General features: G+C 34.2%; 4 protein-coding genes across 11 annotated transcripts in view; 1 reads left to right on the top strand and 3 right to left on the bottom strand.

Annotated features, from left to right (window-relative positions):
* LOC113734716 (deoxyhypusine hydroxylase) overlaps window positions 1-5,796 on the top strand; it is a 6,141-nt gene extending 345 nt beyond the window's left edge. Inside the window, exons 2-7 of the mRNA XM_027261372.2 lie at window positions 571-704; window positions 787-1,016; window positions 1,094-1,232; window positions 3,349-3,475; window positions 5,064-5,182; window positions 5,262-5,796. Of these exons, the coding sequence (XP_027117173.1) occupies window positions 571-704; window positions 787-1,016; window positions 1,094-1,232; window positions 3,349-3,475; window positions 5,064-5,182; window positions 5,262-5,303 (791 nt within the window). The 3' untranslated portion in view covers window positions 5,304-5,796. The remainder of the gene's footprint in view (window positions 1-570; window positions 705-786; window positions 1,017-1,093; window positions 1,233-3,348; window positions 3,476-5,063; window positions 5,183-5,261) is intronic.
* Window positions 5,797-8,257: 2,461 nt separating this feature from the next.
* LOC113733733 (CRIB domain-containing protein RIC4) lies at window positions 8,258-13,460 on the bottom strand. 2 transcript variants are annotated; one of them, XM_027259919.2, is made up of 4 exons: window positions 13,241-13,455; window positions 12,956-13,108; window positions 12,606-12,770; window positions 8,258-8,719 (listed from the first exon to the last, which is right to left on the bottom strand). In XM_027259919.2, the coding sequence occupies exons 2-4, from the start codon at window positions 13,098-13,100 to the stop codon at window positions 8,475-8,477; spliced, it is 555 nt and encodes a 184-aa protein (XP_027115720.1). In that variant the 5' UTR covers window positions 13,101-13,108; window positions 13,241-13,455; the 3' UTR covers window positions 8,258-8,474. The 2 variants fall into 2 exon arrangements, with proteins under 2 accessions (XP_027115720.1, XP_027115721.1); XM_027259920.2 differs by having other exon boundaries at window positions 12,956-13,460.
* A 10,094-nt stretch (window positions 13,461-23,554) lies between these two features.
* LOC113733797 (replication protein A 70 kDa DNA-binding subunit D-like) lies at window positions 23,555-34,250 on the bottom strand. Of its 3 annotated transcripts, none has more exons than XM_072082318.1 (13): window positions 33,860-34,250; window positions 33,201-33,762; window positions 32,359-32,413; window positions 25,854-25,998; window positions 25,487-25,757; window positions 25,306-25,402; window positions 25,071-25,195; window positions 24,893-24,971; window positions 24,666-24,795; window positions 24,428-24,579; window positions 24,208-24,328; window positions 23,907-24,135; window positions 23,555-23,816 (listed from the first exon to the last, which is right to left on the bottom strand). In XM_072082318.1, exons 2-10 carry the CDS (start codon window positions 33,262-33,264, stop codon window positions 24,526-24,528), a joined length of 1,020 nt encoding a protein of 339 aa, XP_071938419.1. In that variant the 5' UTR covers window positions 33,265-33,762; window positions 33,860-34,250; the 3' UTR covers window positions 23,555-23,816; window positions 23,907-24,135; window positions 24,208-24,328; window positions 24,428-24,525. The 3 variants fall into 3 exon arrangements, with proteins under 3 accessions (XP_071938419.1, XP_071938421.1, XP_071938420.1); XM_072082320.1 differs by having other exon boundaries at window positions 24,428-24,564; XM_072082319.1 differs by having other exon boundaries at window positions 24,428-24,560.
* Window positions 34,251-38,158: 3,908 nt separating this feature from the next.
* LOC113734961 (uncharacterized) lies at window positions 38,159-44,772 on the bottom strand. Of its 5 annotated transcripts, none has more exons than XM_027261752.2 (3): window positions 44,618-44,772; window positions 43,198-43,317; window positions 38,159-42,228 (listed from the first exon to the last, which is right to left on the bottom strand). In XM_027261752.2, the coding sequence occupies exon 3, from the start codon at window positions 42,156-42,158 to the stop codon at window positions 38,361-38,363; it is 3,798 nt and encodes a 1,265-aa protein (XP_027117553.1). In that variant the 5' UTR covers window positions 42,159-42,228; window positions 43,198-43,317; window positions 44,618-44,772; the 3' UTR covers window positions 38,159-38,360. The 5 variants fall into 5 exon arrangements, with proteins under 5 accessions (XP_027117553.1, XP_071938417.1, XP_027117552.1 ...); XM_072082316.1 differs by having other exon boundaries at window positions 43,219-43,317; window positions 44,618-44,741; XM_027261751.2 differs by lacking the exon at window positions 44,618-44,772 and adding an exon at window positions 44,387-44,585.
* Between the last annotated feature and the right edge of the window lie 27,317 nt (window positions 44,773-72,089).

Raw genomic sequence — 72,089 nt, 5'->3', positions numbered from 1 at the left:
TTGGCTGCTTGCTGAATTTTGGTGTAAATTTCATAATTGTTTTCAATTTGATGTGAAATACTATTAAGGGTTTGAATAAAGTTGAATTGTCCTTGACTTTACATAGGTATTTCTTCAGTTTGCTTGTTGAGTAGTAAAAGTTAGTTAATTTTTTTTTTTTTTGGGACAAGTTCTTAAGACATGTACTTGCCTAAATTTCCTGTCTGCTTGGTCAATTTTGGTGTAAAATTTGAATTTTTTAAAAATTTATTTGGAATATTAAAGGTCTGAATACAGGTTTAATTATCCTTGAATCTACATGTCTAAGTTCTTCATTTTGCATGGTATTTTGCAGTCTTGTGCTTTAGAAATAAATTTTTTATTTTTTTGACAAGGTCTTAATTGATATCCATGCCGAATTTACGCTTCCATTTTGCTTTGATTTTTTTCCTCTTTCTGGGCCAAAATGTGCTAAAAGACTGTAGCTTTCCCTTGTATCATATTTCAGTCAGGGATTTTGTTCTGATATCTTTTGAGTTACTAGACTTAGCAATATCTGATATAAGACTATTCTTGTTCACTGTTGTTTAGCAACAAGGGACTCTTCTAATCTATTGGCACACGAGGCTGCTTTCGCATTGGGGCAAATGCAAGATGGTGAAGCTATTCCTGCCCTGGAATTAGTTTTGAGTGATCTTTCGCTGCATCCCATTGTTCGGCATGAGGTATAGAGCTATGAGACCTTTTTAATTTGATGATGTTATTGCTGGTGACTCTTACTTGTTCTTGTCCAATATGTATTTGTAGGCTGCAGAAGCCCTTGGTGCAATTGCTTTAGAAAGGAACATCCCACTTTTGAAGAAAAGTCTGATTTCAGATCCAGCTCAAGAGGTCCGGGAAACATGTGAACTGGCTCTGAGCCGCATTGAAGAGCTGCGGGACCATGGAAGTGTTGATCCATCTTCAGCAGAACCATCACCATTTTTATCAGTTGACCCAGCTGCTCCTGCTTCTTGTTCTTCCGTCCAGGAGCTAAGGTCTGCGATTTATCAATATGACAAGATGCTAGCTTTCTTGAAGTTTGTTGCTTGATATTTTTGTCATTGCCTTCCAGGGATACATTGTTAGATGAAAAAAAGGGCATGTATGAGCGGTATGCTGCACTTTTTGCTCTTCGTAACAATGGTGGAGAGGAAGCTGTCACGGCAATTATTGAATCCTTAGGTTCGAGGAGTGCTCTCCTACGACATGAGGTCGATTTTGATATCTATAGTAACTTTTTTCCAATTTGATGCATCTACAACTATAGATTTGTTTCTGTTCGTTTCTACCTCCGATGCTAGACACAACTGGAATTAAATTGTAGTGCATGACTATGGCCTTATCTGCTTTCTTGTTTACTCCAATCCTGAATTTCATATATATTAGGGACAGCTGGTCTTATCTAGGTAACTATCATTTGTGATACTTCCATGATAATTTGGACTTCAACATTTAGCTTGATGTCTGTAATCTCCTTTCTTGTTTAGTTGTATTTTATATACTCTCAAGTTGCAGTTCATTTTTGCAGTTGAAGTGCAGAAAATTATTTTTCCTGTTGTCTGTTTGGATGTTTTTCCCAAAGTTTAACTTGGTAGAGGGGTAAATAGACCTTGTCCGGTAGAAAGAAAGCCATAGCTTTATGACTAATCAAGCCATCTGTATGTGATCTCCTGATTATGTTGAATGTCAATTTCCTACTGTATGAGATCCTCTTTAATTTTTTTTTTTGCAACTTGCCTTTTGTAAATTTAGTTCTGAAATTAGAAAATGCTATACTATGCAGCTTGTTTAACTTAACTGAATTTAGAATGGTATCAACCGTTCTAGAGGTGCTTGGTTGCTTTTGATTTTTTCCTTTGTAAACTCATTTCATCTTCCATTTCAGATGTGTCTATCAGATTAATAACTTTTGTATTTATCATTGTCGAAGAATATGGTCTTAAAACATATGTAACCTATGCTACAAGTGTGTTCTTTATTTATATCCCGAAGCAGTTATTTGTAGTGAGAGAACTTGGTCCAATTTTAGAATGAGAGTGGTGGCTGTTGTTGATCTGTCCTTTGTGTGTCTCTCCCTCTCCCTCTCTCTCTCTCTCTCTCTCTCTCTCTCTCTCTCTCACACACACACACACACACAAATATAAAGGAAAAGAAAAAAACAATCTGATTGTTACTTAAAAGAGAAATTGTGCTCACCATGTTTTGCAAAAACATCAGGGTTTTTGAAAATTGGCATGATACTAGCTACAGACTTGGGTTTGGGTAGAGTCTAAGATTGATACAACAAATATGCCCTAATATAATTTAGCAACTTTTTTAAGCATCTGAATATACTATACCCATGCATACCAACCCTGGTCAAAAAGCAGATATCAAGAAGCTTTTTGCATTAATATCTAAGTGTGCCTACAACCATTGTTGTACTTAGTTATGCAATCTGTCAAGCAAAGTTTCTCTTAGGCCTTTTGGTTGACCATAGACGTAAACAAAATAGATTGCTGGGGATGTTTTATACTTTTATTTGTTGCACTGGTTATGTGTTCAAGTTGTCTGCTTTTTAGCTCAATTGCCAGCTGTGAATTAGTGATTAACTTCATCAACATACTACGGTGAAGAGGATTATGAAACCTACTGTTACAAGGTTTGAGTTTCCAAAATCCTGAATACTGATTGGATATCCTTCTCTAAACGATATCATGTGGCTACAATCAAATTGTGCAAGCCGGAAGTGTCAGCTGACCCAAGAGATTTAGTTACTAGCAGTTTCATTTTTTTTAGCTTTGAATTGGAGGCGTTGCCTTTTACTCTAAATTAGAGGAATTGTAGCTTCAACTAATTAGGGAATTGTGCAGTGTGCCAAAAAGAAACCCACTCTTGTGCTTGACACAAATATTTCACTGGTGAAGGTTCTGTCTGACACAGGTACCACCAGGAACACAAAAGAATGGATATCACTTCATATGTATATATTTATTAAATTTCTTAGTGGTTCCTTATTTTTTTCTTCGTTGTCATCTTCAACATTGTATTTGATACTGTTCTAGAATTTTGAATCCTAGGATTTGATCTGCTATAATTGGTACAATGTGAATGAATGAGATTATATATCTGAGCAATTTTATTGATGCTGTTGCTATAGTGGAACAATGTGAATTTTCTTTCTTTTTTTTTTTCTCTAATAAAAAAAAGGAAAGAGGTAGAAGGAAGTCATCCAACCTTCCCTCAGCAATCTAACTAATTGATTTGGGCTTTAATTCATGTTTAAATGGCTTTCTTGTCTCTTGTCAATCTATTTTGGCCGTCAATTTTGTTTGATTTGTTCTGTAGGTTGCTTATGTTTTGGGCCAATTACAAAATAAAAGGGCTTCAGATGCACTGTCGAGAACACTTAGAGATACAAATGAACATCCAATGGTTAGACATGAAGCTGCTGAAGCTCTTGGTTCTATTGCAGGTTTGGCCACCTCTGTACACCTGAAACTTTTAAAGCCTTTAGTTGGCCAAATTTGCTAGAATCATGCTGATCTTTCTCAATGCAGTGAAGCTGGCTTTGTGATGCGTGTTTTTTTTTAAAATGAAATTTAAGCTCAAATTAGTATATGCATTTGCATTGATGGTACTTGATAATGATTAATCCATCAGCTAGTGAGATCATTGTAGCGATAGAAACTGGACTGTTGCTGAACTTTTTCACTGTCTATGCTTCATTTCATACATTTGCTGAGGATGTCCCTAAACATACCCATGACCACAAAAAGGGAAAAGAAAAAGAAAAGGAAAAAGCTAGAAGAAAAGGAATTAAAGATGTGGAAATCCATAATATTCATTCTAAAGAAGAAAATGTCTGTTTGAAGATGAGTTAATTTATTTATGCTTTTCAAACTTTTGTATTTGATACATTGAAATTGTGTTTAGTGCACCAATTACACTGAAATTATGTTATATCTTCAGAATTATACATGTAGATGACGTTAAATTCCATCAGTTTTCCTAGTTGTTCATGAGACTGAGGAAAAGGTTAACCTAGCCACAAACTGTAAGGAGACCCATTTGTCTTGGAATTTGTTGATCTGATTGTTGATCTTTTTTAGTTCTTAAAGGACAATATTGTTCTCTACATAATATGGACCTAGTTTTTCTCTGCTGTCAACTGACGGGGAAAAAGAATACCAACAATAATTCGACATTGCTTGACACAGCATATTTTCTTTCTCCAATGCTGTGTGTCTTTCACTTGACAAGATCAGAGCTGAAACTGCACTACTTTGTTAGCTGTCTACCAGATCTTTGTGCGTAAGCAATGGGCAATGCCTTTTTTTCCTTTTTTCTTTTTTTTTTTTTTTCTTTTTACGTAGCAATGCAAAGCAATGAACAAAGCTGGGTGATATGAAAGCTAAGGTGGATCTTCTCATAAATATTGAATATTCTTAGACACACATTTTGACCATTGCTTGTCACCTTTTTTTCTCGTTTATTTTCTTTGTTCCAGTTTTATTATTAGTTTTCCCTTTGAAGCATTTTCCTTATTTACTTTCCTCCATTTTGTGTCCAAGAACTTTTCCCCCCTGCACGAAAAGGCATGATTACCACCATAGTATCAAACTCAACTTTTTAAGCAACCAACCTATGCACCATTATTTCAATTGAGTACCTCTCCATATCCTTTACAGAAAAATTTAAGGGAAAAAAAATTCAATGAAAGGGGAACCTCTTTTGAAATCAAAAGCTAAAATCTGGTATTTAGAATCATTTGATTACAGGCCCTAAGTAGTTAGCAACTATGTTAGCTGGAATCTTCACATTTCCTTGCCCTAGCCAGTCTTCATTTTGCACTAAGAGTAGCCATGTTGAGGGTCTCCCATGCCTGAGTCCGGGAAACGTAGGTCGCCAAAGATAGAATGAATAGAACTATGTTTAGTTTCACAAAAAGCTTGAAATGGTTTTGTGTAATCTGATTGCCTACTTATGATCTCTATGCCTTTTGTCCTGTATTATTCTCTTTTTCTATAAATTTCAGCTGTCCTTTCCATTGCTCTTTACAGATGATGAATGCCTTTCACTTCTTGAGGAGTTTGCTAAGGATCCTGAGCCTATTGTTTCACAAAGCTGTGAAGTGGCTCTCAGCATGCTTGAGTTTGAAAAATTGGGCAAGTCTTTTGAGGTAAGAAGAACGAATTATAATTTTCTGATATTACTAGTTCTCTCAGCTGGAAAATATCTTAAATATTTGTCTTCTGCAGTATCTCTTCATGCAGGCCCCTAAAGTTGAGCTAGTTCCATAGAAATGCTATTACCTCCAAGTATATCGACCTGCTACTCCTAGTCCCCTACAACGAGCCCTCCACAGGATTTTGTGTAATCTAGTCCTGAAATCATCATTTGGAGGATTGCCAAGGACTTGCTTGTTGTTTTGTTGGAACACTTGACTAATCCTTTTAGGATTTTGGCTTACCAACTAGGCCAATTTAAGAGTATGAGTAGGATAATGGATTCCCTAATTTGAGAAGTCCGTTCTCTTGGGAACAAACTGTCAAACTTCAAGTCCATATACGGAAGAAAATATAGTCTGAAGTCTATCCCTAATTTACTTAAGATAATTGTACCATTATACAGTGTAATTTTTCTGTCTTCTTTGAAGATGAAGATTTTGTCGGTATGTATACTCCAGTATTCAACAGAATTAAGGACTGTTTGACTTATTTCCCATGAAGAGGAAATTATGTACATGTTAGTTTTCGCATTATTTTGTTGGTATAAGACAAAGTATTGCATGTATGATAGCAGGAACAGCTATAATATTTTGTCATTAGTATTGTATGTATTATGTGGTAGCTACAATGGCAGCATTACTACTATGGTAACATGCTTCAAGGAGGGTGTTTGAATTTCTTCCTCAGTTGGCAAACTGAAGGTGGTCAGCTGGATATTCATTCAAAGCTAATCTTTGTACAAAAGAGTATCTTTTTGGGCTTAGGATCCTCTCTATTTGTTTATACCTAAGTTATCGTGACTTTATAAAATCACCCAATAGAGTCATTATTTTTTCTTTTGATCTCTAGATTAATACATTAAAAAATGATATTCTTTTGAGAATATTTTGACATTCAACTTACGCGAAACATTTGAACGGTGAAAGAGGGTCAAAGTTGTAATGAGATTTGTAATGATTAATCAGACCAAATTTTATATATAATCAATACAAGCGATCAAATATATTAAGACGGTGTTAATTTTTAAAAATAATTTCCAAATTAAGTTTATTGAGATGCAATGGAGAGACATTCTCTTCAATGCAATGGAGAGGAGTGTAGTTCATCTTTTTTAATTATTAATATGGAAATTGTAATATTTTAACTATTAATTATTAATTTGGTATCAACTAAACTGTAATATTTTAATATATACAGGAGTTAATGAAAATTATATATCTCACAAATTGATTGAGCACTTATCCATTTTTCAATTACAAGATTCTTATCAATATACAAATTTTGATGGAGAAACTCATGAAAATTGACTTTGCACCACACAACCAGCGATTTGTTGTGTGATGGGAATGTAGTAATTGCCGGTTGAAAGGTTTTCAGATCGTTTAGCATTCAAAGCTGTCAAAAGGAAAAACAAAATATTAAAAGAGAGAAAGAAGTACAACAAAGTAGTCAAAGCACAACCTTTGTATACTACATTGGTGAGTGGGTAAAGAAGATTTATAAAATAAATTTCTTTGAACTTTCTTTCTCTTGATTCTTATTTATTCTTCTTTGCTGGTTCATCAATATAGATCCCTAAAGGTTTTGCTGTGTATTTTTGTGGTATTTCATTCTCTTATTTTTTCCTTCAAACTATAAATCCAATGATTTTCTTGCTAAAATATTCCTACTATTTGTTTAAAAGACTTATTAAGAATGCAAAAATCATCTATTTTGCATCTTTCTGTCTCTAAAAAAAATATCTTCCTTAGTTTCCAAAAAAATTTCCAAAAAGGTGTACAACAATTAGCTGAACTTTTCAACTTCTGCTTTTGTCCACTTAATTTATTGTTTGAGAGCAAATTGATGAATATGCCCCTACATAATGTAGGGTGAAGCTTACATGCAGTGAATTCTAATTCTTTCATTAGGAGCTTACTAACTCATTTGAAACAAAAATTTTTTTTAAAAAAATATTAGTATAGTGGGTGAAATAAGACTTTGAAAAAGTTTACCACAAGAAGTGTCACACTTTACCCTTATCATTTATCATTATTAAGGAAGAAAAAAAAAGCAAGGGCAAAATCCACATCCTTCATGCTAAACTTACATCACAACATTGTAGATCAATACCTTGTATTTGTGTTAATGATACAAATCATCAAATGCATCAAAGCACTAGCCTTTCCTTTATTAAAATCTATCTTCTAGTTTTAGGAAGAGCAAATTGTAACTTTTATGACAGTTGTACATCTCCAAATATACATATTTCTATATCTTGTATTGGTTCTAGCAAACAATCTTGTTTTGTGCTTAATTTTCATCTTGTGGCTTGTTGTTTTGGATAGAGTTGTAATAGAATTTCCAATACCATGAAAATCTCAGCCTTTTACATATGGAGTCCGCTTTCTGATACTTTTGTAAGTACATAAAGCTAAAACGAAAATTTAGATTATATGGTAGATGCGTATTTTTTCTTAGTTTTTAATAGGAGAGATGTGGGATTTAAGAAGCCAAAGGATGAAGAAACATTTGAATTTAGGACCTCTAATTCTTGGAGTTTCAACCTTTATATGGCAGATGACTATTTGACAATTCGAATGAAGAAATAAAAGAATTAGAATGTTAGATTTTGATTGCTTGCATCAGGCTATGATTGTGTTTGTGATTTGTGAAGAGATGCAATATGCAACTGAAGCCCACTGAAGGTGGAGACTATGCACAACAAAAGGCAATGGGTGACAAACTGCTAATGTAGTTGCAATTCTCAAAATCTTACATGTTTACAATTTCACTTATTCTAGGGCATTGCAAAATTTGATTCTAGTACAAATACTATTCTGGTACTATCTTGAGCACTACCACATTTTTCTCCAGCAAAACAAAAATATTGTGCTTTCTTCTACAAGAACTGACAGACCTCATAATCAAACAAAAAAAAAAAAAATCAATTCCAGAAAACAACAATAGAAACAAAGAATTATGTAAAATGATTCCAAGCTAATTTCTTCTAAGCAAGGATATCCACCACCCAGAGAGAGAGAGAATATTTGAAATCCTTGAGAAATTCTTTAAAAACTGAGCATCTCTGAAATGAATCAACTACCATCATCATTATGACTAGCATCATTTTCTCCTATCACTGATAAAGTTTGCTTCTTCTCCAACTTTCATACAATCATGAATGAAAACACTAACTAATATAAGCAAACAACCATAATGGATCCTTCTTTCTTCTCCATCTCTTTTGCAATTGATAATATTCTATTTCATGTTTGTGCTACCAACAGTACTAATAGGTGCACCAGCTTGGGCTTCCATAGCAAGTTCAAACTGTTTTAGAGAAATAGAAGGTAGAGATAGAATTTCAGGAGCTTCCAGATTTTCCCATCCTTTGATAGGGTTGATTGTGGTGGATCCATCCCACCCTATATGTGTAACATGCTTCACATCTGTTGGCAACCCTATCTCCATTTCTTTTTCAATTTCCTCATCTTCATCATTGTCAACTGGTAAACGTCCAAGTATAAATCATGAGAAAAGGATGTGAATACTAAAAATGTAAATGAAAAAGATGTAGGAAATTAGATTTGTAGAGGAGCAATTTTTAATTTTTTATGCATGCTGTATTGTCACACATGAGGCTAAACATATTGAATAATAAATGCCAACTTTCCATTTTCTTATTTTTCCCTCAATCGGGACGGACAAAACTTAAGAAATAGCGAGGGGATATGGAGATCTGAATCGAGAATATCTAATTCTTGGAGTCTTAATCTTATCTGCTAGACAATGACCTCCTCAGCAACATTCCATCAATTATCCTAATATCTCAAGTATTATATTAGACTTCATTATTAGCTTGGATGAAAAGGTTAATCTTTCAATGAGTAGTCAATTAGAAAAGATTGATGATCCTACATCACTGCTAAATATAGTCAGAGTTACACCACCACTAAGCTTGTATTATGTTTAACTGTTACAAAATTTTTTAGTCCTTTTGAATTGGTTTTTGATTTCAATCATTTTCAGTGCCGACTGGTATTCTATGCAATGAAGAAGACATTTTGTATTGTAACAATTTAATATGTTGTACCTTGATTTGTTAAAAAAAAAAGTAATTGTTTTTGGTGTCCTAATCATACTAAAAGTTCATGATTCCTGTAATTAAACTTTAGTAACATCTGTTTTGTATCAATGGTTCTTCCAACCCCACCAAATAATTGAAGATTTAGACCATTCACACAACATCAAACTAAATTAGATACAATCATCATTAAACAAGGTGTTGGCAATAAGTGCCCAATGTAGATTCTAATGATACCAAAGGTACATGATATTTGTAATTAAACCTTAACAACTTCTGATTTGTATAAATAATTCTTCCAACCTCACCAAATAATTGAAGATTTAGACTATTTACAGTTTATACAATGTCAAACTGAATTAAATACATCACCGTAAACCAAGAGCTTTGAAATGGAAAAGTGGCAACCACAAATAAAATTTTTTTTTTTATCAATTTTGGAATGTCATTAATTTAACTTTTAAGATGTAGTTTTAAGTTTTCAGTCTCATAAAAACGAACTAAAAGTTATATTCTTCTAATTTGAAATAAGGATTTTGAAAAAAAAAAAATTGTCATCTAGGAGTTCAGTTACCATTGAGTCCATTAATCAACTCAACATTTTGATGCCCAAAGATTAAAAACAAAAGTTAAAAGTTTCAAGTAATTGCCTTTCTTTTCTTAAAAAAAGTTTGTGTTAGAAAATTAAACAAAAAATTTTGACTTGGAAATCATTTAATTGCTTACAAAAATATAGTTGGCTCGCACCATGAGGAAAACCCACGATTCAAGACACTGAGGAATCAAGATCCTATAAGGGTTAATGCCGAATTCTCCCACGTTGGCCTCTTCCTCTTTTCTCTATCAAATTGGTTTTATATCAATTGAAAGGACATCTCTGCTGCTAATAATATAGAAATTAATTAACCACCCAAAAATACCCTCATTAAAGCAAGACATGAACTGTATTCATTCATGCATGCAGGAATTCAGTGTACGTGTTACCATCTCCAGTTAATCTATAGTTTTAGCATTCTTCATAAATGAATTAAGACATCCCATGAGAACAAGATATGAATTTTGAAGCAAAAAAACCTTAAAATACAAATTGCACTAGTTTAGTTTGCACAAATAAAGATACTGATCAATATATATAAGATTTACTCTTAACTTAACAGTGCCATAGAAAGAGTTAGCTACCAAAAAATAATCTATATTCCTTTGACTAATTTTACTTTGAACCCATAAATTATTGAAGTTCCTACTTTAGTCCTTAAATTTCAAATTTGGACACTTTAGCCCTAAAATGTGGAAATTATCTCCCTTCAGTTCTTAAATTTTAATTTTAAACAATTTACCCCAATCCATTCCATCGATTTATCAAATTATTGGAATACTCACACACAAGTGATACTCATAGTATAAGAACTAAAGTGGGATGATTTCATACTTTAGTAGATAAAGTATCCACGGTTTACATTTAAGGACTAAAGCGGGACGAATTTCATACTTTAAGAGTAAAATGTCAAAAATTAAAATTTAAGAACCAAAGTGACAGTTTATTTATAGTTTACGTGTTCAAAGTGCAATTTTCACATTTTTCCCATATCTTGAAGTGGGATTCTTTTTTTTTTCCAAAACCAATAGGTTTTATATATGGAACATTGGACTCGCCCACGACTTATGGAGTTTCTTTTTTTAATTTTTGGTGCTTTTCGATTAAAGTTTTATTGAATCGTTAATCTGGATAGAAGGACATGACATTTTTGTTATTTGGAAATCCAAACACTAAAAACCATTAAAAAATTTTGCCAATTGAAGTAGTAACAATGTTGTCTTTCTCATTGCAATCAATCAACCAATACACGAAACATCCAACCCGAAAGAAACAAAACAAGAAAATTTGTTTAAAGAGCTTTCAAGTTGCAATTCATTCTCGTGATCACATATGCATACTTTTTCATGTGAAGATTAGTTAATCCATGTTTTGAAAAATCATAGAATAAGTGAGGAGCACATGTGTAGTTTTCTTCATTTTTTTCGTAGTACATCAATTTTTATGGAAACTTTAACGCAAATAACATTTTAAGAATTTAAACTTCCATTCTTGAAAATGAGAAAAAAAATATGGTCCTGCAAAGCTTGAAAATTGGATAATTTGATTTAAAAAATGTTGGATTTGCAAAGCTTTTGTCTTTTTTCCCCCTTTCTGGTAATTTTCTTGGCTTTATACTCTATATTTATATTTCTCTTGTAGTAAGTGGTTCACCAAAACTAAGTACATGAGAAGTAAAAGCTTCGTCTTCTTATATTTGATGGAGATGGTCCATTATTTGTTGTTGGAGTAATGATATACGTATTCTCCAGCTGTATTCTTATTTGCTAGCCACATTGTTTAACAAACTTTATTGAATGCTTTTTGACTTTTGTTAAAATGTACTTTAAAAGAATTGTGGGTTTAAATCCTTCAAGTTAACTACATGAATAGCATAAGAGAAATAGTTTACTTCTTAAAAAATGGTACTTGTAGAGTTTGGCAATTGTACTTTTTGGGGGGGGGGGGGGGTGGGATGAGGGAGAATAAGAATGTGGTAAAAATTAATTGTTTAAATATGATCCTAGGCATTTTCTGGTTGATTTTTTTATTGGTTGGTTGGTACTCAAAAATCCAATGCAATTTGTAATGATACAAATATCATGCTGCAAAAATCAGGATATTTAATATTTACAGGCAGACTTTGACCTTTAATTCTAGAGATTTTGTGCAACAAACAAAAGAATTAAATTTGATGTGTAATTGAATGAACACGTCATGGAAAATCAGCATATTTATTTTTTTAGATATGATCCTAATATTTTGTGGCTGACTCTTTATTTATTTTTTTTTATCGACACTCCAAAAATCAAACGCAATTGTAACATATCAAATTGATGCGGCAAAAGTGAGCAAATTGACTGGTAATTCTAGAGATGTTATGCAACAAACGAAGGAATTCAGTTTGAAAAGCAATTGAATGAAATGTTGTGGAAAAAATAGCATACTAAATTCTTGGATATGAACATATAATTTTTTATGAATTTTTAGCAAACCGTCAAAAAAATAGCTCTTATCGATAACATTATTAAAATAACATGCCAAAAATCAACATATATTTGCTATTTAACATGTATCAAGAGATACTTTAATTTTGTTTTTTGGAATTAAAAGAATAGGAATAGGATCAAATTCCTAGATTCATCCCCTTGCATTTTGGTGGATATTCATATTTGTTTTTAATTAACAAAAACAAAACTCTAAACCAAACAAGATTAAAACGTAAGAAACTTACCAAGCAACCTAGAAATATTTTCCAACCGCTTCATCAATTTGTTGACTCCTTTCGAGAGGCCAGATTTTGGAAGAGCTAAGAAAGCCCTTAACTTTTTCCCTTTTCCTCTTGATTTGGTCTCTTTTTCTTCTTTGTTTTGGAGAATCTCTTTTTCTTCGTTGCTTCCTATATTTAGAAGAACAATATAACATTAAAAAAAAGAAAAGAAAAGAAAAGACAACCCCAAAACATCAGAAGCAACATCAAATCAAACACAGCTTTCACACACAGCACACACAACAAACACAGAGAAAGCACACAAACTTATACACACTAAAACAAAACTGAAAGAGATTGAGATGTGATCATACTTGTTGTTGTTGGAGGAAGAAGAATCTTCTGTGATGAGTGTTTCTGCTTCTTTGGCTGAGTACACTTGCCCACTGCAACGCTTGACTCACTATCACATCCCATTGGAAATGGAAGCAATACAAACCTTTCCTTATGATCTCTCATGATTCTCTCTGATTAATATATGAAAAAAAAAGAAGAAAGAAAGAAAGCCCAGAAAGAGTTTTAATAAAACACAAAAAGAACAAAAGATCTAGATGAAAAGAAAGATGAAGTTGCAAAAGAAAATTTGGTGCCACCTGTACCTTCAAAGTAGGTTTGTTATATTGTGTTAGTATCTTTGTAAAGAAGCTAGAATGATTTTTCTGTATGGAGATGTGAAGAAAGAAAATTCAGGTTTGGTGAGATAGAAAGAAAAAGAGGGAATATTATCATGGGGAGTGGGTTGGAGTAGTTAGTTGGTTTAACAGTGCAACTCAACCTACTGTTAACGCTGATTGCACTTTTATTAAGTAGATTTGAGTTGAGATTTAAGGTTTGAGCCCACAAAGGGTGGCTTCTATTTCTGGCTAAATCTCTGCTTAATTACGTTTGTTCTATGCACTGGGGTCCAAGTCATTATTTGCCTCCCTTGTTTATTAAGTCACACCCCTTTTAAAGGATGCAGATTGGAAGTTTAATCTGTCTGTACTGCTGCTCGTGTACATGTTCATTAGCCATCTCTTTCACAGATTTTCCGATGATCCAAGTGCACCGGTGAATGCACCTAATTTAATTATATCTGATTTAGCATTTAAATGCGTACAATCAAATTTATTAATCCCCGCATTTAAACACTTTTTCGATGTAATTTCACGGTTTTTAAAATTTTAAACATGAAGTACTTCTTAATGAATGTCTGTCGTACACTTTTACATATGACACTCGTTATATAAACCGATTTTGTATTAATTAGCAAGGTTTGTTGCATTAGGTCATGTCATTGGAAGAGTAGTTATATGGCAAGCATTTTTGTCCAAGGTCACAAGCACATTTCGCTTGCCTAAAAATGGATAATGCTATTGAAATTCCAGCCATGAGTAAGGGATATCTGTGTTAGTGAAAATCATCGTCATCTCTTTAAACATCTTTAGCAGGCTGTTGTAATTAGGGATTTTATTCTTTTGTACTACTAATCTCCCTTGATATCAAGAAAAGACTATAACAGAAAAATCTACAAATTCTTTAGTGAAAAGGTGTTTAAAAGAGGAAAAAGGAAACTTATTCTTGATATATATGAAAATTTTCCTACAAACAACTTCCTTGAAAGTTTTATTTTGCAGATCAAGATGACATTTGACTTCTTTTGTCAGCTAATTCGTTTTAGAAATCCAATACGGACAATGTAGGATATTTGTCAGACTTCTGGTTCTTACAACGGCAACTATTGCCAACACGTACTTTTTGGGGGATTTCAGTGTAATTATTCAGATCTCAAGGGACGTGACAGCAGCTATTAGCCTATTAGAAACCACAGGGATATTTCTGAAATTATCCCTATAAATGTCCATATGATGGATTTTTCCACCTTTTCAAGCTACTAGTTAGTAGTTACTAATCCCTTTTTAGGTAAGCAAGTGCCTTTCGATTCAGCTTGCTTTAAGAGAAGGAATTAAAATGACACGTGAAACCCACGTGGCGCCAGAATGTAATATGATTGATATCGCCTTAACTCATTTGGTAGATGGATTCTTGGTTTAAAGTCAATGCAGTTCAATATAAAAACAGTGAAATAGAGACAATTTGATATATATATATATATACCTTGTCCAGTGCATCTATACAAGAATTTCCTTCTCAATTTCGAAAATGACCTAACCAACATTCTCAATTTCGCTTCATTAGTTATTTAGTTCTCCAATAATCCAATTTAGGTTAAGTGATCAAATGGCGCCCCTTAAAAGAGGCAAATGCCGAGTTTCGAACCCGACTCCAGCATTCCAGGATCCCAAGCAATTTGGGGACTAACAAAGCCCATAATTCAGCAATTAGGCTGGTGGCAGAACCTACATTCCAATGTCCATTCTCATTTTGGACCAAGCCACGTCTACCAGCTAGTCATCGATTTGCCAGTGATGAAGCATCCAAATTCAATTTAACCCATCTTCTCCATGGAAAATTTCATTGGAAAACGACCTCTTTCTGGACGATGGGATTGACTGTAGCACAGCTCTTCTATATCAAAATAACCTAATTTGACTAACATGACAATATAATTGCATGGGGATTGGGGGCAGCAGGTTTGGTGCTGTTGGTGCATTTGTTGTATTTTTTTATATGATATGGTTTGATAAGTTTAGCCCAAATCTACTACCAATGCGTGAGGGGCAAACTTGACACGGAAGCGTAATTAAGAAACAGATACTTGGGAACCTTAAACCTTGAGGAGGGCATTTGAGAAATGTTGAATAAATCAACCAGTACAAAGTAAGAATGTCATAAATATGTCAAAGATATAATAATAAGCTATTAAGACTAGGGCTTTTTATAGGCTCTAAGCTAGTAAAAATGTACAAGGAACATTCATGTTGTCATTGATAAACACAGTAAAGAAGCTGTCACTAGGAGCAACTATATATTATAAATGGAAGCGGAGAAATTATGGGGTGTTCCAATATAAAGCCTCTGATGGTAGAATGGAGGAATGTATCGAGTACAAGAGACAACTGGTTACTTTGCCGTAGTTGGAATTTTCTCCAAGACATTTTCCTTAAATGTTGATAGCATAACTATAGTTTAGTTGATTGTAGCAGTACTACTATATAGTTTAATTGGTTGTAGCAGTACTTTTGTGCAGCAGATTCCTCTGCTCTTGTGTAAATTCATGTTCAATTCAATAAAATCTCTTTTTACGTAAAAAAAGGTATAAGGAACATGAAACATTAAAATAAGAAAACTAATTAACGAACATGAAACTACTAAAAACATTTAAATAGAAAGCAAACAAAAAAAAAAAAAGACAAAACTGCTGAAATCTCACAACTATCTGATGTAGATCCGGCTTGGAGAGCCATGGATCTGGCGCTTGATCAATTGAAATTTTCCCCCACGAGCTCTTTTCTTCGATCTTTCTTTAATGACATGATACATCTAAGTAAATAAACATACTAAATAAAACTATGTTGAAGACCTTAATTATAAATCCTATGATGATTTCTTGGGTATCTTTATTGAGGTGGCAATAGGGTTTTCAACTTGGAGTTTTTCGTTCCACATCAGACTCCTCCACTTCAAAAAATGCTTGTCTGCTAGCTTCATGAAAAATCTTGATGCAGGAACAGCACATGAATATCACCACGATCCTTTCACGAATTTGGTAAACCCCAAACTTGCAATCTCGTGCCGGTCACAAACATAAGACACCATATAAAAATTCATCTCTAATTCTTGGGGGTCTCAAAAACAACTCAATCTTTTCTCATTATCTTCTGCTTCAATCTATAGTATTCGAGTTAGACAAAAACCTAACTGAACACCATTCTTTGATCTATATAAGATAACTATTTTTTTTTACTAACATTATTTTTTAGTAGCAAAGAATAGACTACAAGTATTCCACCAAAGGATATAGATTTAGAAAGACAAGTACAGAGAACCTCAAAAAGATATTGCTTTAAGCTCTATTTATAGGTAGATTTTTATAGGAATCACAAATAGGTAAGTAAGAATAATCGTTAGACAATTTCAATTACAAAATATAATGGTTTAGATTAATTTTATAATTGTCAAATTACCATTAATATGGCCCTTATATCCGTTACAAAAATTCTCCATTTGTGCATAGAACTTGTGACCGAAATATCAGTAAATAATTATGAAAAATTTGTATTTTTTTCATTAAAACACCCCAACAATTTCTACATCCCGAAACCCGAATCCTTTAACTTCTTTGGACTTGCAAACCATGTCCTAGACTCCTAGGCCGCATTATGAACTTTTCTTTTAAAAAATCCTTAGTGTCTCCCCAGAGGATTTTTTTATTGGGGTCATATATCTCAATGTCGTTTAAACACCAATGGGGGATCTATTTATTGAATGCTTGGTGTAGAAGGGAATCGAAGAGGATACAAGTCAAAGTTGGTGATGGTTGTGATGCCTTTGTTCTGCTATGACACAACCCCTTAGGATTACGAAATCTAGCCAGAACTTAAGAATTATTATATCATCAAAAAGGAAAAAAGGAAAAAAAAACTATGAAGCTTTGATTTATTGAACTTTTGAATAACAGTTTGCTTTAGTCGTTTAAATTTCTAAATATGGCTACTTAGTTCTTCAGATATCAAATTGGGTTTTGATGGGCAAGTAGTCATGGTCTCTAGTCCTCAATCCGATTTCTTTTCTTGGGTTGAACTGTGTATGTGATTAAATTTGTTTACTATGCTTTCCTTTTTTTTCGAATTTTCCTTCTTTACTATGATTATTTTTCCAAACAACCAGAAAAATTTCCATCAGAATATAAACACTAGTAGAGAAAATCTAGTTTGATACACTCATGTTTAGACAAAAGAAACTTGTTATAAATTTCTAACTTATGAAGGCCTTTTTTTTATATATATATTTTGTATCCTTGAGGCACAAAATAAGCACACAAACTATAAGGTGTAGTTTCAGTAAAAAGTTCAAAAATTATTATCCACCTCTTGCTTAAATTTTTGCCTACAAAATTTAAACTTGTTCAAACAACTAAAACACTAGATTCATTGATCTTATCATGTACCTTTTAGGGTATAGAATGGAAGAAACCATTTATGAATACGAATTTAAGTGATTCAACCATATATCATTATGATATGAAAAAGATGTTTCCAAAAGTTTCAAGTGAGATTTTAAGTCTTATAAGGAGGTATGGAGAAAGGAAAGGATTTGAGAATTCAACAAGAGAAATTTGTATCAGCTACTTAATATTGTTACAGATTAAATTAGATCTTGGGGGTATTTATGATTTTGTTTCAGAATCATGTTTTAAGACAATTTTATGTTTTGAAACTCTAATAACAAAGAAAAGCCTAAATCTTTTTCCCCCCCTTAAGTGAAAAAAGCCCGGTCTAGTTCTGGCTTCATTCATCTGGACAAGCACAAAACTAATCCATGCCAATATCCAACAGCATACAACGTTGAATTGGGTTATTCTGAAAGGATGTCAAACACCAATTCCACAGTCCACAGCCCGGAACCTAACATGATATATATTACTCCAACTAAGGGAACTCGATGTATTCTTTTTATACTAAAACTTGTGCTGGCAACATGGAAAAGAAATTAAAACCTCTACCTTAACTTACATTGGGGGTTTTTTAATTATGAAATAGAATTATTATTATTATTATTAGGGATAATTTTAGAAACCTCAGTCCCCTGAGGTTTCTGACAATGTCACTAGCCTCCCCTAAAGCTTGTAAAATTACAGAAACCTCCATTAAGGTTAAGGTTTTGATAACAAAATTAGTCCAATTAGAAACAATAACATTAAAAAATTACTTAATTAGTACTTTTTAATGTTACTTTTTCTAATTGGACTAATTTTCTTATAAAAACCTTAACCTTAGGGGAGGTTTACATAATTTTACAAACTTTAAAGGAGGCTAGTGAAATTGCTAGAAGTGTCATGGGAGGTTTCCAAAATTATTATTATTAGTTTGTTTAGGTAGAGGTTTAGATGGCTATACTACTACTTCCAAGCTGCGTAGTAGGTTTTATAATATATAGAGGATCCAAGGACCGTGAGATCTGGGATCTTAGGAACATTCCATTCATTCCAGTGTTTTAAACTAATTGTTACAAGAATTTTAATTCTACACACATTCTGCATGGGTTCTTTATATAATTATGCACCCCAAACCACCTTGCAATCTCAATTAGTTATTAACATGGTTGCAATCTTTAAAATTACAAAGAAGTCCATCTTTAAATATGAGTTTGTGAGAGGCGTAGAAGAGAGTTGCGACTTTGGGAGGTAAAATTTTTGTTTAAGAGTCCGTTTGTTTCGGGTGAAAATGTTTTTCAGGAAAATATTTTCCTAATTTCTCGTGTTTGGTTGCACAAAAGTTACTGAAAACATTTTCCTATGTAAAATATTTTCACTCATCTTATGGAAAACAACTTCCCTTCAAAACTTACTAAAGTTGTTTTCCGAAAGGCATGCATCCCGCCTGTAGTATGTTCCAAACTTACTGAAAATATCTTGTAGTATGTTCTTTTTTTTTTTTTAGTGTAAATAGGAGGATTCGAACCCAAGATCTCTTCCTTACACTCCCTTCCCTGTACCACCCAACCCTCCCCTCCCCCTAGTATATTCAAAATTAAAAAAAAATCTCATCCTGCTCATCCTATGCTAGTAATTAATTATGTATAATAGGGACATTCTTTTCAAGAGAAACTTTCAGCAGTGAGAGTGCAAGATATATGTCACAATAAGCATTGCATGTGATTAATATTTGCCACTAAATGACCAGCAATTTGTTTATTGCTTAAGGAGATATTTTTTATTCATATATACATTTCTCCAAGATTTTTTAAAGTTAAACAATGAGATAAATTTTCTTATTTTGCATGGGAAGAAGTATGTAGTTATAATGTGTAGAAAGTAAAGATAGAGATAAAAGTGAAAATATTTCAAAAGTTAAACAAACACCAGAAAAATGAAGTAAGAAAATATTTTCAATAAGTTAACCAAACACCTAAAAATGATGAAAGGGAAATGATTTTCAGGGAAAATTACTTCCACGGAAAATATTTTCCCAAGAAAAATATTTTACTTCTAACCAAACAGACCCTAAATGTAAATGCCACCCTCGTTTTTAACTAAGCAGCACAACTGCTCCACTTTTATTCATATGAAAATAAGTTTACGTTGTTGTATAAAAAAATTTCCAGACAACTCATTTACGTAATGAGTACTGAAGCACATGTTCCAAGGAAATAAAATGACTAGAGCAAAAGGCTTTTGGTTTCTGTGGCACCCATGCATATGCAACAACAAATCGGGTGGAATGAATATTTAACTTCAACAACTTATTGGGGGAAAAGTTCAAATTTTTTTCAAAATTATATAAAGGGAAAATGGTTCAAAATGTCTCTCACATTTTGTCAAATGAATTTTTTTGTCTTTCACATTTAAAATAGTAATTTTATATCTCTTACAAAATTAAATCGGTAAAATTTAGTCATAACCTAGATTTTGATCACTTTTTACTCTAAATCTATCACGTACCTCACACATGATCACTTTTTTGCTCGATTGTAGTTAAACAAATGACCCGATGCATAATCATTTTTGCCCCTACTTGACCTTTTTATACATAAAAAATAACTACATGTAAGTCACATGGTAATTTCAAGTTAAAATATGATTAAAAACCTAGGATAGGACTAAATTTTACTGACTTAATTTTGTAAGGGACTATTTTAAATATGAAGGATGAACAAATTAATTTGACAAAATGTTAGGGACATTTTGAATAATATTTCCTTATATAAACAGTACTAAAATTTTTGTGGGTACAAAAGGGGATATTTGCCCTAGTGCCCCCATTGCGGTCTGTAACAACTTGATACATATTCCATTTCTTCCATTAATTTCAGTAATAGGTACCGTTCAGCATGTGTCGATTCACTCCTTAAGAATATTCCTCACTTCAAGTTAATATTTCTTTACTCAAAAATTTTGCACCCCTCCAAAAGAAGGGGAAAATTTTATTCGTAGGATAGCACCCTACATGAATGCTAAAATTGCCAACCATCCAAAAGGACTCGAGTTGAGGTGATTGTTTGACTATATGGGTGAAGGAATACTTACCTAGGATTTTGATTCCTGGAAACATCAAAGCAAACTTGCAAGGTTATTGATGAATAAACAACGTGGGAAATAAGTGTTTTCCCTTTTCTTGAATTGGAAATCTGTTTTCAAAGTGAAGCTGAGATATTCAGGCTTTTTAAGTGCAGCTGAGAATTTCAGGCTTTTTAAGTCTGATGAGCTACAAAATCTAGTTTATATACTTGCATGCAGCATTGTGTGAAACGCTGAGGCTATATCCACCAGTTCCTACTGTAAACAGGACTCCTCTTCACCTAGACAACCTTTCTAGTGGCCAACATGTTCATCCAAACACGAAGGTAATGATTTGTCCATATGCAATATTATGGGGCAAATGGAGCCGATTTGGGGAAAAGATTGTAAGGAGTTTTAAGCCCAAAAGGTCGATTTCTGAACGTGGAAGGGTTAAACATGAACCTTCCTACAAGTTCACGGCCTTCAATGGAGGACCAAGAACTTGCCTAGGGAAGGTAGTGGCTTTTACTCAAACTAGGAGGGGATCACCGCGTGTTGCGCGGTGTTAGTTTTATGTTGCCCAGAAAATGGCCCAATTTTCAAGTGAGGATATCACAAATCGTATGGGTTGCATTTAAGTTATTTGGTTATGAAATAATTAATTTTTTAAATAAGCGATATTGTAGGAAAACGCGAGTAAATAAATGTTTGCATTTTACACGGCATCAAGGAAAAGATCGAAAAGGAAACAATTGCGGTGAATAAAATTGAAGCTCATAATAGATGTTAGGTATTCATAACATATTTACTGCATATTTAATTTCATTGCAATGCAGTTATATTTGGCAGGAATGTAGAGCGCGGTTCAACGAAATAAAAAAGTGAAACATATGCGGTGGAGAGGTTCAAGGGAAGAGGGAACTTCGGTTATAGAGAAAACATACTGCAGAAGTTAGGTACAAGCAGGACAATTAGAATAAATTTTGAAGGTGTAAGACCATGGAAAGACTCTCTCGACCCCATTATCGTCAAAGACTAAAAGTGTGAAGGTAGTTGATGATTCTGGAATGAAGACAAGGATTTCATTGTGCTGCAACTGGTGCTGAAGAACGAAGCTTCTCCAATTTGTTTTCAGTTTTTTTCCTTTTACACCTATGGATGTAATTTTCTCTCCAGTCCTAATAAGAAGCGTTGGAGTTCTTTGTTCATTAACGAAGTGATCGACGAATCTTGGAATTTTCTGATAGAAAAAGAATGAAAGTCAGATATGCGAACATACTATATAGCTTTGGTTTAAAGTAATGCAGTGAGAGACGGAAAAAGAAATAGTGTACAGATAGGTTACCAATGTGTTTGGGCTTGCTGTATTGAAGGTTTGATAGAAGCAAATCGAATTAGCGAGATTTTGGGTTAAATTTGGGTTTATTGATGAAGAAACTAACTGTTGAATTATTATAGAAGCTGCACTATGTGAAGTTATTTAGCAGATAATAAATTAGAGAAGATTTTACTACAATTAACTGCACGATATAAAGGTTAATATAAACTGACCTTGTGCATGAGCAGCAACAGCCTGCAATAAATTTAGTAATGGGACTGTCCAAGATAGGTAAACCTGTTTTTACAGCTCGGAAAAGTGTATGACATCAAAGATGAGATCGCCGGTATGTCATAGAAGCAACATATCATGTTTGTTTGTAATATTTTCACGGCAATATTCATCCCAGCCTTCTTGAAATGAACGATCGCCGACTACAATAGGCCATTTATAAGTTCCATGCCTGAGAATAATTGTATTACGTTGGTGCTGAGTAAGTAATAGTTTGAACTGAGCAGGGAGAATCTGCGTTTTGGCAAAGAAAAATAGGAAATGTCAAATGAACATATATATCTGTACTGCACATTGTTAACAAGTAATTTCGATCACATAGAAGAAAATTAGACCTCTCCTCTGTGATTGCATTTCAGTAGAAAACAACAGGCCATTGAGCCGCTATTTGTTAATCCATAGGTAGATGAACCTTTTGCCATTGATGTGATTGAGAAGCTAATAAAAAAAAAGTGTCAAAGATGCAATCATATGAAGACAAAGACAACAATTGAAAGTTAGAGATAACCCGAGGGAAGTAAGTAGGAAGCTCAACTTGAAGTGTTTTGTTTGGGTGTATGAGCCATTGAAGAAGTAGTTATATATAAGCAATGAATGGTTAACAGAGTTTTTTAGTAAATTTGTTTATGGTTAGGCTAGCTCTAGCTTTTTTCAGGGTTAAGGGGTTTAATGATCTGTCACATCAAAGAAGCAGAACAGGTTAATATTAAAAGAAGTGAATGGTAAGGGCACAGCTAAGAATTGAATGCAGAACAGGGTAATATCTACTGAGTTTTAAATCAACTAAGGCCACAACATATTGGATAACATAGTTACGGTGAGGAAAAAATCTGAGTTTCTGCAAATGAATTGGAGCCTGCACAACTACACAATTTAAGGCTAATAGATACACTAAGTCTGAGCTGCTGAGCATAGTAAGTGGAGCTTACAATAGTTGGTGCGCTATTTAATAAGAGATTTATGTGCAGGAGAAAACTTGAATAGCTCTGATAAAGGCATTCAGCAAAAGTTGGCGTATAACAGATAGTACATTTACCACAAGGTCACTTAATAAGCTAAATAAAGTAGAAGGTGAATTCAAAGGATACTGTAACCAGTACATAATAGCTGTAAAGCATCAATTCAAATACATAGCTGTTGTTGATTGCAGGTTATCAGCAAACGTAAAAGTTGGCAGACCAAAATCAGTTTAAGGGGTATCCATGAACAAAAGACATCTTTCATTAATACATCAATGACCCTTCTAGGAATGCATAAGCAACCTTGCAAAAATATACGATAGCATGGCAGTGATAGAAACTACAGATTTCGTGGACAAAAAGCCTAACAGTTACAAGTCAGTTGATTCTTTGCTTTTTGCTAGAGCTGCATTCTGCATTTTCATCCTCTTCAGCTTCAGTGCTTTCTGGTTCATCAAACCTTTCAGAAAGGCGAACGCAAACCTTTGAACGAGCGCTATTCTCTCCTGCGACCATATTTGTTTGATATGTCACATTATTCAGCCGAAGTAAAATATAAACGCAGAACAAAAAATTGTGTAGTGCTTGTGAGTTACCTGGAGTTCCGAGCTGTATAGTACCAGATTCTTTGCTGGGGAAAGGAGGGTCATCTTTCACTTCACTTGTTAACTGTGGAGAATCAGCATCATCAATAATTTCAGAGTAGTATATAATTGTGTAGCGCTGCCTTGCATCTGCCAGCTGCGTTTGCACGGGTTTGATATGAACCAGAAACGTCTTTGATCTGAGCTCCTTGTGGACAAACTTGAGGGGAAGTGCAACATTCTGTTAAGGGAACGAAAAGTAAGAATAAAAAGTATAGAATACTTTTATTATCAGGATTTAGGAAGCAAGAACCTCATTAAAGTGCTGCATTGCTTCCAGTGCACTAAACGTCAGTAGGTTCTCTGCTAATTCGCCAAATACTGAAGCTGGTATCACGCCGGTGCTATCGGTCAAATCAACATCAAAGCGGCATCTGAAAATAGGCACATAATATGCAGTAATTTTTTGATGTGAACCAGCATTAGATAGCAGCGAATACAAACTAATATATTACAGGTATATTATTTAGCACCTAGGTACTGCAGGATGTTTCTCTTTGCACGAGTTACAGGTAAACTCAACTTGATAGTCTGCTACTGTAGCTCGGCAACAATTCTTACAGCTCATGTATCAATATTTCTGGAAGATATGCTCAAAAGAGAACTCTGCCTTCACCCATATAGTCTTAAAGGTGAGCAAGTATAAGTAAAAAAAGACAATCGTACACAAAAAAGAGCATGAAAGCAGGGCAACATGTTCGAGTCCCAAACCTTTTGTGACGAAGTTATGTTACAAATCCAAGTAGTTTTCTGATCTGACTTTAGTGACAGCTGTGGATTATATTTAATATAGTTCTTTTTTTCGGCAACTTCCTTAAACAACTTAGTGTTTCTCAATGCCCTGGATGAAAGGAGACATAAAAAGTAGTAAGACTGAAAGTGGGGACAGAATTTAGAGCTAAACTGTATAGAGGACGATGATTTGAAATATATCGCACCAGTTCTTGAGTTCTCTTGCTTCTTGTATAGGTGGATCAACAAGAATTACTGAATCAAACCAAGTACCAAGTGCGACCCCTGTATGGCGAAAATAAAGTATACATATCTTTACAGGTGTTGCAGGCAGGCAGAAAAGGCTAAACGGTGAAAATGTTTAAGTGTAAAATAGGGACAGACCATTATAGTTGTTGACTCTAACTCTGCGAGCAATGCTGACCGGATAGCTGTGAAGTTTAGATAGTATTTCCTGTCCCTCATTAGCCAGAAAACTATCCCATAGAGACAAGAGCACCGTCTGTGATCTGTGCTCGTGATAAAAATTAACAGTTACAGACTGAAGAGAGTGGTTGTAGAGGGAAAAAAAATAAAGGCTGTGTGAAGTTTTGCATAAACCGAGGATTGAAGCTCTTACTCTTCATTAAGCAGGACAAATTTCTGAACATCTGATTGCTTTGAGTTTTTGATAACAGTTTTCTTCTCAAGTGCACCAATCACAACTCCCAGCACGTCTGCGAACAATACAAAGAAGGGGATTATAAAAAAACTCTGGTCAGAACGTAAACATATTAAGAGCAAAGCATCGAAAGACTCACCCACTGATTTAGTTTTGTCATCCATGTATTGAACTAAGTCAGTAAACTTTGAATAGCAGAATTTTACAGGCATGACTTCATCATCATCAGCAATTTCGTCAATGACAGTCCTGCTGCTTATATCCCATTGAACAGTGAGTTCAGATGTTTGAAACTTTGGCGGTATGGTTCTGACCTCAGCATTGGATATTTTATATTTTTTATAGACCTGCAGAATCTTGCTCATTTTAGCAATATCATCATTGAAGATGATTTCTTTGAATCTTGATCCCTACTTAAAGAGGTGAAGTTAATACAACATAAAGAAAGCAAAACAATAGTGTACTTAAATGCTGAAATCTAAACATGAGCAATGGCTTCGACAAACCTCTGAATCGTAGAAAACAAATTTCTGCTTTCTTGTTGGTGTCCCCATTGAGTTTGTTATATGTTGCTTTTCCTGAACAGTGACGATGCAGCTCCAATTTTTCATGTGAGGCATGATATCTCGCATCGGCAGCAAGTTAGCCATCCTACAAACACACAGGCTGATGGATAAACGAACAGGAACCAAAAGATCCAAAAAACACAGTAATCCAACAATGAAAAATCTGTATGGCGATCTTACTTTAACATAAGCCAAGCAGAAAATTGTTTAGGCTTGAATTAATCTAAAAATTTCATCAAAGACAACATTTCGAGTTTTGCAATCTACTTTTGTGTCATCAAATGTTCCAAGGACAAGAAGAACTTTAACTTTAGCAGCTGTCTTAGCTTTGGACAAAGCAACATACAGCTGACCGTGAGAAAAAACTGGCTCACGTAGATAGATGCCGACATAGTCAAGAGTTTGGCCCTGCGATTTATTGATAGTCAAAGCGAAACAAAGGCGGACAGGAAACTGCGTTCTTATGAATGGAATCCCATTTTTGTCATTGTCAGGTGTTTGAAGAGGTATCCTTGGAATGAAAACTCTTTTTCCTCGATGATGGCCAAAAACAATCTCAGCAGAAATTGTGTGTTGGCCAAGTTCCCTACATATTAACCTTGTGCCATTGCAGAGACCTTTAGCTGGATTTAGATTTCTTAGAAGCATTAGTGGACAGTTTTCCTTCAACAGCAACTTATGAGGAGGGAGGCCTTTAGGATTTTGAGAATTGAGGAAGTCCTCATAATCACTTTGGTGTCGCTGATCAACAGTCTTGTCTGAGCTAATATAAGTTTGAAGGCTCTCAGGAAATCTCCTAATCATTATTTCATTGAGCTCATCAACTGAGCTATTTTTAGGAGTAAGGATGCACCTATTTATTAGGTTATAAGAATCTTGTGAATAGATGTTCAAATCTGGAAAGACACTTTCCAGTAGCCTGTGCAAAAGAAGTTGCATTGATAATGGGAAGTAGGAGGAATAGCTGGTAAACAAAAACTAAATTTGATTATATGTAGCCAGCTAACCTGTTTAAAGACTCCTCTTTATCGTAATAAGGAATAACTATATCTGATGATAAAGTTATTTCACCCTCATCATCAACAGGCTCCCTTCCCCCTCACACTCTTAGAAGGAATTGTGAAAATTCTGGATCAAACATAGCTCGCATATTTTGTGTGAGCTTGATCTTATGCAGTTTAGGCCACAGAGGAGAAATGGGAAAGGTCGACTGGATGAGAACTTCTTTAGTTGCTTGCTCAATCACAGGCAGAATCTGTCGAAAATCTCCTCCAAAAACAATAACCTTTCCTCCAAAAGGCAAATCTGAATCCATTAAATCCTTTAGGAATTCGTCGAAGGCTTCAATCGTGTCCCACTTAGCCATTGAAGCCTCATCCCACAGAATAAGCTTAGATTCTGAAATGAGTTTTGCAGCAGAACTTTGTTTACTAAGCTGACAACTCTTAGCCTTCGAGAAATCAAGCGGTATCTTGAATCTCGAGTGAGCTATCCTTCCACCAGGAAGGATTGATGCCGCAATTCCAGATGTTGCCACTGCAATTGCAATATGGTTCTGTGACCGTAAGGTTGCGAGAAGCGACCGATACAGGAACGTTTTACCGATGCCGCCGGGGCCATCAACGAAAAAAGCCTGGCCTTCTAAGGAAAAACATGCTGTTAAGATTAGATCATAGGCATGTTTTTGCTCAGAATTTAGCATCTGAGGCAAAAGCAGATCCTCAGGTGTCACTGCTAAGCTTTTCTCACTTTCAATCTCCTTTGTTAGCCGTTGAGTATAATCGCATGTAAAATCGTCAGAGACAAAGTGGAAATCAGTAATGCTTTTCCCCATTTGTTCAAGTGAATTGTTAATATCTTCCAAAACTTTTCGCCTAATTTTAGGAGAAGAAAAGCCATGGAATGGCTGCCGGTGATGATAGTCAGCAGAAAGTTCAAGTTCAAAATTTTCCCAAAGTGATCTGGGATTTGTTGGAGAACAATACACAAGGAGACTGGCAAACAAAAGCCTCAATGAGGACGGCATTTGAAATGCCATCGCTTCCTGAAGCGTCTCCTCTATATATGCATCGGACTGTAGAAGCCCAAGCGCTAAAGCAGCTTCTCTAAAAGAACCTAATTTCTGTTCATTAACAGTCAAAAGGTCTTCAAAAGAGGTCGGTGCAGCAATGTGTGTCAAAAGCAATCTCAAGTAATATCTTTCTCCTTCCTTTGGACAAACAGTGACCATACGACCAATTACCTTTCGACGCTTTCTTTCAGTCCACTCTTTATATTTAGCAGACCAAACAAAATGCTCAGGAAAATCTTTGTACAAGCATTTCAGATTCTGTGCTCTATGATTGGTTCTATGCATATGGAAAAACTGAGTTAATATTGTCTTAGAAAAGTCAATTTTACTCAGTAATTGCAGCAGGTCAGAGTTCTTGTCAAAGGAAATGAATTGCTGGTTTGGAAGGTGAATTTGAAGGGTGTAAACTGGCGGGGTCATTTCATTCAGCTTAAATTCATAAATGCGCCAAAAGACTTCTGGAGGCGAAACCCATCTACCTTTCTGGAAGTCCTTTATTTCATCAATAGCATCCGCTAATCCACAGGAAATAATCTTAAAGCTCACTTGATCGTGCCCTTTGAAAACATACTTATACAAGTACTTCATAAGCTTAAGAGTAGAGCAAATTTCCACATTGATGTGGCAATCAAATAAAGCAAGCAGGTAAGGGTTGTAAGGCATAACCCACCTATTATCAAGAGTAAATCTACAAACCTTCACTCTTTTGCCATCAACCCTTCTCCTATAACACGGATAGGTATCCTCACCATGGGTCGTTTGAGCAGAAAAGCTCTTTGGATAGCGATTCTTGCAGGCTCCATCTCTCATACAAGGACAAGACATATCCATGGCTCCGCAAGGACCATGGATCATGTGCTTCACAACAAGAGAATACAAGTGAGGGTATCTATCTTTGTCGGGCAACTTAGCACAAACTACTTTGTCGTACGACTCTGGATTAAGCAGCTTATGACCAGATTTTAAGATCAATAATAAATGGGCATGAGAAAAGCCTCGTTTCTAGAATTCGATCACGTAAACACACGCTGCAACCTCACCGAAGATCTGCTTATTCAGAATTTCTGCTTTAAGCATTTCAAACTTGGCTCTAAAAACTCTAGCGAGAAGGTCTGGCCGATCCTGAGATTTTTCATGGTATTTCAAATTTTTCTGAATCTCCTTCCATGCTGGATTACACGTCATTGTAAAGAAAATGTCTGGTTTTCCATATTTTTGTACCAGTGCCATCGCATCAAGATAACGACGACTCATATCTCTCGGACCACCTATAAAGGAAGCTGGAAGAATGACCTTACGACCAACCTTAGAAGCAGCAGTCTGGCCAATAGAAACACTATCAAGAACTCCCTGTAGAATTTCGGAACGTATATTGTTCTGCCGATGCCTATGAAAGTCAAGCAGACATGTTTCAATTTTGACATAAGCATCAACTGAAAACTGTTGTAGCAGCCTAAGAGTGTGTAATAGCATTGACTCATCATCGTCCCTTATTTGGAACCTATAACAGTAGTACTCCCTAGCAGATACAGTACTTTCCTCTGTTTTTCCTCGGTCAACAGTTATAAAGAAGGAAAATATGTTGTACATGGTTAGATGATGTAATGCAATGGGTAGATTAAATAGCTTATAAGAAGAGAGAAATGTGCTCGCCTCTTTGTTCCAAATCAATTAACTTCGATGAGGAGTTAACTGAAGTTGGATCAATGTTAATATCATCCTCACAATCGTCCCCTCCTCTTTTCCTCTTGCAAAGTCTTTTAATTCCATGGTGCCAGCCACACTCACCACGAGGGAAAAGGAGAGGGTACTGTAAAGGGTCGTAACAGCCATAGTAAAGTTGAATCCTGTAGCTATCAGCCGAGCGAGAATAAACCTGAATATGAGCGCGCCTATCGGATGACTGATCTTCACTTTCAGTCCATATAGCTGCTACTTGCGAGGCTGAGGGAAGGTTATATACTCGCTGGTCAAGTGAAGGATAACAATTAAGGACAATGTTTAGGTTGTCAATGTGTGGAACATCCCTAGGGCCTTTAAAGAAACGAGCATAAGGATTGTCGGAAAGAATACGCATAAGCAATTTTAAAGTGCTTTCACGTAGCTTATCTGAGTTACCAAGCCTCTTTGTTAATTCCTCATCAGTGTCAAAAAAATATAATTGGATTCCAGATGGTTGATCACCTGAGTGAACAAGACCATCAAGAAAGTGGTAAACTTGACCCTGAACACGGAAGGTATAGACACCTTTTGTGTTCTTTGTTAATTTAGAGTCATACTTCGCGGCAAAAGATGTAAAGCCAAGGTTGTTGTTAAAAGTGCGAACAATGGTTCTAAAGTGAGCATTTTCTTCATCATTGCCAATGAACAAACGTTTCAAATCGTAAGGCATTGGAGGAGCAACAATAGAGATCTCTCCTCCTGAGCAGCAAAAGGAAGGAGGTTCCAAATGGAACCTTTTCGCTCCACAATGCTCACAATCAGGAGCACGAGGTAGAACCAGAGATGCGTCAGGAATATTGCCAAGACGAGATATGGCTGAACGTGCAGATGTTAGTTTTTTCGCTGCAGTGTTATTTTGCACACAAGCGAGTTGATTAACTATGACTGGTGAGCCTGATGCATCAGGATGTAAGGCAACAAATGGCTAAAGAGAATCAGGAGCAAATTCGAACCTGAGCTGTAATTGGTTACAGATTCAGGGGGGCTGCGTTTTCTGGAGCGAGAGCGAACAGTAAATGGATCAGAAGAAGGAACCACCTTTCTGGTTTTTATCTGCAAGCAACCAGATGCTGGTCCACATCTGGATACCTCTTTTGTGTGAGCAGGAAAATTGCCCGTGGATTGCAGAACCGAATAAGGTAGGTAAAAGAGTCCCAATTTCCTTAAAGGGACACCGACTAAGAAAGGAAGAAGGCTTCTGGAAAGTCAGGATATAAAGTTGTTTATTCAGTATTTATAGACTGGCCGAAGTTGGCCAGTAGGTTTGCAAACATAGTGTACATAGTAAGGCAAGACAATACCTGCACAAGGTTGTTCTAAAGGAGAATCTGGAATTTCAGGCGGCAAAGAATTACTTGCAGAAGCAATTTTTTTTTAATCAATCGTTCAGAGTTCTTAAGAGACGATTCCAAAGGAAATAAGCCTAGTATAACTTCAGGATGTGAAAGGTTCACAGATTGTTCATTTTCAGGTGGGAGGGAGAATATGTGCTTATGTTTTCCTCTACCTGGTTCATCACTGAGTTGGGTAGAAGTAGGATGAACGGGAAATTTTTTTGGCTTTGCACCAACAGATGGCCTCTGATATTCCGTTGGCGCAAGGCTAGCACGGAACAGGAGTTCTGCAGTTTTGAACAAGGGCAAGCGTAACGCGAGAGACATAAGGGAAATTGTGACAGGCAAAAAAGACAAATTAGGTTGAATGGCGTCACAGAGTAGGAGTTAAACGGTTCAAGGGAGCGGACGTTAAACAAAGGACCTATACCTTCAGGAGAGAGTGTATTTTGGAGAGGCAGGTCTGTTCCAAAGGAGGGGTTAGGATGATCAGTAAAGGAACCAGGTGGCTGACACGACATAAAATCTAATCCTTCTCTAATTGCAAAGCCAGCATCAGTTGGAAACACAACATTTGTGTTTCGTAACGACTGAGAATGAGCAGTCGTAGGATCCTCACTACGGCATGGCATATGATGAGCATTTAGGAACGACACACCAGTTTGCACATATCCTAACGGGACCTTGCGAACACGAGGAGATGGAGTTTTTTTAGCTTTCTTTGAGGCTCGATTTTGTCTCCGAGAGCGCAGAAGCTCTGCTTTCTACAGAGGCGGCATTTCTGCATATTTTTTGCGGCGCATAGCATTCCTATCCATCTGATCGCTACACACTTGAGTAGGCAAAAAGAAAGCTAATGTACACCTCTAAAACACGATTACAGCGCTAACTAAATAAGTAAGAAGGAGGCCAAAGACGAAGCAAGATTGTAACACAAAGAAATGGCATAAGAGAGTGAAGCATCAAATAGTTCCATGTTTTTTCTAAAAAAAATAGAGGAGCAAAAGCTAAAGTGCAGATCTCACACAGCAGAATGAAACTGAGCAGACATAAAAAATAAAGAGTAAAGAAAAGGTAAAGTGCAGTTCTCACACAGAATTATGGAATTCAGTAAGTATAATAAAAAAGGAAAAGAGTGAAGGAAAGTTAAAGCACAGGCCTTACAGAGGACCATGGAACAGAGCACATAAGGAAAAGCAGATAAAGTTTGAGCCAAGCTGGTAGGATTAAAAAGTGAAGCAATAAAAGCATGTAGCAAATGATTATTGAGCAGGAGCAAGCTAAAAGCACATACGGAAGGGAGGATAAATAATGTCACCTTAACCTTAAGCCTTTGTCAGCCAACAGTAGAGCAACAAAGAAGAGGACAGAACCTGCTTCAGCATCGAATAAACCAGCAAGAGGGAAAATGGGTAAGAAGACACAATTTTAAAGAGTAAAATGCGGTACAACAAGCATTTCTTACAAGTAAGTCTGAAAGCTCTTAAAAAGATGGATGACTGGTCTATTTTCACTAGCATTTTTGAAGGGGGGGCGGGGGGAAGTAACCTCTTAATAAGTATTTCTGAAACAGTAATTCTTACAAGCATGTCTAACAAAAATGTACTCCTCCTGTAAGAGGGAGGGATACGCTTCAGAATACTGCTTGAAAAATATATGGTGTATAAGAAATGCTTAGTAAGAGCTTCAAAATAGGCGGAAGGTAGGAAAAGGTAACCTGTACGTAGTAACAGCAGCAGGACAAAAGGTGTAGAAAGCACAGCGATGCAAGAACTGTTCACAGAAGGAACATGGGAAAGGCAGGCGAAAAGAGTTTGGCAGAAAAACCAAATTTAAATAGGCCGAATGGGGAAAAAGAGAAGCAACAAAATGAGGAGCAAAGCAAAGCAAAGAGGCAAGAAAATAGTAACAGCTTAAGCGGGCATAAAATTTAGGTGCAAAAAAAAAAAAACAAATAACCACGACAATGCAGGTAACGCCCTCAGGAGGAGCTAAAAGCAAACAGTAACAGCAGAATTAAACCTTACGCAAGAAGGCAGTAAGACAGCAACTCTTAGAAAGACCTGGAAAACTGGGGGAAAGAAACAAGGCTATAGCTGAAAGTGAAGAATCAAGCAAGTGGAGGGCAAGAAAAGAGCAATGGAAATGAGGCACAATTACCGTGGTGCATGATGACGAAAGCTGGAAAAGGCGGAATTAGAAGCTTAGAAACCCCAACATACATCGGACAAACAAAAAGCTTTTAGTCTTGTCAATCCAAGGAAAGAGCAAAAAAGTGTTTTTTGGCAGCTCTATAGAGCAGAGCTGAAGCTTCTCCTCACCAAAGCGCAAAGAGAAGGAAGAAACTCAGTAAGATGCAACGGTGCATCTGGTTTTAAAAGAAGGGCAATCTCGTAAAACCATACCAACCACATTGAGCCCATCACCAAACACCTATCAGCAATCAAACCATCACCACCCGTCAAAGCTACTGAGATGGCAACGTTCATTTGCAAAATCGAAGGTCCTTCTTCTTCTATCTCGGACAAAAGCAAGGCAAGAAGAAATGCACTTCCCAGTGAGAGCACACCAGTCCCACGTGATTGACGACCATATTCCAGCCAATAAAAGCTAGCCACGTCAGCACAAAACCACCACACTTAACAATTCCATTTGCCCTTTTACTAGATAGGGAATTAAACCTTACGCAAGAAGGCAGCAAGACAGCAACTCTTAGAAAGACCTGGAAAAGTGGGGGAAAGAAACAAGGCTATAGCTGAAAGTAAAGAATCAAGCAAGTGGAGGGCAAGAAAAGAGCAATGGAAATGAGGCACAATTACCGCGGTGCATGATGACGAAAGCTGGAAAAGGCGGAATTAGAAGCTTAGAAACCCCAGCATACATCTGACAAACAAAAGCTTTCAGTCTTGTCAATCAAAGGAAAGAGCAAAAAAGTGTTTTTTGGCAGCTCTATAGAGCAGAGCTGAAGCTTCTCCTCACCAAAGCGCAAAGAGAAGAAAGAAACTCAGTAAGATGCAACGGTACATTTGGTTTTAAAAGAAGGGCAATCTCGTAAAACCATACCAACCACATTGAGCCCATCACCAAACACCTGTCAGCAATCAAACCATCACCACCCGTCAAAGCTACTAAGATGACAACGTTCATTTGCAAAACCGAAGGTCCTTCTTCTTCTATCTGGGACAAAAGCAAGGCAAGAAGAAATGCACTTCCCAGTGAGAGCACACCAGTCCCACATGGTTGACGACCATATTCCAGCCAATAAAAGCCAGCCACGTCAGTACAAAACCACCACACTTAACAATTCCATTCGCCCTTTTACTAGATAGGTAGATGAAAGCCGTTGTTGCTGCAATAATTCATGAGTAAATCTTATACACACTAACGATATATATACTATTATAATTACATATACGATACATATGCAAAATTTAAGTTTTAAATTCAAATTCGAATTATGTGTCATGCATCTAATGATGAAAATGGATATATTGTCCGTGTATAGAAAATTAATCCATAATTCACAACTCCACGTTCAAGTAACAGAAGGTCATAGTGTGGTTCCTAATGTTTCAATGAGTCATTCTCTACATCAAAAATGGCCCGAAAGTTAGGGGAACAAATAGATGGAACTGAGCTGAATTGATTCATATTGGGGTCAAAGTCCTCAAAAGTTGCTCTTTATTGTTTTTGATCAGGACAAAGTTTAAGAAGTGGCCACGCATGTACCCAAAACCTTGTTAAAAAGTCTCTTGAAGCAGGTTTGATTGTGTTATCTTCGGCTCCATTCTATTGTTGTATTTGATGTAATATTTGGTGTATAATTACATGGATTAATGTTATATATACCTTCAGTATAAAGATTTTTTTAACACTAAGGTATAGATATATGATACATAAACAAAAATAAATTTAAAATTTGAACAATGATGATGTTACATTCATTTAAATCAGTTTGTATCAAAGAAAGCTTTACACTAACAATGTATAAAAATTAATCCCTAATTATATTGTATTATTGTACCAAGTATATGTGTAATAGTTTGTTTATGTACATCATTTTTTTTTCAAATACAACAATATATTATGATTTTAACGTGAATCTTGTATACAATAACTGTTGCTCAATTGGCTCGGACACCAGACGACTTGTGGACAAAAATTAAACCGTACGTAACCTAGATCCGTTAATAAGGTACATTTAATAAGCTTTTGTTCCATGTTTCTAATAATAGTTTCAAAAAATGTGCTGCTTAATACCTTTTTCCTTTTTATGACAACCCCTTAATTTTGTTAAAATTTGAGTATGAAAAGGCACATAAACCTTACCTCTTTGAACGCGTTGATACTTGGTACGATTGGATTGTGTTATGTTGGGATATTTAAAATATTTTTCATCGCCTTTTGTTGATTTTTCAAACAACTAGAAAAACAGTTTGAATAGCAAATAATTGTTTTGAATAATTTTAAAAAAAAAAGAAAAACAATTTGGATTGCAATTAACTATTTCGAATTACCAGGTGAAATAGACTAACACTGAACAAACTAATGTTTAGGTTGGTGACAAAAGGAAAAAAAAAAAAAAAAGATTTCTACCCCTTCTTTTCTCTTTCTCTTGATTTCTTTAGCGATAAATTCTTCCACCTCTCATCCTCTAGCTTTTCCATGAGAGAGACAAGCTCTCCCTAGGGATTTTTCTCTTTGTTTATTAAATAAATTTTCTCTCATAGGATTCTCCAAGTAAGAATTTACTCCCTCTTAGATTTTCAAAATTGCAGTATCTCCTTTTCTAAGATTTTTCTGGCAAGAGTTTCTTTCACTCCCAGTGAGAGAGTTTTTTTTTTTCTTTGTTCTTGCTAAATTTGAGGTATCTCAAATCAATTTGGTTGGATCTAAACTTTCTACCGGGAGTTAGAACTAGTGGAAGGCATCACAAATTACTACAGGAGATGCAGAGATTTAGTAATATTTGTAAGAAACACTGGAATTTTACAGTGTTAATTATCTGTTAGTGGTTACTCAAATCTGAAGGAACTCCCTCGTATGTTTTTCTTATATTTGCCATGAATTAATGAAATTCTCTTGTTTATTTTGACAAAAAAAAAAGGGGCCTGTCTTATGAATTTAAGAGCGAGGCATGTTCATTTAGTCCCCTATCTAAACCTTGTATTTGGTACTAATTTATTATGATAAGTAGCTCAAGTAGTTTGTTTGTAGAACTGGAAATAAACATAAATTGTATGATTTGTGTATGTGTGTATCTATGTGTGTGTGTGTGGGTTGGGGGGGAGGGGGAAGTGGGACGTGTAAACGCGTGGCAAATGCTGCAAAATGTCATCATACTATTATCTTTTATTACATTTCGTCACTTAACTATTTTTCTTAGCCAAAAATATCACCTAACTATGTATTTTTTTTTTCATTTAGGAGTATTTCAGTCTTTCGATTAGAGTAATCCTTTAAGATTGTGTAGAGTCTTGCTCCAAAGATAGACGGCGAGATAGCACATGGGGATCGATCACGAACCTGATCGTTACTATCAGACTATGGAACCAGTCGGACTACCTACACGGCATCACCTAACTATTAAAAATGCAACTTCTTGATCATTCTATTAAATCTAGGCGTTAAACACTACTGAAAAATCACATGCATGACATGCGCAAAGGATTTCACTACCGGAAAATCACATGCATGACATGCGCAAAGGATTTCAGGGAAAATAGGAGGAGTATTGACCTGGACAGTGCAGAACTCCATGATGATTATTCACAAGGTGCAGATCAACATGTAAACACGGTTGCAAGCAAGGGAAAGTTGCCGCAGCAGATTGCCAAAAGTTTAATGCTGCTGGTGCTTTTACTGATTGCGGTGCAGATGCATTGCCGGACACCGGGAATGTTTTGAGTGAAGAGAATGCAAGCCATATTGCTGATCGGCAGGCTTCATTATCCTTGACTGATAGCCTGGTTTCTTAATGGCATCCTAAGTAACGGAAGGGTAGGGTGTGAATCGGAATCGAAATCGGTAATTCGGAACTTTGAAATTGAAAATTTTCAAATCAGAATTTTCGACTGATTTCGATTTCGAATTCACCAACTCTGAATTCGAATTCGTCGGTAAATTCCGATTTCATCGAATTTATGAATATAAAAATTATTATTATAATATAAATGTTATATTATATATATATATATGAAGAACATATTTGAAATCGAAATAGGAATTTCGAATTTCGATTTCGATTTCAATTTCGAATTGTGAATTCGAAATTGGAATTTTCGATTTGAAAAATCTCATTACCGAATTCTACCCGAATTCGACCAATTCGAAATTGGATACTGATTTCCATTCCGAATTACCAAATTATCGAATTCGAAATTCCAAATTCAATTCGAATTTTCACATTTGGTTGGTAAATCGGAATTTTTCGATTTTGCACACTCCTATGGAAGGGTGTGGATTATGGCACTTTCAAACAGTACAATTGGAGTTTTCTCGGTTGTTTTTAGTAGGACATGCACTGGTTTGTTATTTTCAAGGATCTTAATATTGCCTGTTGGTTTTATGGATTCTATTACATTTTTTTTTTAGTATAACCAGAGGGTTCGAACTCGAAACGTCTCACCTATGTTTCCTCCTCGCAAACTACCCATCTATCTCTCCCCTCAGATTCTTTTATATTAGATGCTTTTTAAAACAATATATATATATATATATATATATATATATATATATATATATATATATATATATACACATTTCCACATATTTCTTTCCCTCCAAGAAAACAATAATTGCGGAACATGCCTAATTTTTTAGGTGCTCAAAGAATATAATCACTTTTACAGTGAATAAAAGGGACATTATAGCCTTTTCAAGCTTGAAAGTCCGAGGTTCAAACTTGGCTTTATCTATTGGGAGCAATGTGGTCATTAAATGATTTGAGGGGGCAAAGTGAAACAATGATCACATTACAGGGGGGGTTTATTGTATTTCACCCTTATGATTGGGTAGAACATGAATTTTTACTTATTTTCTTTTTCTGGTATCAGTATCCCATCATAGACCTCATGACTAATTTTTTTTGCTGCACTTGAATGTTGGCATGCTAGGTAAACAAGATCAAGAAAGTTGAGTTACATAGCTCCATATCTATTATTTACATGCTCAGTCATTATAGTACCATTAAGTAGCTACAAACTGGTCAAATCAGCAAGTAATTCTTCATGTTATATGAGATTATAAGGTACAATCACAAACCAGAGATCAAATTTCTGTCTACTCAACATTGTTTGATTTCAATCAAACAGCACAAGTTCAACCGTAGGTCTTTGCCCCCTTCAACAGCTTCACAACTTCAAGCATTGTAGGCCTCTTCCATGGCTCATCACAGGTGCACCTTCTGGCAATTGCAAGAACTTCTAGCATTTGAGTTTTCCACGCTGCTGAAGAAGCAGAGAGATAAGGGTCTAGTACTTCAGACTCCCTTCCCCTTGCAACCATCCACCTCATCCATCCAACAAGATTTCCTCCCTCAATATCAGCTTGTCCAGTTGGCGCTTTTCCTGTCAGCAGCTCCAGTATCACCACCCCAAAGCTGTAAACATCGCCTTTGGTTGTAGCCATCATGGTCTGACCATACTCTGGTGGGATGTATCCAAATGTACCAGCAAGAACGGTGGATACATGAGTCTCACATGCACTGATGATCCGTGCCAGGCCAAAATCCGATACTCTTGGTTCAAAATTTCTGTCCAAGAGTATGTTGCTGGATTTTATATCCCTGTGAATGATGTGAGGAACAAATCCATGATGTAGAAACGCAAGACCTCGTGCTGAACCAAGACAAATCTTGAACCTAGTAGGCCAATCAAGGGCTTGAATTGCATCTGCCTGATTCCTTAGCCAAAAGTCAAGGCTTCCATTCTCCATGTATTCGTATATTAAGAACCTCTCATCTGCAAAGACACAGTAGCCCAGCAATGGAACTAAATTTTGATGATTTACCTTTCCAAGTGTCTCCAGTTCAGCCAAGAATTCGCGATTACCATGCAAGTGACCTCCATTAAGTCTTTTGACAGCAAATGTCCGACCTGGCAGAGAAGCTTTATAAACTGTTCCAAATCCACCATCACCAATAATGTAGCTTTTACTGAAGTTTTCAGTAGCTGATAAAATATCTGCAGGATTTATCCGCAATAAAGAGTGCTCAAAAGTTGCGATATTGATGCTCAGAGGTACTTTTGGCTTCTTCACCAAAAGCTCATCAGATGACGCTGGCTCAGTTGCTCCAACAATCTTATTGCTGCCTCTTTCAAGTATCATGGCTTCTTGTCTCAGCATTCTCCACCTCACAAGACCAATGAGGATGATCAGGGAAACAAGTGTGGCACCAAGGGCAATACCCAATACAGAAGCATGAGATAAAATTACTGGAGATGAATCGCGATGTCTATGCAGGAAAATATTCTGGTTTAGCAGGCAAATTTCAGTATCCTTACAAGTATCAGGTACATTGCCTGTGAATTTGTTGCCAGAAAAATTAACAAATGCAAGGCCTTCTATATCACATATGTTACAAGGAAAGGAACTCTGGAAATTGTTGTTGGATAAGTCAAGATATGTCAAGGCAGCAAGAGATGAAAGAGACAAAGGCAGAGTGCCTGTTATTGAATTATTGTGGAGGTCTAACATGGAAAGAGATGTTAAATTAGAGAGAGAGTCACAAAGGTTGCCAGAGAGTTGGTTAAAACTTGCATTTAGGAATAAAAGAGAACTGGTGCTTCCAGGACCAACAGACAGAGTTCCAGAGAGAGAATTCTGGCTGATGTCCAAAAATGTCAAACTTACTATATTGAATATTGAAGGCGGCAATGGACCAGATAACAGATTATGTGAAAGGTCAAGCTTCACCAGACTTGACATTTTAGACCCAAAATTTTCTGGAATTGCGCCTTTGATCTGGTTATGTGAAAGGTTCAGACCTTGAAGGCTCATCGAGGTCAAATGAGAAGAGATGGGACCTGTCAGACTGTTGAAAGACAGATCGACCGATGTCAAGTTTGGCAAGCCAGAAATTTCAAATGGAATGCTCCCATTGAGTCTGTTCCCCTGCAAGTTTAATTTCGACACGACAATGCATTTATTGATTGATGCAGGAATTTGACCCTCAAGCTCATTATTGGACAAATCAAGCATTCCATAGTGCTGAACGAACTCAGAATCTGGTAAAGGCACCTTCTGAAACCCAGAGCAGATCTCCTCAGGTATAGAACCAGAAAATTGGTTGTAGGACAAGACAAGGTTGTCAAGTAGCTTCAGTTGAGATATGGATTTTGGAATGGGACCTGTCAGTCTGTTTGCCCCAAGGTCCAGAGAAACCAGTTTCGTACACTCAAAAATCTCCAAGGGAACCTCTCCAGTTAATCTGTTGCCATGTAAAGAAAGATTAGTGAGGTTTTTCAGTTTCCCAATGCTCACAGGAATACTTCCTTCAAAGAGATTATTATCTAGTTGCAGTCTCTGCAGGGTTGAAACCTTGGCAATTGCGCTGGGAATTGGACCTTCAAGCATATTGTTGCTCAGTGAGATCTCCATCAGCGTCTTTGATTCCGATAACTGATCGGGAATCTTTCCAGAAAACTTGTTTTTTGAAAGCTCCAAGGTAATAAGCTGAAGGTCCCCCAGATAGGCAGGTATTTCTCCAAACAGACCATTTTCAGACAACACCAAATCTGTGAGGCTCAAACAATTGCTGAAAGTTTTGTCTATGCTACCAGTGAAGTTGTTATCAGACAACTGTAGATTGCTTAGGGACTTAGCATTGCAAATTTCAGATGGCAATTCCCCAGACAGCTTGTTACTACTAAGATCAAGTGATGACATTAAAGGCAGATCAAGTGGTGGTAAGGATCCACTTAAGAGGTTCTTTGAGAGTATTATGGACTCTACTTCTTTCCAATTAGAAATCCACCCAGGCACAGGACCTGACAAACAATTAGAATCAAGGAGGACAGAACTAATTGACTCCAGTCCTGCAAGGTCTTCAGGTAATGGACCAGATAAGGAGTTAAAGGACAGATTGATGATCTTCAGCCTCTTGCAGTTTCCCAACTGTGGAGGGATTTTTCCAGTTAGTCCAGCATTTGGAGCAATGAGATAATTTAAGTTTGTTAGCCTACCCACACTTTCAGGCAGTTCTCCCTTAAAAATGTTCTCTGCAAGATTCAAGTAAGTCAAGCTTCTAAGCTCTGTTATTTCTTCAGGAATATTACCGCTAATTCTGCAGTTTTGCAGATCCAGTGACTGAAGGTGTTTCAGGTTCCCAATTGTTATTGGCAGAGGTCCAGTTAATGAATTCCATGAGAGATCAAGAGTTCTGAGCCTCCTTAAGTTTCCAATCTCTGGAATTATTGGCCCTGAGAGTTTGTTTTGTCGAGCATCAAAGTATAGTAGCCTGGTGAAATTGCCGAAACTGGAAGGTAATCTTCCAGAGAAATTATTTACACTGAGGTCAAGAGACTGCAATTTCTTTAAATTCCCAAGCTTTTCAGGAATATTCCCATAAAACAAATTTCCATGGACCGAGAGTTCCAACAATTCTTCAAGCAAGCCTATTGCTGATGGAAAACTTCCAGAAAAGCTATTGTCATCAAGCACCAGTTGTCTGAGATTTTTGAGGTTGGATATAGTTGGAGGAAGCATTCCAGTCAGTCTATTGTCACTCACGTCCAGACTCTCTATATTCTCTAAATTCCAAACGCTTTCAGGGAAACCACCCGTAAGGGCACAATGGCTGAGATTCAGGTACTTAATAGATTTAAATTCACCAATAAGAACAGGAAAAGGAAGACTTAGAGGTGAATTTGTACAAGATAAATCTATTTGCCTAACAACTGCACCTTCGCATCTAATCCCAGTCCAATTGCATGGAGAAGTTTCTGATTCAAACCAGCTAGGAATTGCATTTCTTCTTGAGATTAGAGACTGCCGAAGAGCTTTCAATAACTCCACATCCCCAAGAAAAATCCCATGTGTCAATGCAGGATAAATGACGAAGGCAAGGATAATTGTGAGGACATGACAAACTTGGTATCTGAATATGAGCTTTGGCATGCTGAACTGGGTTCAATCTGATTATGACCGGATGATATATACTACTCTGGGAAGTACTTTTCCTGCAGGACTTGGTTTTGCAGGTTGAAACAAAGCTTATCAGGAAGATATGCTCGAGCCAGATTATGTGTTTAAGAAAATATGAAAACGTGAAGCTCATTACTAATGTATTAAGCGAGAAGATATGATTCATGAAATACCAGGCTTGCTCTCTCGCATTGATAAAATGTAGATGATAAACACAACAATGGCGCTTCATAAAATGACTAGGCACTAGTAACCACATGACATGTTTAACATACTGGCATCTATCAAGAGAATGAAGGCAGAAAAACCTGGTAGTTGAAACTAAAACTAAGACATAACTCAATGGAACAGGAGAAGTCTAGTACAGTCTCACACATTCAGAGATGAGAATTACTTTTTATCATAAGCAAAACAGCAAAGAAAAGCACCAATCTACCAGAACTTTTCTTTTCTGTCTAATAGGCTACCAGATTCTGCACTACTCTGTCAGGTAATCAGCAAAGTCTCATGCAAATCCAAGACAAACATGAATCAGTTTCCAACTTTGCAGCTATTAGACTACAGCCACATATATTGAAAAACAACAGTAAAAGAACGGAAGAAATTTTTCTGTTTGTGTCAAGGGATATGCTCAAGTGGATAAATTATAGTATCCAAAAATCTCTTTTTTTTTTTTTGTTGATATGCACTATGCGCATTTTATCTAGGACAACCTTGGGAAATTGCAGGTTTTTTTCATTAGGATAGCTGTTCTTTCTAAAATTCATCTTGCCATATACTAGATAAAAAGGGTAGCACCTCCATAACTTAGTATGGAATGATCAAGACATTATTCATTCCCTGGAATAAACGCTATTGGTTTCTATTAAACCTTGAGCAGTTATTTGGAAAGGCCTAATGAAGTTTTGTATTCATGACGCTAACATAAGCAATGACAAGTACAGAGAGAAAGCAAGTAATAAGCAAGTCTAAATGAAAGTCAATCAATTCACTACATTATTGTTGTTCTTACTGCAGGTTAAGGATAAAGTACTTGTGACTAGTAGAGCTTCAAGGTTGATGCACAAATTCCTCCCCCAGAGCTGATGTCAGCTTGAACCAGAGTGATAACCGACTCCAGTTAACAACTCACCTGCAGAAGGGAAAGCAGTTGACAATTATAATCAGTTTCAGCCCAAAAAAAACAAAAAAAGAATAATCATCTCTAGACTATTTCAGGCATTCAGGTTCCACAAAAAGGAAAAAAGAAAAAGAGAGATCAAGCATAGTATTACGAACAATTAAATACACAAGTGTGTCTGGAGTCTGGAGACAGATGAAACTAATAGTTAGTGAAGAACAATTCTTTCCAAATAGCATTTCATATTTCCACGCAGCAACATTACAATCAAAAAAAAAAAATTACAATCAAAAGTCTAGCTCTATAAAATATGATGAAGATAGACAAAAGCCACCATTACATTTAAAAACTGAAAATTAAACAAAAATAAAAGGAAAAACAGGAGTAAGAAAAATAAAATAAAATAAGATCTTGATCATGATCTTTTGCATAACTGAGAAGCAGCTGAAAAGAACATGGCCCCACAAGTCTTCTCAGAACTTGATCATCACAAAGGAAGAAAAATGTTTGCTAGAAAAACGGTGGTGGAGAGTCTGCTAAGTGGGGTTATCACACATTAGCACAGAACCCATAAAAAAATTAAATCAAATGCACTTTTTATACTTTTAATCCTTATAGGCTTTTGGCTCAAAAAAGATTTTCACACACAACACACACTAAACAACTACCTCAGACGCACGCACACACACACACACACAAAAGCTATTAGGTGAGTACTAGCTAGCATAAATGTTGTTCCACAGTCCATGATCAAGCTATGCCTGTATGAATAGGCATTTCTCCAACGAAATAAGCAAGCAAAAAAAAAATTGAAAGAAAAAAAAGGGTCTGTTTTGAAAGGATAAAAAGAGCTCCAAAATTTCATCTTTTGCCAATTTTGTGCAGCTTTCTTCCAAAAGATGGATCATTTTAAGCAAAACCCAGTATTCCTCTCAACCCCAAAAGACCAGAAAAATCACAAAATCTGATACAAAAATTAAAACAAAAATCCACAAATGTGAAGCAAGAATAATCCCCTAAATTCCTCCCCCCCCCCCCCCCCTCAAAAAAAAAGACACAAAGAGCTTGTGGCATTACTTACTTTTCTAATAGAACTGATCATACACATAAACCCCGCCAAAAATCAGTGCATTATTTGCTGACTACGCTGTTTCAAAGTTCAAACCTTCACTCTGTGTGTGTTTTTGAGTGTGTGTGTGGTTTTTTTTTTTTTTTGGTGCTTATCAAGAGTTCAAGAACTGATGAAAAATGGGAAGAACCATCATGAGTGTACAATTATGGAAGTCTAATTAGTTCGAAAACAACACGATACCTTCATGAATGAGAGAGAGAGAGAGAGAGAGAGAGAAGGTGTAAGCTGGCACCAGTACAGTACCACTAGCAGCAAGCAAAGGCAAGCAAGTACTAGTACCACTGCCATAACCGATATGCTTTTCTGGCATACGTTAAAGTTGGCTTTTCTCCAATAGGGAACGAGTGAAAAGTGGAAAACCACGCCTTCAAGGCTAACTCCTTTTTTTTTTTTTTTTTTTTTTTTTTTTTGCGTTTTTCGGTCTACTGTGGAAGTGAAGGGTGGGATCCCCCATGGTGACAACAGCAGAGATTTGATTCTCTGTTTGTTCTGCAGATGGGTACATAACATTATACAACGGATCATAATGATTATTGTACTGTGGTCAAAGAGATAAAGACGTCGTCGTTTTAATGGGTAACTTCCTCTTCATTTTCAATTCCGTTTATTTGTGTAAACTGATAGAATTTCAGTGTAAATTGGTATAATTGGGCTAAAAACCTTAATTATAACCCAATTAATGTAAAACTCATTATTATTATATATATATATAAGTTTACATTGATAGTAGTTTTAAAAATGCAATTTCTTTCAGAGGAATTTTCTAATACACGTTAAATACACGGTTTCGTTTGGATTGAGGAATATGATGAAGGATTTGAAATCCATCCGAATCATTTTAGTTGTTTAGATTGGTTAAGAAGCATTTAGATTTATAATTTAGCAATTCTAAAAATATATTTTAAACACTATAATAATTTATGATTCATAAGTTCAAATACCTCCTTTATAGTCTAAACAATTAGAGGAGTTTGAGAAAATTTCAAATTCTTCATCAAATCCTTCAATTCAAACGCAGCCTTAAAGTACTAGTACTCATTAATACACTTAAATTGTCATATGAGGAGAGACATTCACATTTATTGTGCCCTTAAATTTAGATACTTTTTTTAATTAACTATATTCTTACAACAAAATTAGCATATTAACCCTTTCTTAATGAGGCACCCCTTAACCAAGCCCTTTTTTTATATGAAAATGTAAAAAATTTTAAGCGTGTTTGGAGATAACACTATTTGAAAAAAAAACTAGAATAATACTATAGTATATTTTGTGATATAATATCTATGAGATATTAAGGTAGTTAGAAAATCTAAAATTTTAATTAAAAAATCATTTATGAAATTAAAAAAGTGGTTTTAAAAAAACTACTTATGATGCAAAAGAAATTCGGACAATAAGTTATCCGGGCAAACCTATAAACATATTTAGATGCATGCCATGTACCTTGAAAAATTCATTTAAATAGAGGGTATGCATTATGCATTCGAATTCATCAACGTAAGAAAATTTTCCATAATGCAAATAAAGTTACACCAAATGTATATGGCCTAATCTCGTTCAATTTTTGTATCTGATTTTAAATTCTGATTCCCAGTTATCCTTTTTCATTTTCTTGTCTACTTTTACAATTGGATTTTAGGATTTTTTTTATAACTAAAATATTGAAAATCTAAAATCTACTTAGGAGTAATTTTAGCCGATTATTATTTTCTCTGCAATCACTTTCGATAATCAATTTTATTTTATTTTTTTTGCAAAATTTATAACAAAAAATAGGCCAACAAAGTACAACTTAATGATGCTTGGTGATACAAAGGAACTGATTTGACACATGGTGCTTGAACATGTGAATCAAGTACGTGTAAAATCTTTGAAGTAATAATTGAAGTTTCCAGTTTCGGATATATCATTTTGAAAAAAGAGTTTTCATTTTCAGTTTCAAATTCAATTCTTCATCATCATTTATTCCAATGTTACATCATCATGACAAATATTTGATTAGACTTGGTCTAGTAGAGCCAAATTTTACCATCCCACATCGGTTGATCGTGAGGTCTTTATTCTGAGTTTAAGTTTTATGGGAGCACCTTCCTGTCACCAATTGACTGGATGGATGTTTCTTGTGAGTTCCGCTTAAATTGCTCTTTTTGGGCTGGTTTAACTGTTAACTCCTAAGTGTTTCTAATCTAATTACTTGTAATCTTTGGGAAAAAAACAATAGTAGAGCCAAATTTTCCCACATTTTTATTGTGCATTTAATATGTGAATTAATGAGAGGATATGGCAAATTTTGAAACAGTCGGTCTACGAGTGGGGTCGTAGACCGGATTTTTGCTCTTCGTCGCACGCAAACAAAAGCCGGATTCGCGGGAAGCCCCACGGTATTGTGGGGCCCACCGGTTTGGTCCTTTGGTTTTGTAACGTCTGCCGTTGTATAGAGTGTAAAAAGAGTAGGCTGCTGGACGGTTATGTTGGAACACAATTCTGTCTTTACTTCCATTCTTCATAATTTTGTTGTTGACCGCTTTACTGGGCCCTTCTACGTTACTACTCCCTCCGTCTCACTCTGATAGTCCTGTATTCCTTTTTCATCTGTCCCAAATTATAGTTCACTTTTCAATTGAAGAATGTAGTTGTATTTTAATTTTTCTAAAATACCCTTATTCAATGTAAGTAGTTGTTACTATAAACCTACCATATTTAATGAGAGTTGATTCTTTTTTTACCATCAATTCAAGTTCCCATAAAGTTATACTATATTTAATGTGAGGGTATTTTAGGAAAATAGCAATCTAAATTTACTTTTCTAACAAAGTTAACTATTTTTTCTTAAACTGTGTGAAAAAAGAACAGGACTATCAAAATGGGACGGAGGGAGTATTATACAACTTTTTATAGAATTTACAAACATTTCTATTATCATTTCTAGTGGCATGAAAAAGATTAGTTGTGATTAATGTTTAGGTTCAAGAAATCACGTCTGGATTCTAGAAATAGGAAGACTTGAATCCAACTTGTACTATGTGTGAGTTTCATTTCCTAAATTTATTTGCAGTATGTAAAGCAGACATTATATTTTCAATGCCTGTTATACAATTTAAATAATTAGAGCGATTTGAATGGATATCAAATTTTTTCATCAAATTCTTCGATCCAAACAAAGCTTATTGTCTTATAAAAAAATTTAGAACGAGCATTGCATAATCCAATGATTTATTGGTTTATTAATTCACACTATTTGCGAGTTAATCTTTTATTATATTATTTCTAACATTGTGCTGTCGGGTATTGTTTCACAGTCTTTTAAGAAAAACAAGAAGTAATACTAGTTCCCCAATTAAACTCTTGAGTCCTACGAAATAGCCAAAAAAAAATCCCGATTTGATGCCTAAAATTTAGAACATCTCAGTTTGGTCCCCTAAAATAAGAAAACTATTCCATGTTGGTCTTCTGAGCCTGTTTTGTTAACGGAAATAATGCTGACTATATATATATATATATATATATAGAGAGAGAGAGAGAGAGAGAATTTTGACTCATGTTATGCACGGGTTAAGATTTCAAATCAAAATAGTAAAATTATTGTTGTTGTAAAAATTATTTTAAAAGAAAAGGATAAAAGTTAAAAATGGTTCTGTTTCACTGTCTATCTCTATCAAAATGTGTTATTTTTTTTCAAAAAAAAGTATAGGACAAAAAATTTTCACTCATTGAATTTATGCCACATCGGGGTTCGGGGGGTTTGGGGTGTAGTATATTAGTTCCCTGTGAGATCTCAAGAGATACCGGCTTTTGGGGTTCTCACGGGATTCAGGGTTAGTATCTATGCCAAAAAGTCGTTGTGCTTTGGTAAAAAAGAAAAAAAAAATTTATGCAATGACACACTTATCAACTTGAAAAACCTCTAAAATTCCTAAACCTTATGTTTAATAATCATGTATTCTTGTACTTGCCCATAAAAATTTGTCTCATTCTAAAAATTTTCTTTCTTCATCATATTGTACCTTAAGAATTTAGTATATTCTTAAACTATTTATAACTCTATGAATACCAAAAAAAAATTTTAATTGTAGCTATGGTCTAAGATAACATTTTGTTAAAACAACTACATTTAAAAAAAAAAGAAAAGAAAATACCAAAATAAGATAACAAAACATATTACAAAAAGGTCCAAAAGATACACCAAACATATACATCATTATCTTCCACCTCATTCCCCTATTCGCTATTTATCTTATGTTGTAATCTAACACTTCTTGCTACGCTTTGCCTTCTCTTTGTCATACTCCTCAAACCCTCTAATCTTATCCCTGCCTACGTCCACTCCTTGCCCCCACCCTCGTCTCTAACCTTGTCTCGGCCTATTCCCACTATACTGTGAGTACACTCGCACAGCCCCATTATCATTATAATTTTTATACTTTATATGTATGTATGTATGTATGTATGTATGTATGTATGTGTGCATGTGTACTTACTTTGATTTTTTGAATTCATTTCTCCATATTTGATACTACATAAAATATAAACTAATTGATATTATTTTTTATAAACAACATACAATATATGGAAAAAATTAAGTAAACTAACACAAAAATAACCATTTTACCATAATGAATTGGTAATAAAAATTCATCATTTTCTCACAACAAAAATCACATTATTCAATTCATATTATAAATAGATATATATTATATTTTATTAAATTTTAAGTGGGTGGACTCATTCTCAGTCTCATCTCCTCCATTCTCCCTCCATGATACTATTTTCCTTTATCTGCTATCTTCCTCTTCTCTAGTAATCCTACTTTCTCCATCCTTCAAATCCTTCTCCATTTCTCTTACCGTGCATGCCTCACAACCACCTCTTCTATTCAATAATTTCATTTTCTCCCTACTCTCGTAACTCTATTTATTCTTTCTCTCTCTCTCTCTCTCTCTCTCTCTGTATTTCATCCCTGATTGCCTTTCTTCCACCTGCTAACCCTAGCTTTCCAATTCTGTCTTGTTTCATCACCATCTAAAAAGTTTTAGCCAAATCAACGTTAAAGTTATGATAAGTGGAATCGGTATAAAATACCATCCAAATACATCCTTATTTATTTAAGTTCATCTAGGTAGAATTTGTTTACTATATAGCTCACCCCTTCAAATATTATATATAATATACATTTTTATATGTATGTGTGTGCATGCATGCATGCATGTTCTGATTTAATAAAAACATATTTTATATACATTTAAATTTAGTAAACCAAAAAGATGTTTACATCAATCAAATCTATAAACTTTTGGTCTAGTATTGATAGAATAATAAATATCTAATAGGTGTATTATACGATAAAAGGAAGTGGATCTAAACCTTGCTATGTATACCAATTAACTTGTTGAGATAGCCTACTAAAGGGATTTACAAAATTAACATGCAAATAAATTTAATTCAAAATGGATTCTAAAAAAATATTAGTTATTTGGGAAAAAAGATTTTACAGGTATTTTGTAAGTTTCATTCATTTTGTGAAGCTAGAAATAAAGCTTAGGAACAAATTTTAAAACATTCATTCAAAGAAAATCATATTTAGGATAGATATATTTAAATCTTTAGAATGAAAATATTGATATGTCAAAGGTTCAGGAGTCAAGAAATGTGATTCAAAAAGTAAAGAGCAAAATGATCAATTCATTAATGCAGTGTACTTTATTTCCTAAGAGAATTGTAAATTATAACTTCTAATTTTGAACATTTAGGTTATATTTATTCTATTTTTTATAATATTTGTACATTGATGCTACCTTATTGTAAAACAGGAATATTCATGTTGTAGTTTTTAGACTTGTATCTTTTCTAAGGAAACATGAGAGTAGTATATTAATTATATCGAGTAAGATTAGAACTAGCATATCATAAATAGAAACTTTCTGAGTTTAAGTGATATATTTGCATATTTAAGTTGAAATTAAAATGTCATAACATAAAAATTTTGATGCTTCCTTTTAAGATTTGTATTTGTTTCCAATATTCAGTAGTATATTATAGTTCTCTTATGTTTATATTAGGTAGGATTAGTACATTTTAACTAGGATTGCTATATGACAAATAAGAACCTTTTAAGTCTAAATGATACAATTATGGTGGTATCCATTCAAATGTTGAACAGAATTTATTATAAATAAAATAATTTAAAATTCTAGAAAAATAGAATGAGGAGCTGGAGGCTTAATGGGATAGGGGTGTCAACTGAGCTTTTTGAGCCGAACTTGAGCAAGTCCAAACTCAGCTCACAAGTTGTATGGATTTTTGGGTTCATGTTTCGGATTTTCGGGTTTCAGGCTTATATTAAAAAGACTCAAACTCAATTCATAATATTATATAGGCTTCAGCTTAAATCGAGTTTGGCTCAAACTCATAATTAAATACATAATTATATATAATATATATTTTATAATTATGAATTAATACAAATTTACTTATAAATTATTAACATTTTATATCCTAATGTGCACTAGTATTCAAGGCACACACTAATGTGTGTGTAACTAATGGAAAAAATATTTGTGAAATATTTTGAGGATATTTATTGAAATCATTTTCAAGAAAAACTGGTTTTAGATATTGAAAATACATATGTAAAAATTTCACCAAAATAAAAAGTCATAAAAAGTAGTTATTTGGTAATTATTCATAACCACAATTGGTAGTTGCTAATTAAAATTAAGATTTACTAAATAAGTTAAAAAAAGAATATGAAAAAATACATATTACTAGGTAAAAAATCATATGGGTAGTGGGTAGTTATCAAAGATAGATAGATTTTTTGTTTATACCAAAAGTTCCCTCATCGTTGGTAGTTTAGGAAGTATACAAAGTGATAGATTTTTTTTTTACTTCAAATCCTGTCCTCTCCCTTTATATGTAGAATAGATAATTATAAATTATAGATATTATATATATACATATACACACCATTATTTGCGTTTTAATCGAGTCTGAGCCTAATATAGCCTAAGTTCGGCTCAAATTTAGTTTGAGTCTAATATTTAGGCCCAAACTCTGTCCAACTCAATTAAAACTTAGGTTTAGTGAGCTTTTTGGGCCAAACGGCTGAGTTCAAATTGGCTCGTCCCTATTGATAGTCCTACAATTGGAGGCTCAGTCCAAAAAGAAATTTGAGAAAAAGAACGGAGAATTGGAAGCTCAATGAATGACATAGGATAAAAAGTTGTCATATATATATATATATGTATATATTAAAACATCGTTAGTACCTTCTGTTTAGATTGAATCTTAAAATATGTTTTTATTAATTAGGTTTAGTCCTTAAAATTAGATTCTTCCATACATAGCATACAAAAAAATAGGAAAGAATGTCTATGATTTTGTAATCTAATTTCAAAAGTATGGAGACTTTGGGTGCGTTTGATAAAATTGAAATCTGAAAACTGAAATCTAAAATTTGAAATCTGAAATTTGAAGTCTGAGTCTATTAAGTTATTGAATCATTAAATATTAAATCTAATACATTTGGGTGTATATTACATTCAACGATAAGTGAATAGTTTATCACTTATTTTTAGGAGCAAGTTTTACCTAAGAAATTCAGTGCTACTTAATTAATTTATATGTTCAATTTTTTGTTATCAAACACATCTGAACATGTTAAGATCTGAATATATTAAATTTAAGTGCTGAATTGAGTTATCAAACAGGGCCTTAGTCCGAAAAGAAATTTGAGAAAAAGAATGGAGACTTTCAATGAATGACTTTGGATGAAAAGTTGTCATATATATATATGAGTAAATATTATATATACTGACAGTGTTACACTATCACGGTTGGATGTATGACGTATGCAAAATTTAGGCTTCAAATTCAAATTCAGATTATATGCATCCAATGATGAAAGTACATACACTGCCAGTGTATAGAAGATTAATTAGATTGAATCATGTTAAACATCATTAGTACCCTCTATTTAGATTGAATCATGTTTTTATTAATTAGGTATAGTCCTTAATTCCTAACATAGCACACCAAAAAATAGGAAAGAATGTCTATGATTTTGTAATCTAATTTCAATTGTAAATTAAAGAGATAATGATCCTTCGCCCCCTCACGCTCCCTCAAAGTGGGGGCTAATGACACTTTGCCCCTCTCAATCAAAAGAATAAGCACTTTACTCAATTAGGAATATTATGTTTGGTGTTTTACCATATATATTTGATGACATGGCAAGCATTCCGTATAAAAAAAACAATAAAATGATCAAATTATATTGTTGACAACTCTACCATTTTTCTCATTGCTAACTAATGGTCATTTATTTCCCTTTATAAAGAAATAGAGACTTTCTTTAGAATAAATGATCAACAATACTATAATTAAATGAAAGAAGCAAAACAGTTAGGGGTATTCATAGATCGGTGCAGAGCAAAATTTGTTTAGATGAATGTATGCGGGATGATGGTTATATGATGATTATTAATTTTAATGATGACCAAATAATGAAGTTTCAGATTTTTAGTTAACGCATGCAGTATAGAAGGATCCTGAAATGCCTGAGCATGTCCGGACTCTTTATAACAAGCGGCAGCAGCCTATCGGGCCACTCTTATAGCTAATGGTACAACAACTAATCATTTGCTAGATTCTATAATTTGCCAGTGCCTGCACTAAAAGGCTAACATATATTCACATATATTATATATGGCCGTTTGACTGAGGGATTTGGTGAGCTTGTACTTGCACCTGAAAATTGTAAATTTTCTATTTTCACCCCCAAATTACTTTTGTTAATCTAAAATTCTTGTCTTCATATGATAGTTCTTTCCTAAACAAACAATGTGATTAGATGAAGAAGAGCTTCAAATCTATTCATTCAAATGTAATTATTTGAAATTTGTTCTTAAAACCAAATCAAATTATCCAACTAGACATTTTGGTTCACTAAAGAATGCCAAAATCTCATTGTAGGACCTAGGGGTGGGCAAAATTATCTGCTAACCCGAAAATCCGTCATATCTAATCCGATCCGATCCGAAAGTTAGGATATCCGATTTTTATTATTTGATTGAGTCAAAAGAAAGTCGGGTACCGCTAAGATGCGGGGCGGGTTAGGGTCACATAATTAAAAACCCGCGGGTACCCGATCCGCCATGCATATATATATATATTTATTTTATTTTTATTTTTATACACACACTATAAAATAATAAAAACTAAATAAGTAATTTTATTGAACAAATTGCATTACAAATATGAGAGACTATAGTTTATTTACAAGATTCATTTGTAGAGGTCATGATCTTATATTTTATAGAAAAAAGTTTAATTAATGTGGAACATATATATTAAAAATTGTGCTACTTATTTCAAACTTTTATTGATTTCGAATTCTTTTAATTTTTTTTCCTTTATCTTATATTTTTTTCACACGCTTGTTTCTTGGTGGGAAACCTTTTTTTTGAAAAAAAATATTTCTTAAATCTTAGATGAATGTGTAAAATATAAAATTAAATTAGTATAAATCATTTTTTTAAATTAAATGATAAATGGGGCGGGTACCCGTTGACCCAACCCTATCTCAGCGGGTACCCAATTATAGGGTACCCGACCCGCGCCCACCCCTAGTAGGACTAAGACCTTCAACAAAAAAAAAAAGTGTTAATCTTTATCCTCCAAAATAATAAAAAATCTCAATTTAGTCTCTCATTTTGAGAAAGTCTTAATTGAGCCCTCCAATATAGCAAAAACTCACAATTTGATGCCTAATATTGAGAAAATCTTAGTTTGGCCCTCTAAAATAAAAAAAAAACTATTCCACGTTGGTCTTCTGAGCCTATTTTGTTAAAGGAAATAATGTTGACTAATTATGAAATGATTGAAATGTGAAAAGAGAAATCAAGCATGGTCATTTTAGTAGTTCAACCAAATGCTTCCCCGCTAGGTTTAGTCATTGATCAAGTTGCTTTCTTTTGTTAGTTTCTTACAATTTCAATAGTCAGTTTCTTGCGACTTTTTTAATTTTAACCAAAAGAGCATTTTGATGGGTTTAATAATAAAAAAAGTGTAATAATTTAAGATCAGCAAAAGTGCTGTTTTTTCCCTTTTCTTTTTTAACTTGAAGTCACTAAGAGTAGCTCTAGAAAGAATTTTGTGATTTGGCCTTTACATAGTTATTGTTTGTCATTCACTTCCTCCGAATAGGTTCGGATGACTTGCTTGAAAGATTATTCTCAATTTGGAAGACCAAACTGAGATTTTTCAATTTGAGATACCGCATTCATAACTTTTGCTACTTTTAGGACAAAATTGAAAGTTTATTAGCTTTTGTGACACAATCGAGATTATTTTTAAGGATTAATTTTATATACGCTATCACCATTAGATATATGACATATGTACAAAATTTGAATAGATGCGCCCCGCCAACATCTATTTGGCAATCCATTTGGCACCAAAACTCGGTTTAATCATACACTTATTTGTCATTATTAGTTTGACTTGTATATGAAATTTTTATTAGTTTAATTAAGTGGAAGAGGGGGGGATTAGTAAATAAGTTGTTGCCATAAAATTTTGGATTATTACATTGTCCTTTAAATCACACGCACTATTTTATGGCCTTTATAATTATTTCAATAATTAAAAGATAAGAATGAAATGAATGAGGTAAAAATTGGGTTTTTTTTTTGGAATTAAAGACCACCTAGAATTATACCTGGCAATTGGGCGAGTTGGATGGGTTTTGGGCGGGTTAATATTGGGTTTTCATTTAAATAGGTTACACCTAACCCGCCCAACTTTAGATTGGATTAATTTTGGGTTGGGTCATATTGGGTCAACTCAAATCCATAACCCAAATATGACCCAATCTATTAATTAATATATTTTGATACATAAACTCTCTCAAATACATTTTCACATACAATAAAAAAATTTTCACACAAATAAACACATTTTCACATAGATAGACATATTTTTACACACTAAAACACTCACAGATACAAACACACACTCACTTCTTAAGTTCTTTTGAAATACTTTATTTTTACATATACAAACACACTAAAATACACTTGTGGATTGTTAACTTACCATACTTTGTGGGATCATTAATCCTATCAAGGAGCCAATCATAGAAATTGGAGTTGCAGTATTTGAAACCCTTGAGAAGGAGTTCAAGATTGGGGAGGACAGCCCGTAGAGCATTGTTATGTGCAAATGCTAGAGCACTAGCTTGTTCAAAACAGCCAGCATGGTGGCCTTTAGGATTGAGAACTCGGAGGGCTGGCAAGCAACCCAAGGGGCATAAACTCAGAAATCCAAATTTTCTGGCTCCGCGATCATACAGCTCCTAAATTGAATAAAGCACGTGTTTACTTTCATCGTTTTTTCTTGTTTTGTGATTTTAATTTGTTTATTTGTTTTTTAACTTAAGTTGGGTAATGGATGTCCAATATAAAAATCCAAACCGTCCAAAATATATGTGAGTTTTTATTACCCAACCCAAAATTGACCCAAAATCCAACTTACCCAACCCAACCTCTCAAAATAGTAGGTGGATTGGGTGGGTTGTTGGGTTTTGAGCAGAATTGCCAGGTCTACCTAGTATTGATGGAAAGTTGGGCATAGATCCAAACCTATTTACTAAAACAATTACATAGAGTACATGATAAAGAAGGACATACCTCCTTATTTTGACTAGTATAAACTTGATTAAATAATCTCAACATACTCCACGGTTATGGTATATAAGTGTTTGGATATCAAATTTTTTAAATAATATTTCGCTTGCATCATAAACACATTTTTCAATCCATATTTTTATATTTCCAAACACCTTTTTATCTCACATAACCATATCACAAAAAGTCCTATGGCAATTATCCCAAATAATATTTCAAATAATACTCTATCCAAACAAGATAGTTGTAATTTTTTTATTTGAGATCTTTTCGTGTTTACATCGCTTTACTAGGTTTTGAATGCTCCTTCTGTTTCTTGGTTTTCCGTTAAAAGGGGATTTAATTTATCACTTGTCTAATATTGTGCAAGTTCGTGAAGGATGGAGAGCAAGAATTTTCGGACATAATTGCTTAAATGTCGCTAACATATCTTGTTTCTGTTCCATAAAAATACTTTGTCAATCTTCTTTTCAAGACTATATTGTAGGGCTATTATTTAAAGTAATTGTCAATATATATATTTATTTACCTTTCATGCTTCAATTTATTAAGACCATTAAAAAAGTTAGTTAACTTATTGGGGGACCTCAACATATATAGTTGCTGCAACATTGGCATAGTATTCCATCAAACCAAACACGAGAAAGGCAATGAAAATGAAGAACTCTATAGCTCTGCTGATATTGTTTCTCTCAGTTTTCCAAAGTCTCTTCACCCCAACAACTCCTGCCATTGAAGGTACGTATTTCTGTTAGGAGGTAATAAAAATCAATATGCAAAAAATTTGTAGCTTGTTACCTGATCCTCAAAATAACGGGCCTTTCAAATTCTGGTCAAAATTGACATATTCAATCATGATCAGCCCTTAATTGGACAAAATTGAAAATGGGTCTTATTTTTGGTTCAAGAACAGAATATCTTTACTTGGATCTAAATAGTTTCTTGAAAAGAACTTATCTTGTGTTAATCATGTTTTTTGTTGTAATTCTCAAATTAATTGCATTTGTCTATTTGATCTTTTTAATTTGACCAATTACGTATAAACAAAGAGAATACTAGGTACATAAATTTAACATGTTGTTAGATATTTCACTATAATTTTCAGTTTTTACCAAGAAGAGTAGTTCAATCTGATTATACTGATTGGAAAAATTTTTTTTTTGCTTTAATAATTTAATTTTCTTAGTTTCAAATTTTTAGGTGACCCCCCACCACGCTATTGTTACCAAAAGCTGGACATTGGCCGCCATTGCAGTGGTCCAGCAGAATGTCACGATGCATTTATGAGAGCTTCTCCACTTGGAGCTCCTTATTTTGATTGTTTCTGTGGTTCTCAAGATGGGATTTGCAATTGCAAAGCCATGTGTTAGCTAAATGCAAAATTTGAGGAAATGTTGGGTTGGATGATAAGGTGGAGTGAATTGTAAGTAGGAGATGTTAGATTCAAAACTTCCTACTTATCAAAAATAAAAAAAAAAAAAATACAAAATTCACCCATTATCATAAATCCACACCTTTCATTTTTTATTTTCATCCTTTTACCCTCACATGCCTTTTTATGTCTTTTCTACCCTCAACTGTCAGGAATAAAATTCAAACCTAAACCTGGCAGGAAGGAGGATTCCAAGAGTTCTCTCATGAACACTAGAATTACCAATTATGAATACATTTAAGTTATGTATTTAAGATAGAGGCATGTGGATTTAGCCTCCACAAATTTATGTCTTGTAATATCACTCAAATTGATTGAGTGATATAATCTTTAAGATTTATACTTATGGTGGTCATTCGTTTAGTATTTTTTCATGCTTTGCAATGACATGTATCCGTGTGTCTATATATGTATGTACACTGTACAGGTCAATGCAATTTGAGAGGGCGAAGAGTAACAAGTGGAATTGGATTTTAGAAACCAAACATTACATGACCAAGAAGTTGATTTATTTTTTGTTGGGATTTTTGTATTTTTTTTCTTTTAGACATGAATGGATTTTCATGATTAAATGTGAATTAGAACATTCGAAAAAAAATGTAACAACAATTTTAGTCACGGAGTAAAATTGGGAACACGTGATGAAGGAATCAACCATTAATTTGTAGCTAACTAGACTCAAAAGAGAATGTGTTTGGTTAACAAGCATTAAGATAGCTTCAGGTTTTAAGTTTTTGAGAAGAGTAAAATTAATTCAGGAAAGTATCTAAATGCGGGGAGAAAGGGGCAATAAATGTTAAATGTGCGTATTCACAAGGCCATTAAGTTGGTTATAATTTAAGTTCTTTAATAAGTGCCTCACTCGAGAGAAAAATCCAGAGAAAAAATACAGTGCTTTTGCACGGCAGAGAAAGAGGCTAGAAAAGGGCAAGAAAAGCTTCTCTAAATTTATTTACTTTTCTACTTTACATTTTCTTCTAGATTATGACCGTCAAGTCTTCCAACATTGTTAATATCATGGTTATTAGCATCAACCTGGAAAGAAGACTGGGTTGGCGGATCAGTGATTCAACCAGTGAGTCACGGGTTGAACCCTTAGGTCACACTATATAATAAAAATAAATATAATATAATTAAATAAACATATAAATTATAATATAAGTACAGAAATTCTTAAATGTTAACAAGCTATAACCTATTCATATTTGATGTTTCATAGTTCATACACATAATCCATACCAATACGTGTTCCTTAGTTCATGAATTCATATTGATATTATACACAAATGTAAATGATAAATCAAGTGTCAAAGAAAGAAAGAAACCCTAATTTTCAAATTTCTTTTCAATTTTTCTCATCTAATTGTCAAAAAGACAACAATACCTATGTTGGTGTGGCTGATCAAATTAAAAAGTTGGGTAAACAGGTAATTTCAAAAAAATTTAAAAAACCGCCGGGTTTAGTAGGTCACCGGTTCGACCGTCCAAGTTAGAGGATTCAAAGCGAGTCATCTATAATTCCAATCAAATTATTAAACTGGCCTGGTTCCATGGTGGGTCCACTGATTTAACCGATTCAACCGTCAAGTCTAGCCGAGTTTAATAACTATGGTTAATATACACTTTTGTGTTTGAATTCATTGTTACTCTGCAATTTACACCATTGCTATTCTAAAATAATCAAAGTAGTGGTATAACTCTGTTTATATGCGTGTAAATTTAGAAAATTGATTTGAGAAGAAAATTGGAATGAAAGAATAAAGAAAAGTAAGAGGGGAATTTATCATAATTAGGAATACTATATTATTAAAATTAGAAAATTTATAATACTTATCATTGTATTAGAAATTAAGAATTGGCTCTAAGATTAACATAAGATTAAAAAGAAAGTATAACTAAGGTACACGACTATACAAGCTTAAGAAAATATAAAAAAATTTTCTGCACAATTTTATTGCTCCTTTTATATGTCCTTATATTAGATAAGGGGAACTTGTGTTTTTACTGTTCAAGCGGATTTCATCTGCTCATTGAGGGTTAGTTCCGGGATTTTCACTTTGTTTGCTTATAATGCTAATGGAAGTGCGTACAGTAGTAGAGATATTTTTGGACTCCAACTTACATTCGTGCCCTTTGTTTGTATATTACTATACATTTTGTTAAAATGCCTTTTCTTTTTATGCCCTTCAAAGATTTTTTTTGCATGGTATTGCGGTTTGTTGGTCACTTTGCTTGATTAGACTGGTGAGTTAAATCACTAAATACTACTTATATTACCTGATTTGCTAATTAACCCTCCATTCCAAGATGCTGTTTACTTGGACTAGATAATTTTAGTAGGAGGCAAAATAGGTAACAAACATTTAGATTCTCACTTGCATGGTCTGTGATCCTTCCGATGTGCTATATTCAAGATGTTCCCAGTATTGCATCAGTTTCTTTCTTCTTGCTCCTACCATCTTTTGTGCTACTCTATTTTGTTGCTTCTACTACTTTTTAGCTTTAATCCGTGCTTCCATTTATCACTAGACAGCTAGTAATCTTCACCGATCACTCTTCTCTGCTTTAAATCTGTAGCTTGTAGGTTGGATTTTTTTTTTCCCGCTCTGCACTTGTGATCAGTTTTTGTGTTTTTATTTTGAATCAAAATTATGTGTTTTACATGGTTCTGTTTATTTTGCATTTATAATTTGCATGCATGTGTTTTTTAGCCCTCTGAAACTCTTGTGTAAGAGGTATTCTGAGCTTTCATATTGCATCTTTGGATGAATTGCATCACATTTATTATGTAGACTATATCACTACTTCTCTTACTTGGGTAAATGTACAGTTCTTTGTGCATACTTGTTTTCTGCTATCTTTTTATGTCATACCTAAGCTTTGTTTCATTATTCCTTACCCATTAGGGAGATTTTCTTTTTAATGATATACCAGTAAATCGGGCTGCTACTTTTAGTTGAGCGCAAAAGAAATCCAATCTCGCTACAACATGAGTACATGAGTCTAGGCATGTTAATGAGTCGAGTCTTATTCAAATCCAACCCAAACCCAATATAATTTAATAGAGTTTGGATTTAATTTATCAAATCCAAACCCTACCCAAACCTAGATCCTATGACAGAATCATGGGTTTAGATAGGATTTGATTTTCTAGGATCTATACCCAAATCCAAACACATACCAAATGTTATCCAAACTCATGCATATATAATTAAATATATGCATATATATATATATATATATATATATATATATTAGTAAATTTATAAAATAATCTAATATTCTATTGCCATCTAATTCAATACAGTAAGATTTCATGACTATTAGATTAAATGATACATTCTTAATCTAATAAAATGCTTCCTAATTCTGCCTATCTATTGTGTGCCTTCGTTGCATTTCTCTTCCCCTCTATTTCATTTCATTAGAAATCTTACAAACCATTTCTTTTGCCCAACCATTTCTCGATTTGTTTTTACTATTTTCGACTATTACAGTTGCATCAGAATTTATATTTAGTGTTGGTGATAGGGTAATTGATGAAACTCGTGCCAAATTACTTTCAGATGTGGTTGAAGTATAAGTGACTATTGATGATTGGATTGAATCAACAAAAAAAATGTGCAAGTGTTTATAAATCTTCTTATTCTATTATTTATTTGCCATTGATCCTTAGTCAAATTGCTTTTATCTCATTCACTATTTTAGGGTTGGATGGTGAGACATCTACCAACATTGAGACTTAAATAAGGAAAAGAGGTATAAATTTATATATTTTTTAAATAAGGCTGAATATTTATATATGTTATATTATTTTCTTTTTTTTCAAGCTAATTTTAATTGTCATTGTAATTGGTGTTAACTCTTTTAAGGTTGGATGTGGATGCAATTGAAACTCTGAAAATAAATAGAAGTAATTGATAATAGTTCTTTCTTTGAGTTCATATATTACATTTAACTTGTTAATGCTAATTTTATTATTTGAAAACAAAAAATGGATGGTATTTATATTATTTATCAACTATATATTTTTTAATATATTTTTATTTTAGTATATTTAGAAAAATATCCATAGATACCCATTGAATACCCAGATCTATGAGGATCTGGATTTGAACTTACTTTTTCAAACTCATAAGGGTCTGGATGACTGGATCTGTATCTAAATAAATTTAATAGGTCTGGATTTAAACCAAAAGAATCTAACCCAAACCCTGTCCATTAACATGCTTACATGAGTCGCATCAGTAATAGTTATATAATTAATGTGACATATCAATCCATTCCAACATAATATAGCCCATATTTATAATTCACAAATAAAAAACTTATATTTTCTCCTTTCTCTTATCACAACCAAAAAATGAATGACAAAAAGTCAAACTTAGTCAGCTTTATCTTTCTCATTTAGTCTAATAAAAATATTCCATATAATTAATATAACATTTCATTAAAATCCAACATAATATAACCCATATTTACTATACAATTATTTCTGACCTAAACTCAACAAAATTAAAATAATCAAATTTTTTTTTTTTAAAAAATGGCCACATAGACTCCCTAAGAAAACACCATGCACGAACCAAATTCTCTAGTTATGTTCTCAACAAAATTAATAATACTAACCAGATGTTGCTGATAGCACAAGAATTGGGCTAATCCTTGATGAAGTTGCGGTATTGGCCAAAAAGTTCAAGACCCAACTAATTCCTAAATGATTAACTCGACTAAGCTGTTGCAAAGAAAGAGTCGAATGTTACCATAGCTGATACAAGGAAATAAAAATTTAAGAAGTAAATAACAAGCATATGCATATTGAAAATTTTTAAATAGCAAAAATTCTGAGAATTTCATTATTTGATTCAAATGACAACTCAAGTTCACAAATATATAGCTATTTTGAAAAGTTTTCTTGTGTTTAAAACACAAAATACCATAGCGCATCGAAAAAAATTGGTTTTAATGCATGAAGAAGTGCGATGAAAAATATGACGTCCCAAATCAAGCTACATGAAAGAAAATTTAAAAAAACACAATTTGTTACTCCAAAAATAACAGGAGAAAATCATTACACCAATCCAAGACTAGAAAACAAGGAAACAAGAAAAGGAATATAAATAGTATAAGTGTAAACAATAGGACCTTTGGGTTTAATTCTATTTTTTTACCTTGCTTTTCATGTGTAATCAATTTCTTACTTAATTTCAACAATGCAAAAGGAAAATAAATAATATAAGTGTAGAAACAATAGGACCTTTGGATTTAATTCTATTTTTTTTTACCTTGCTTTTCATGTGTCAATTTCTTATTTAGTTCTAACAATGCCACCTAGTTCATATCTTTTGCATGTACAATTACATGTATGTTTGCACTTTTACCCAATGTGGTAGCCCCTCATATACCTTTGTGATAGAGTCATAACTCAACGCAAGTCATGTGCACCAGTGCCACATCAAAAACCAATTAGCAGAACTATTAAAATTCATTACTTTTTTTAAAAAATTAGTTTGCTCAATTACATTCATGAGGATAATATTAAGATAATGAATTCTAACCAAGTAATGTAGCACTTTTTGTAATGCAAATATATGATATATATGAGATTAAAAAATAGTTGAAAAATAAAAAAATAGTTAAAAAGCATGTTTATATTGCAAGCAAAATAATACTTGACAAAATTGGGTATCCAAAATAATGTTTTCTCTGTCAATTGCATTTTAAGTATGAAAATTCAATATAATAAGGTAAATTTTGTAGCCTATATATGTGAACTAAAAGCTACCGAAGTTATTGGAAGCTTGTGCCTCGCTTAATGCAGTTTGTTTGTTAGCCCCGGGGCTTGGTCTGGTGACATGGGGTTGCTGAAGATGGGGCTTGGTCTCTGGTTCGAATCTCGCTGCCAGCAAGTTACGGGAGGCAGGGGATTTAGTTTGTGGAGTCCACTCCCTGCGGGACATAAAAAAAAAATGCAGTTTGTTAAATATACGAATGATTTACCAATTTTCAAACACCAACTATGAGTAGATTTTTTTTACTGGTATATATTGCGCAGGAAGCTATCTTATCAAACAAAAAGACAAGTTAATATTTGTATATGAAATTAAAAAATGCTGTTGAATTGGAAGTAAATTGAGTGTGCGTTTATGTTAACTTTCATAGTCATCCTAATTTACGTGTATGTTAACTTTCATAGTCATCCTAAATTAACAAATTATTATTTTAAGGGTGCTTATTCGATACTCGTTAATACACCTAAAATTATACTTGATTTACTATGTGAATACATACAATCACAATTATTACATTCTGTTCAATTAGACACTTTCCCAAATTAACTACATTTTTTCAAAAAAGCTAACACCCAAAGCTTCTCTTAACAGTACCTATTAACCAAGCCTTTTAACAAATTAGAACTAGAATAGTACATCACCAAAAAAATCACATTTTTAATAAATGCTAAAATTTACAATATAAGTTGAATTGAAATATCATAAATATATGTGTATGTGTATGTATATATATTTATAATATATATAAGAATGCGTTTGATAAAATTGAAGTCTAAAAACTGAAATTTGAATCCATTAAATTAGTGAATTGTTAAGTACTAAATTTGATACATTTGAGTGTATATTGCATTAAGTGAATAGTTTATCACTTATTTTTTTGAAGCAAATTTTGTTTAGAAAATTTAGAGTTACTTAATAAATTTAGATGTTCTAGTTTTGGTTATGAAATACGTCAAAAGTTATTAAGATTTGAATCCATTAAATTTAAGTATTGAATTGGATTATCAAACAGGGTCTAAGTATATATATATATATATATATATGCATAAATATACATATATACATACAAATACATATATATATATATATACATACTTATATATGTATATAAATATACATATATATGTTTAAGATTCAATTTTATTTATTAATTAGATATTTTATATGCACAAAAGGAATAAAATATTTAAGCAAGAAGAACCAATAACCTATTTAGACTATCTCTGCAAAAAATAAATAAATAAAAGAACCACTCACATATTATAATACGAATTAACTGGAACAATTGCTCAAACGTTTCTCAAGGTATCTTCTCTCTTTTTTATATTCGGCAATATATAACAAAATATATAGAATCACTGAGTTAATCTTCTTTTCATGATCATATAATGGTATTAATTGAATGTATCAAGATTATATTCTTAAAGCAATCATTATAATACTTGTCAAATATATTTACTTACCTTTTTATGCATTATTCATTAGTACCAATAAATACTTAATAGAATGAATGAATCCATATAGTTTCTGCATGTATATATGTATGTATGAATATGTGTGTGTGTGTTTACACATATATACATATATATATCATAAATATATGTTTATATGTATGTATATGTTTATGCACACAGACATATATATTTATATAGATATACATATCCGTCTTATGTTATGGCTAGCAGCTGCTCCTTTTATGCCCCTAGTGTCAGTTGTTCGTGGCACTTCTTTCATTCTCATGGCACTTGCCTTACCCAGCGTCGAAGAAAGAAAAAAGCAAAAACACTAGATGATCCTCTCTGTGCGTGGATATCTTGTCCCTGCTTCTATATATATATATATATATATATATATATATATATATATGGGGTTGCATACATATATGCACACATGCACACACTCGCGAGCACACACACACACACACACACATATATATATACATATATTTATCTTTTTGCGTGTGTATATAAATATATACATACATATATATGTATGTGCATGTGTGTAATATATATATATGTAAGATTCTATTTTATTTATTAACTAGACATTTTATATGCACAAAAGGAATAAAATATTTAATGAAAAAGTACCAATGACCTATACAAACTATATCTGCAAACAAAATAAATATATAAAAGAACCACTCACATTAAGTCAAAGGATGAATTAAGTGGAATAATTGCACAAATGTTTCCAAATGTATCATCTCTCATTTTTATTTTAGGCAATATATATAGAAATATATAGAATCATAGAGTCAACCTTCTTTTCAAAATTATATAATGGCAATAATTAAATGTATCAAGATTATATTATGGGAGCATTCACTAAATTAGTTGTGAAATATACCTTTCTATGCCTGTATTCATTAATACCAATCAATACTTAATAGAATGAATGAATCACTACACTTTATATATATATATATATATATATATATATATATATATATATATATATGTACACACACACAAACACATACATATACATATATGTATGTATGTATTTAAATATGTGTGTGTAACATATATATGTATATATATGAATGTGTGTACACACACATACACACACATATATTTATGTATACACACACATGCATATATGTTCATTATAATATATAAACACACACACACACACACACATATAAGTATGTTTGTATATGCATATATATGTATATACGCACACATATATGTATATATGTGTATGTATATATATGTATATATGCATATATGCATATATTTGTAACATTCTATTTTATTTATTCACTAGACATTTTATACGCACAATGGAATAAAATATTTAACAGAAAAGACCCAATAAGCTATATTGACTATATCTACAAATAATAATAATAATAATAATAATAATAATAATAATAATAAAAGAACCACTCACATTAAATTATAGTATGAATTAACCAGAATAATTGCTCAAGTATTTCAAAACATATTTTCTCTCTTTTTTATTTTTGGCAACAATAACAAATTATATAGAATCATGGAGCAAAATTTCTTATTAAGATTATATATGTATATGTATACCTACACACACACAAACACATACACACACACACACATATATGTACATATATTTGTATGTTTGTGTATATATATATATGTATGTATGTAAAGCACACATATATACATATACATACATACATATATACTATTTTAACGCCACATAGGTAACTAGATAAAAAAAACTAGTATGCTGAAGTTATAAATTTACTCTAATTTATAGTCATCACATTTGTGGATATTAGGGTAATTTTGATAAATCAAGAGTGGCATGATGCATATATTTTCTCCCTCCCAGTATAGTTAGGTATGAGGTTAAAATTGTTAAAACAAAAAAAAAATGATATTAGTAGTTACTTGATAATAGGAGTAGTTGGCAATAATTTAAAATTCTTAATTAAGAAATAAAAGATAAATTTTGAATAAGTTTAAACCATTTTATGTGTGCAAAAAAGAGGTGATTTAAAAAAGTTAAAAAACATTTTTAATATCATAATAAGAAATATGCTGTGACGACCCCACCTCCCCCTAAGACGAACCAAAGGGTTTAGCGGACTGCCTGCCCAACTCTCGCCGGGACTCACTTACTTACTACATTTCTCAAGTAAATTACAAGGTACAACTCGAATAATACATCCAATTCTCCAAAAATTACATATCATAAGCGAAGCGGAAACTAGTTCTAAGCATAGAATGTAGATATACATCCGATTCAATTCCAAATATTTATACAGGACCAAAAGTACATAAACCAAAACCAAATCTAACTATACAAGATGTACGCCATCCAGCCACACAGAGATCCAAATACAAGTTCTTCCTTTACTTCGATCCCTGTGGGGAGAAGAAGATAATAGGGGGTGAGCTAGAAACTCAGGGAGTGACCAGTAAAATCAACAGCCAGGTATATTTCACAATAAAGCATTGATATGATGTCATGATGCAGTAATCAAATGTTCATTTATTGCTCACGAGAGCCAGTGAAGTTCTTGTACTTAAATATCCAATGCTCGTTTAGATCAGGTAACCGTGAAATAAAAGTAAGGAGCCATCGTGCTCCAAAAAATGTGTAAACAGTAGTGGAGACATTGGTTCTAAGCACAAGACTTTCCAGGAACTCATCGGAGCCAAATTATGTCAAGGCACACACCCGAACCCAAATGATATGCAATGGAGTCATAAATGCAAGAATTAGTTCAAAAGTAACTTTGGAAATAGTCGAGGGATCACTCACCAACTACAACGCAGGAACTATCCATCATACCTCATTGCCATGCTCAAGTCCAAGCCCTAAAGTACAATGACCATGTCAAGCAAAAGAAAATCTAAAACCAGCAAGTTCCTATCACCTTTTTAGCATTCTAATCACAAGTAAAGTTACACTTATCCACTTGAAACAAACCCTTATGGCGTTACAAAGCTAAGACATATCCCAACATTTCCTATGCAGACCTCCAAAGCCAAATCATACATTTTCAGGGTCAAAACCCGAATTCTTAGAGGAAAGTAGAAACTGTCCGTGAAACAGGGCTTAAGACCAGTCAAGGGTATCTCGGTCAATCTGAAAATTTTGCAGGTAACCAGCTAACTCATGTATCTACAAGTTCCACGTTTTGAGCAAGGGCCGATTTAGTCTCTTTCAAGGTCAAACATACGGTGCAAAAATAGGATAGATTATATGCACACATAAGTGAAACAGCTATACAGTAGCAATTTATAATTTAAACGATCGAATACAGTCGAAATTGGCCGAAACGGCTGGAATGGTAACAAAATAACAAAAATAATCCTAAATGGTCCAAAATGGCTAAAACGGTTGAGAAATGCACGTGCGTGTGCGCGGAAATGCAAAGGGTACAACTTGGGTTACACGATTTTTGACCATAACTGGAGCCATAGTCAATTGCTTCTTAAGCTCTTGGACATTACCTGGACATATCATTTGAGTCGATAGTACAAGGAAAACGAGTTTACATTGGTCATTATGTTTTTTTTTTTCCTCAAGGGTACAAGTTCGGCCGAATCCTAACGTATAACCCTCGATAACAAAGCAGTAACGGTCCTCGCTAATTCAAGTGATAATCACTTAACCTTTACTCAAGTTGCAAGTATAGTTTCCTAGTCCTCGAGCATAAATTCGGACAGCATGCCCTTTGTGTTTTCCAAATTTTCCAGCCATTTAGGCTTCATTATTTTTCCTCAGTCACAACCCAAAGTCACACATATCATAATTCAAGTCAAAAGCCGTTCCATAGGCTCATCATATCATAAGAATAAGAATCACAATAATAACAAGTGCAGAAATACAATCTAGCACAAGACAGATTTGACGTGTGGATGCGGAAATAACATATCCGAGGCTACGCTTATCGGATTGAGGCGTAACTTATGCCGTTTCGAAGCTAAGACACAGGGCTACAATGTTAATGAAGGTCATGTAGTCCAGTTTCCAATGCAACTTAGTCAAATCCTCAATTTACAGAACTAAAATCTAACTCGTCGGCTGTCTAACCGCATTGTACTGTAATGGTCATATCTGAGGTTACAAAAGTCCGATTCAGGTGTTCTTAGAGGCGTTTGAAAGCTAAGTTAGAATACTACAACTTTCAGGTTTTGGTAAAAAGCTAAATCAGTACGGATCCTAGTGGAAAAACGTGATAAACTGGATAAACTGACCAAACGGACTGCTGGGGAAAAACTTAAAACAGTAAGGGTATTTTGGACTTTTCACAACCTACGTTGCTCCGATTGAGCTGAAATATTGTAGGCACCTATAAAATACCATTCTCTACAACTTTCATGCTTTGACCTAAGGCCAAATCGGCCTCTAACATAGGACTACAAAACCGGAAAGAAAGGAAGCAAAATTTTCCAGAAATCTGGAATTTTCAGTTTTCAATATAACCTTCCTTGATTTCTTACTTCCAACACTACCAAAACCCCTTATATAACCTTAATTACAACATATATGCATCATACATCAAGTTGGCAGCAAGTCCTCAAACCCTAGCTCAAAATATCAAAAGGGGAAAATCTCCAAAACATGATAGCATCCATGATTCACCACAAAATTGAGTTACTAAGCTTAATTTAAACAAGATTGAAAGTAAAAATTAGAGAGATCATCTTCCTTACCTTGATTAGAGTCCACCAAGTGTAGCCTTAGCTTTCCCCTTCACAATCTCACCAACAATTCACTAACTAAACACTCAAAGGTGAGTTTAATCGGTTTGGAAATTTAATTTGTCACTTGGTTGGTTAGAATCAAGAAGAAGGAATTGTTTCTTGCTCTCACTTTCTCTCTCTCTCTCTTGGTCGACCAGCTGCTGGAAAAATGAAGAGGAAAGTGCAGAAAATTGGTTTAAAAAGGCTAGTTGATCACTTGGCCAAGAAACTCTAGGGTGGCGACACTTGTCGCCACCACCACCTTTCATTTTTCTCTTTCCTTTTCCTTGTTATTTCTAGACTCTAATTTCGGTCAAGATAGCTGGAAATTGAGAAGATATTTTGCTCAAATATCAATAAACTTGTATGGTAAGAAAGTGGTGGACAAGTGGTGCGTTCAACTGGTAGTGCGCGGGATCCCCTTTACTAGGGTTTTTACTTCCTATTCACTAACCTTGTATTATTGTTTCTAATCACATATTATTTCTCACTTAAAAGTCATTTTTAATCACCAAATTGGATCCTTGCTCCGTACTGAAAATTCATCCGGCGAAAATCGTGAAAACCTTAATTTTGCTCCAATCTTGAATCCAAAAGTGAAACCCTACTTTCTAGGTTCATTGGCACTTATTATGGGGTGATTGAGTAGTAGGGCCATCATAAAGTGGTATTTGTCAAAGAAAAGGGAATTTTTAAGAAAAATATAAGGAATTTGCACGGCTTCTGGCCGGATTCTCCGCAAAACACTATTCACCTGAAATTTTTCCCTTTTCTTCTGCCTCGGGGCGTCACAAACTCCCCTCCTTAAAAGAATGTCGTCCTCGACATTCCAACTTGTACTAATCAGATCAAAATAGTTCTCGAAGTCGATCACGTATTAAGAATCATTTCAATCTCGCTTATCATAATCAAATACTAATCAGATCAAATATCTCAAAGGTCAATCACATACTAAGAATCACTCATCACAATCAAGTACTAAAAGTACTCCAATCCAACTTATCAAATAATCTTGATCCAATAGATAGTCAGACGAGTAACTGGATACATATACAAAAGGGGCTCGAAATCGGACTTAAAGTCCCTGATATTTGGAAAAACAATCCAGGACATAACGATGTCTCAGGTCAGAAATTACCCCTGGTGGTGCTTGAAAACACAACAAACTAGCACTCAGCTATACTTCACCAGAAAGTCTCAAGAATTTGTCCCCGGTGGTGCTTGAAAACACAACAAGCTAGTACTACGGCTAAGGTTCACCAGAGCCTCAGATGCAAGATTTTTGTCCATGGCGGTGCTGGACAACACAACAGGTTAGCACAACGGCTATACCTCGCCAAAGAACCTCAGTTCAAAATTTCATCCTTGGTGGTGCTTGATAACACAACAAGTTAGCACAACGGCTAAACTTCACCAGAGGATCTTGGCTCAAGAAATTGGCCCTGGTGGTGCTTGGAAACACAACAAGCTAGCACTACGGCTAAGCTTCACCAGAGAGTCTCAAGTCAAAGTTTCATCCCTGATGGTGCTTGAAAACACAACAGACATGCCTCGCCAGAAGAATAGCGGTGCTTGAAAACACAACAGGCAATGCCTCACCAGAGAGGTTCTGTTCAAGAATTTCAATCCCTGATGGTGCTTGAAAACACAACAGGCATGCCTCGCCAGAAGAATGGCGGTGCTTGAAAACACAACAGGCAATGCCTCACCAGAGAGGTTCTGTTCAAGAATTTCAATCCCTGATGGTGCTTGGAAACACAACAGGCATGCCTCGCCAGAAGAATGGCGGTGCTTGAAAACACAACAGGCAATGCCTCACCAGAGAGGTTCTGTTCAACCGCTACAGAAGAGTAGTAGCCGGTCTATAACCAAACAAGTACGAAAATGTTCAGAAACAGAGTCAAAAGCAGGGTTCAAGTGTATCGGTTCAAAAGCAGGGTCAATTATTTCAGGTTCAAAGAACATGAGTACGAGTAGGAACTCACTCGCCTAGCTTATGCCCAGTAATTCACACTCTCAAGCAGTCATCAAACTCAAATCCACATACAGATCATATATGAATCAAGATACTTGCTCAAGAGTAAAAGAGATACCCTATTTTAGTCAGGTCAGGTCTATCAAGGGTACGTAAGGGTACACTAGCCGATACAAATTCAAGTCTCAAATGAGCTCAGTCTAGTCGGTCTTAGACAGTTCAAATATCTCAAATTCTAACATTTACCACTCGAGTGGTATAACCTTAATCAAACAGGAAAATTAGAAGAAAAATGCAACCCAAAACTTTTCTCAACAATTCCGGCCACCACCGTAATCTATCAAAACCCTAGCCAAGAATCCAAAACAAAGAAACTGTACAGCTCAGGCCGTACGCTCTCAAGCGTAATTCAACCAAATCATATCTTACGCGTACCACTTTCAAGATTCACAACCGACGCTCCAAAAGAGCACTGAACGTACAAACCAATCCCACAGTCCGGCATCCTAAACTTTAAGCCTAGGATACACTACAAAGATCTGAAACCTATACTCTGATACCACCTGTGACGACCCCACCTC

The sequence above is a fragment of the Coffea arabica genome, chromosome 3c, assembly GCF_036785885.1.
Source record: "Coffea arabica cultivar ET-39 chromosome 3c, Coffea Arabica ET-39 HiFi, whole genome shotgun sequence".
NCBI lineage: Eukaryota > Viridiplantae > Streptophyta > Magnoliopsida > Gentianales > Rubiaceae > Coffea > Coffea arabica.
Note: the sequence above shows the minus strand (reverse complement) of the source record. Positions and strands in the feature narration are given on the sequence as shown.

Coding starts and splice junctions, on each gene's coding strand:
- LOC113733733 (XM_027259920.2), bottom strand. CDS start 13,100: ATGAGAGATCATAAGGAAAGGTTTGTATTGCTTCCATTTCCAATGGGA. Junction 12,771..12,955: donor TCTTCCTCCAACAACAACAA/GTATGATCACAT, acceptor TTCTAAATATAG/GAAGCAACGAAGAAAAAGAG. Junction 8,720..12,605: donor AAATATTTCTAGGTTGCTTG/GTAAGTTTCTTA, acceptor GACGTTTACCAG/TTGACAATGATGAAGATGAG.
- LOC113733797 (XM_072082318.1), bottom strand. CDS start 33,264: ATGTATGTTGGGGTTTCTAAGCTTCTAATTCCGCCTTTTCCAGCTTTC. Junction 25,196..25,305: donor TTTGTCCTGCTTAATGAAGA/GTAAGAGCTTCA, acceptor TCACGAGCACAG/ATCACAGACGGTGCTCTTGT. Junction 24,796..24,892: donor GCAAGAGAACTCAAGAACTG/GTGCGATATATT, acceptor CCTTTCATCCAG/GGCATTGAGAAACACTAAGT.
- LOC113734961 (XM_027261752.2), bottom strand. CDS start 42,158: ATGCCAAAGCTCATATTCAGATACCAAGTTTGTCATGTCCTCACAATT.